The sequence below is a fragment of the Coenobita brevimanus genome, chromosome 49 (assembly GCF_032717465.1).
Source record: "Coenobita brevimanus isolate Jiangsu-jjx chromosome 49, ASM3271746v2, whole genome shotgun sequence".
Classification (NCBI taxonomy): domain Eukaryota; kingdom Metazoa; phylum Arthropoda; class Malacostraca; order Decapoda; family Coenobitidae; genus Coenobita; species Coenobita brevimanus.
In genome coordinates, this window is record NC_137002.1 from 5,555,456 (window position 1) to 5,627,544 (window position 72,089).

At 42.1% G+C, this 72,089-nt stretch overlaps 1 protein-coding gene and 1 non-coding gene across 2 annotated transcripts; one reads left to right on the plus strand and one right to left on the minus strand.

Moving 5' to 3' along the window:
- Positions 1 to 8,623: 8,623 nt before the first annotated feature.
- On the minus strand, positions 8,624 to 48,032 carry LOC145399470 (putative inorganic phosphate cotransporter). Its single transcript, XM_080272078.1, has 11 exons — positions 47,945 to 48,032; positions 19,929 to 20,155; positions 19,342 to 19,575; positions 19,019 to 19,106; positions 17,761 to 17,865; positions 17,289 to 17,410; positions 15,750 to 15,899; positions 15,258 to 15,390; positions 14,405 to 14,646; positions 9,900 to 10,040; positions 8,624 to 8,629 (listed from the first exon to the last, which is right to left on the minus strand). Exons 1-11 carry the CDS (start codon positions 48,030 to 48,032, stop codon positions 8,624 to 8,626), a joined length of 1,536 nt encoding a protein of 511 aa, XP_080128204.1.
- Positions 12,950 to 13,068, plus strand: LOC145399564 (5S ribosomal RNA). Its single transcript, XR_013897316.1, has one exon. It is a non-coding gene; the product is annotated as a 5S ribosomal RNA (ribosomal RNA).
- Positions 48,033 to 72,089: the final 24,057 nt, after the last annotated feature.

Consider the following 72,089-nt stretch of genomic DNA (forward strand, 5'->3'; position numbering starts at 1 on the left):
AGTAGCAGTATCAATCAAAGGCCAAGGGCCAGACACTGGATCTGCTGGCTCCAAACCTTCCCTGTCCCAGTCAAACTCCTCATTCAACAACCGGTTATAATGCTCTCTCCATGCATCTTTAATATCCTCACTGTTCACCACTACCCTTCCTTCATCATTCTTCACACACTGCTCACCTATGATATCCCGATTATTCCTCTTCACCTGACCTGCCACCCTAAATATATTTTTCCTTTCCCCATGATTTAGGTTATCAAGTAATTGTCTCTGTGACTCAGACTTTGCCCTGTATACCTCTCTCCTAGCCCTACGCTTGGCAACCAAATATTCCTCTTTGCTACCACCCTTCTTCCATTCCTGGAAAAGCCTTCTGTTCTCCTTAATTGCAGCTTCTACACCCTCATCCCACCACCAAGTTACTTTATGTCTTGGTGGTCCTCTTGTCCAGCCGCATGTTACATCAGGAACTCTCAAGAAATTGTTCTTGAGGGCTCTGTACTGTTCATTAACGCCTCTGTCTAAAGCTCCCTGTTCAGCCACCACTCCCCTCAACTCGCTATAGAAGGCATCCCTTACTACTTTGTTTTTCAGCTTCCATATTTTCCTCCTAGGTACATAAGTCCTCTTTTTCATCACTTCTTCTTTAAGCACCATATCACAAATCAATAGTTTGTGCTGCTGCACACACTCCTCACTTCCTATAACTTTAACATCCCTCACTAACCTCCTATCGGCCCTCCTAACCAGAAAATAATCTGTCTGACTGCTATTATCCCCCAGACTCATACGTAATTAACCTACTGTCTCTTTTCCTAAAATATGTGTTGCACACAATCATGTCCGTTGCCTCCCCAAACTCGAGTATCCTTTCCCCTTCTGCATTCCTTAGACCATATGCACATCCCCCATGAACTCCTTCATAACCTTGTGCTGCTTCACCTACATGGCCATTTAAGTCTCCTCCCAAAATCACTATCTCATCATCCCACATACCACCCACTACACGTATTAAATCATCCCAAAATCTATCTTTCTCTGATTCATCCAAACCTGCCTGTGGAGCATATGCCGATATAATCACAGCTATCTTTCTTCCCAACAGAATTTTCACAACCAATATCCTATCGCTTACTCTCAAAACATTCATAATATATTCCACCCATTTCTCCGCAACCATCACACCAACACCTCCATATCCGTCTGTCCCCCCCTGCCAAAACAACTTAGCAACAGTCCTTCCCAACAATCTTTCTGGCTGATCCACCCCTGTACCGGACTTCCTGGAAACACGCCACATCCACCCCCCTCCTACTGAATGCCTCAACGACTTCCCCTGCTCTTCCTCTCAAACTTCCCACATTCCATGAACCCACCCTCATCCCCATTAAAAACCCTTCTGGTGTCACGTGATGCTTTGTTTACATTTCTCCCGCCACAGAGCCACTCAGTCGCATAATTGCATTGGAAGGTGCTTTTTTCTTGCTGCATTTTCTGCCCTTGTTACTGCATTTTACCCTGCTCACGATGCCTAGGAAACCTTCTGAGAACCCCAAGAAGTGTCGGCACCTCCCTCAGGCCACCAAGCTAGAAAGCATCGAGAGGAAGAAGAAAGGGGAGAGGAAAGTTGACATTGCCAAGGCCTACAACATGAATGAAGCCAACGTGATCATAATAAAAAACTAAGACAAGATCCTGGCAGCCGAAGGCTATCACACGGCACTTCATACCAGGTTTGCCGAGGATACGATGGTAAATTGGAATGGTAACGTGGTAAAATTGCCGATGATACCACGGGCATTTGGAATTCATCTGGATGGATTCCTGCCGAGATACGACGGGTAAAACAGTGTGACCAAAACCCAGGCGACTCGACAGAGAATGTATCGTACTACAGCATTGAACATTTAGCCTGACACTGAATACATATTAATATTTTAGAATAAATATCAATCGTTTTGAAACCCTTCTCATCGGCGTGCGTACCAGTTTATAAACAAAGTTGCTTCTCCTTATTCTCTACCGAGTCAGCGACAGCGATCACTTTCCAGTCACGAGATGGGGCTCTGGCAAGTTGCCAGAGCCCCGTCTCGTGACAGTTGCCAGTGGCAACAGTGAGAAGCATGCACTTTCCCGAGGATTACAGTGCTAGGACAGGCAGAAGCAGGACCTTCCATGGCTGTAAACGAAGATAGTGATTCTGAGTGTGATTTCGAAGGATTTATGAGGGAGGTTGAGGAGGAGCAACAGCCATTACCCGCTAGTGACGCCAGTAGCCATCCTCCGGGGACCCAGTAGGACTAACTACAGCCTTGGATAAAACCTTCCATTCCCAGCAAGCCCACCAACACTATCCTAAAAGGTTAGTTATCATTCATAGCACAGTACCATTTATTATAATTACAATAGTACCAATATATGTATAGGTATATGGTAGGCATTTAGGGTGACTTTTCCAAGGGTAGCTGACATAATTCATTTTTCCCCATAAGCTGTATTGTTAGTCCAACACGTTTTTGGTCCAACACGTGACCCATGCATGACAATATTACCGTGCTGGACGCGAGGGTACTGTATATACATACAGTATATATATATATATATATATATATATATATATTTATATACAGTAAAACCTTTACAACTCGGCATAATACATGTGCAAGCCTTGCCGAGTTAGCCTATTTGCCGAGTTGCAGGGATGAACTTTAAGTTCCCCCCCCCCCCAGCACACACACACACACACACAAAAAAAAAAGGAAAAATGGAAAAATATGGACAAAAATTAAAAGTTTTTACAATAAACAGTAAAAGCTGCCTTACCATGATTCCATGCAGTTGTAGGGTGTATTCCAGGCATGGAGGAGGACTTTTGGTAATTTTTGGAGGTGTTAGGGGGGCTCAAGATCAGTTTTGGGCACACCTTTACTGTGCTGTACTAGTCACTGAACACTGTAAAGCACAATTAACATTATAAAAGCCATTACTGTAATGTATTTATCACTTGTACTATACTGGAGAACTAAACACTAAACACTTAAACATTACTGTTCAACTCGGCGTCTTACCGAGCTGGGGGGATTTTTGCCGACTCTCTTCCTCTCACGTGTGCATTTTGGGGAAATTTTGATTTTTTAAATGAATATTTTGGAGCCCTCCCGAGTTGTAGAGGTTTCTGAGTTGAAGGATGCCGAATTGTAGAGGTTTTACTGTATATATATATATATATATATATATATATTCGTTTTTCGTTTCATTTTTAAAGGCTCCAACATGCACGTGTCGGCCTTGGTCACCTAATGGCGGCTTTCCATGCTGCACGATCCATTGCAGCCTCCCTGTTCAGTCCATTAACCCTGAGGTCACACCTAATGACCTCGTCCCATGTCTTTCTCGGTCTACCTCTCGTAACCCCACCCCCAATATTAACACTTCTCACCTTCCTCACCCAACTATCATCCCCCATCCTCTCCACATGTCCAAACCACCTCAATCTACCTCTCTTCATCACAACACCAATACACTCCAGTCCCATCCTACCTCTCAACTCTTCCATCGTGAACCCAGCCCCCCCAGACCTTGGATGCAGGGACGCACTACACATCCACCTAATCATTATCATTTCTGTACAACTGAGCTGGCGAATATCCTCCTCCTTCACTGCCCAGGTCTCACTACCGTACAGCATTACACTCCTAACACATGCTGCATACAAGGACCCCTTAGCATGTAGGGAGAGTCCTCTCAATGTCAGGAGAGGCAAGAGCTCCCTGAACTTCTTCCAACCACTTCTCACCCTAGCCACAGAGCCCCACCTCCAGCACACAACATGTCTCCCAAATAACAAAACTCTTCCACACACTCAAGAGATTCACCAGCAGGTTCAATTCTTTCACGTCTGACAATCTCCACCTGCTCTCCCCGACACGCTGTACACATAAAATCAGCATTATCTCACAGTCTCCCTCAGATACCACTGCATATCTCATGCACCCATTTATCACAAACACTGCACAAGATGGAATTACTTCCCACACCCTTGTGGCAAACTGCACATGGCCACTCTCCCTGGTCTTTGACAGTACCGCCACCAACCCTATAAATATATACAGTAATCCCGCATATTTCGCGGTAGTTACGTTCTTGTAACCCCCGCGAAAAGTCAATTCCGCGAATACTCTATTAACAATTGAAAACTTGCACTTGTGTCCACCATGCTGCCCATCACACAGTCCATGTCCATACTGATTGCGAGACAATTCGCCGTCAGACAATTCCCCGTCAAAACATGGACAATTCCCCTTCAGAACAATTCGCACCCTGGACGATTCCCCGCCATTCTATAAATATACTAATCAATACTTTCATCAATATACTTATTATTAATTAATCAATACTTTGATAACTATATTTCAGGGGGATCCAGCAGTCTATGTTCAGTAGCGTAGGTTCTGGATATTATTTATTAGTTGCACCTTTAGTCAATAATTAACTTGTTTCTTCCTCGCTGTAGTCGCCTTTGAATTATATTCTAGCGTCACCCATAGCTATCTTCATTAATGAAGGCGAATTGTTTTGTGTTTGTTGTGACTGCGAATTATCCCGAAACCTCCATACTCATCCCGAAATACCTTCTTACAAGATTGAAAGCACATACTCCATTATGAAGGAAAAACGTAACACCGTACTGTAATACACAATTATCTACACATTTATTAACAAAACAGTACAAAATAAAAAGATGCATTAACTGGTGATAGCAAACACTCGCACGGTCGTTTCTTAGCTTGTCCAGTAACACAATTTTCTCTGCTAAGGTCATAACTTGATCGTTTTGTCACTTTGGAGTTCTTACTAATTGTATTATTAGCCCTTGGTGAGGCTGGCTTACGTCCTGGGGCCATGTGGAAAGCAAGTGGGAGGTAAGAGGCTCATATCATAGTGTGGTTACAACCACAACAACCACCTAAGGCAGTCAGGCGTGGACTGAAGAATGCGGGACAGAGAGCAGTGTTGCCATATCCAAACAACGAAATTATGCTAGGGCAATGAAAAAATTATGCTAGATTGAGCATATTTGTTCCAAGTAAAAAATGAATTATGCTAACTTGAAGCTAAATGATAAAATTCTATACATATTCGTGCAACATATTAATTATGTATTGTTTACTATGAAAATATTAAAATGAACCTACATACAGTAAGAGGATAAATATCGGTATCTACCCATACTGCTTTTTCCCACGAAACTTACGTTCTTCTGATGGATTTTGATGTGATTCGTTCGATTTTGAGCATCGTTTCCGTCGGAAATAACGAGATTTTGAGTTATGACCCCCCCCATCCCCCTGAAATAATGAAGGATCTTTGGGGAATCGGGGGTTATAGGGAGGGGGGAAAACACAGAAAATGGTCATTTCCGACTGAAATGAAGCTGAAAATCGAATGAATCATACCAAAATCCATCGGAAAAACCTAGGTTTCATGGGTAAAGTACAAAGCTCAAACTTATCCTAACCTAACCTAACCGAACCAAACTGAACCTAACCTAAAACCTAACCTAACCTAATCCAACCTAACCTAACCTAACCTAACCTAATCCAACCCAACCAAGCCCAAACTGAAAGTAACCAATTATTCAAACATCTTCTTACCTTAGTCCTCTCTCTCTCTCTCTCTCTCTCTCTCTCTGATTTGTAGCTTTTATAAAATTATTCTAAAAATATTCCATTCCATTCAAAATTATGCTAGAATGATTCTAAAACTTCTAATATGTTAAAAAATATTCCAGACTCGAAAATTTGATCAAAATTATGCTAAAAGAATAAAATTATGCCAGATATGGTAACACTGGCAGAGGGGCCACGGGAAAGGGACAGAGGGTGGCGTGAGTTTACCGCGCTACAATTGGAAGCTGCAGGAATTTCATTTTTTTTTTTTTCTGTATATTCAAGGATATTTTTGTTGAACTTATTAATGCTAAGAAAATCCGCGAGAGGGCAAAACCGTAGACAAAAAATCCGCAAAAAATGCGGGATTACTGTATAAGTAATCCCTCCACTATCCGACGTAATAGAGCCAAAGGCATGTCCGGAAGGTGGTCCTGTCCGGATAGTGGGCTCTAGCCTCCTGGACTGGTACTTATGGACCCTAATCAGCCTAACTTTGAAAGCCTCCTAAATAACTCCCTACCGGACATGCATAGCACCTATTTAAACCTATTTAAGACCCTATTCACACCAATAATGGACATAAAGCATGAAATAAATGAAAAGGAACCAAAGAATGAGGAATTAGAAGTGACTGTACCTCAGCCAGGGTACTTACATGACGTTTGTGGCTGCCTTTCTAAGGTTTTGGCAGTGGTGAAAACGCTCTTGAAGCACGTACAGTAATCCAGTGTTGTGCTGCACTTAATTCTTTGCACTGTGAGTTATAATTGTGTAAGTCTGCACATTGTTCTTAACTGCACCACTGCAGTTCTAACCGCCAGTTTAAACTGCCAATTTGCACTCCACAGTTGATCCTTTGCACTCTTAAGGTCAAATTTCTTAACACTGCACAACACTGTAAATTCCCATGTGGTCTAGAGGCGAGGTATTGCAGTATATTCACTGTTTATTCACAAAAAATGAGCACGTGTCGCTTCCAGTGCGATAAGCATCTATTTACAATCAAAATTAGGGAGTAACTGTTGATGTCGGAGAAACAGTGTTGCCAGATCGCAACGGCCACATTACCAACCTCCTCAACTTTCATTACCAAATTCGTAGAGCTAGCATTTATTCTTCACTAATTATATATACAAGTGGAAATACATGTAATCACTCTCCTTATAATTAAAAGCATGTTGATTATTTTCACGCTATGTAGGGTAGCTGATTAATCAGAGAAAGCAAACAATCCACCATCTCCATCCTGTGTATCCTCATACATGTGAAAAATCCGTTTGGTAATGCATTATTCTGATTCATTACCAAACGAATTTTTCATTACCAAATTGGCCCACATTTGGTAATGAAAAATAACAAACGGCAACCCTGACAGGGAGGGGGGAGGATGGAAGGGGTGAAGGGGCCATGGTGTAAGCAGCTGTTTGGAGCCGCGTGGCAATTTCAAATTACGGGTGGGAAAAACTTCGGATTTTGGGGGGATTTTTGTCTTTTTTTGGCCATTTTTCAGTTCCGATGGTCCAGGCCCACAATGTCCGGTAAGTGGGGATGTCCGGAAAGTAGAGAGATTACTGTATATATATATATATATATATATATACACACACACACAGTACATCCCCACAGTATGTGAGTTCCGAGTATGCGATCCCCATTGTGCACGAGGACCCTTTTTTTTTTTTTTTTTTTTTTTTTTTTTTTTAAATAAATGTGAATCGAACTCCTTGTAAGCAAGACAGGCAGCGAAGAGTGGCCCAAATCCGGCTGATTCGATGTCTGAGGTGTCAGAAATAGACTTTGAAGGTTTATGAATGAAGTGAGTGCATTAGGTAGTGAAAGTGTTTGAAAGTGCTGGTGACGAAAGTTGTGAGGAAGGTGGTGTGGTGGGTGATGCAGGAGATGCACGCTAGGTGCCTTATCCTGCCTTGGATCCTCTTCTTACCTCCATCACGCCTGTTGTCCTCTTGGGTAAAGGTGAGCGGCCATATTCATGTTGGTTTAGTTAAGCCATATCCTTGTTGATTTACCTAGTAAAGCCATAATCTTGTTGGTGTACTTTATCTTAGGTAATATGTCGTAGATAGTTTTCCTGTATAGTACAATACTTAGATCTGAAAGGCATCTCAAAGGTTGCCCATGAAGGGGGGGTGCCACCCATTTGTAATTTTTCCCATAAGTTTATGTATTCACAGTCCATGAATTCCTAGTATGCGACGTCCTCTGCCGTCCATATAGGCGCGTACTAGGGGGATGTACTGTATATATATATATATATATATATACATTTGCGTGTGTGTGTGTGTGTATATATATATATATGGTTAGAATGCCTCAGTTGGGGGGATGGCCTCACTTAGTTTTTATCCCAGAGATGACTGGTTGTTTTTTTTTTTATCATGTTATGGCATCTTGATGGGAGGTAATAGGCAGCGTGCATTCTATTTGCTTTTGTGTTGGAAGGAACGGGTGTGACAAAATACTGAATCTGCGGTCATATACCGAATTGGCAGTTGTAATTGGAAAATATATTTCTTTATCGTCATATAGGTTCATACACACCAAATTAGCTGAAATCCAGTCAAAGTTTTGTTTAAGAAAAAATCAGGAGTCAGCAAAATCTTGCTGAGGTTAGTGGAAGTGTTTTATCTTTAGCTTGACGAACTCACCTTGACAGTCGTCTGCTTTGTGCAAATAGTTTTAATATGCAGATACATTTATTTACACTGTAAATCAATATTTATGCAAAAGAGAAGCCTGGCAAAGCGTGTTGGCAATCTAAAGGGGACTTGCCCGCTAACTTTAGCACATTTTCGCTCCAGTTTTATTAAGCAATTTTTTTACCAGATTTCAGATAATTAGGTGTGTATGAACCTATATAGTGAAAAAGATTAATATTTTCCCATTAAAAGTGCCGATTCAGTATTTCATCGCACTAGAAGGATTCTTGAGCCTGCTTAACCCTAGAACACAAACGTCCTGTGTTACTCCACTTAACACAAACGTCGAGTGTGACAGACCCATTTTTGGAAAAATCAACAACCACACTTGTAATCAAAATTTAATAAATCCAAAAATACACATGGAGAACATACCCTTTCTACTTTATTTTCATCACCCAAATACCATAATCAAAAGAAAACTTGAACACTTCTGGGGTGACTTAAACAACACTGAATGGCAAAAATTATTACATGTTAAAAAATTACTAAACAATAAACTTTTTAAATGAAAGCTAAGGACTTGTCCTTATGCTCACACTCTCCCAGGTCCCTGGACCATCATTTGGGACAGGCACAACCCTCTGGCACAACAGCTTATTGTATTGGAGATTGACAAAAAAGGGTTATTTTTTTTAGTCAAAAAGTAATGTACATGCAATAGTAATTTATTTTATAGTTATGTTCCCCTGTAAATGCACACTACAGGATTTTTATTCCTCCCTATGGCTATACCCCTTGATTTCCAACCCGATAAAAAAAAAAAAAGTACTGACTACTTTCCAAAGCATTATTAGTTAGTTTTTTCAGAGTCATAAATGGACATCTATGGAATGAATAATATTTTTTAATGATTATTTACACCTGTAAATGCACAATAAATGATGTTTATTCCTCCCTAAGGCTATACCCCTTGATTTCATCCTGATTAAAAAAAAAAAAAAAAAAATGACTACTTTCCAAAGCATCATTACTTTGTTTTTTCAGAGTCGTAAATGGACATCCATGGAATGAATAATATGTTTTTTTTATTTTTATTATTTACACCTGTAAATGCAAATAAATGATGTCTATTCTTTCATAAGGCTATACCTCTGGAAAAGAGTATTCAATACCTGCAAAGAAAATCACATTAGTTCATCACCCTACCCACTCACAAAAGTCATCAGTAACACTTATCATCTCTAGATTTCATAATTTCACTATAACAGTCACGCTGGAAAGCAGCAATCATTAAAATCACATACACACATAAAAATATACTCAAATACAAACATCAGGTCTGTGACACCAAAAAAAAAGGCCTATCGAAAAAACGTGGAGAGAGCAGACTGACATGACCTTCCCCTACAAGAGCAACACAAGGGAGGAAGGTACTGGAGCGGGCAGCCGGCCTGCACCCATACCCACGGAGTGATCACGTGATCAACATGGGGTTGGTGTCTCAGACTCAACGTTTGCGTTCTAGGGTTAAGCCATGACAGAAGAGTATTTATTTTGTTATTGTCTTTACACATATGGGCTTGTGTTTGTCAGCATGAGGTGAGTTCCATGGTTGTTTAGAGATTGGGGTGAATACGATGAAAAGGCTGCAGGTGACAATGTAGCCCACTGCTGAAGTGATGAACACCAGCCTCCATGCGCTTAGGGTTTGCTGCAATAACAAAATACAATAAAGTAAATGTTTTTGATGTAGTGACAATAACGGTGTAGTACAGTAAATGTATTTTCTGCAACACCAACAGTACATTAAGGTGGTGTCTTTGCTATAAAGGCTGTAAACAGGATTGATGTTTATTAGGTAGAATGGGGGAATATGCCAGTGATGAAAGTGTTTGTTTTTTCATAAGTTCATTATATATCTTATTTTTGTGACTATTTAACCCATCGTGTCCGGGGGTTGTCTTCACCACCCAAACCACCAGCAGGTGTTTTTCTAAAAAGCACTTATTTAAACCATAATTTCTCAGCTAAACCTATAATATAAAATTATAGTATAATATGCTCTTATAATATGATGCAATAATCATAATAATAATACAGTAACAATAATACTACAAAACACTAGATCGTGTATACATGGCACCCAGATGTCCCCAGGTCATCATGTATACATGCCACCCGGACAGGAGGGGTTAAGGTTAGGAATTTCATCGTATAGAACATGTGGAGGAGGCTTAATTCCTAATGTAATGGTCATATGAAACTTAAAGAAATTACAGTAGACACTCGCCATAATGAAGTACAGTACTGTAATTGGGAGAAAACGATCCAATAAAGCTAATAGTCTGTTATATTTGAGGGTCCTCACCTGAGGTGAGATTACTGTACAAGCATATGTTTGAAAATAAACGAGCACAGTAGCATATTCTAATATTAAAAATGTTATCTATACCCATTTTATGCTAACTTGGCCCATAAGTTTGTCCCTTTGCAGCTTATTTCACATCTATGTCATATCACTTCTTCATGACTAGTTTTACTGTAGTCTGTTCTTACAACCCAGCAATCACAGTGGGGAGAGGGCAGTGTCAGGCCAACATGGAGTGAAAAAAGTGGGTGGGAAACATATGTATTGCACCCCATTTATGTTTGTTATAGCCCACGAAAGTTCAGTGGCCTTTGTGGTGTCTGTTAAACCTGATATCCGGTCTGTTGAGGTCCGTCAGAGTGAGGGTCTACTGTAATCACTGCATTAAGTGGAATGCTAACTCAGGCCTTGACATACACCAGGTGCACATATTACACAAGCCAATGAGATGATCCCCAAATTGCCTCTGGCAACATGGGCATGTGTAGATCCCATTATGCCACACTGATCCCACTCCCCCCTTTTTTTTTTTTTTTTTTTTTTTTTTTTTTTTTTTTTTTTTTTTTTGATTGGTTAATTTTGAGATGAAAACAAACACACACACACACACACACACAGTTTTGTTTGGCCTTTACATTGTAACTTCCATCCCTTAACCCATCATACACCAGATGGCAAAACGTAACCTGGAATGCCATGTGGGGTCATGAAAGACCCAAACTAAATTGGTGGATTTCTGCCATATGGACAAAGTTACAAATGGTAAATTTTGTACACATGTTGCCCAGGATATGGCATGTGGAGCCAATCCACCATGTTTCATTTTTGTGTTTTATTTTGAATGAAAGTAAAATTCTTATGAATTTCTTCAAAATTTTTTGAAAGTTTGCACATGTAATGAATAATGTGGCATATATTTTCAGGCTACATCATTCTTATTCATTAAGCATGCTCTTTACATATTAAAATAATTGTACTGTATTATCAGTTATAATACCATTGAAAAAAATTCGAGTATGTATATATATATATATATATATATATATATATATATATATATACACATATATATACATACTCTCTTTCTGTGTATATATACAGTAAATCCTCGTATTTGGACGCATTTTAGTGTGGTCTCATTTGGCAAGAAGAAAGTTTTCTGAGTTGTCTCACAATTCGCAATTTTCCTCACAATTCAATGCTCCCAGCCAGCAGCTGACGCTCAGCAGATGATGCGTATCGATGCTCAGTCTAGGCACTGTCCATTTTTCTATGCAACAGTTTTCCATGATCTTTATACAGCAGGTCCAGCGGGGCAGTAGACATACGTGAGTTTGTGATTGTTTATGATCGTAACGTACGATCTTCAGCCATGTCGTGAATACACAGCAGGTCCAGCTGGGCAGTAGACACATATGAGTTCGTTATTGTTTGTGATCGTAACATACGATCTTCAGCCATGTTGTGCTACTATTTGTCAACAAAAAATTGTTACATGTTTCTCGTAACACTATTTATTTTTGTTTTGATGGACAAATACCTGAAATGGATGTAAAATAAAGCTTATTGATATTTAAGGAAGGAAAGAATAATAACCGGCCCAGTACAGAGATGGTAGACTCAGCCCACCAATTTTTGATTCTGTTTGACTATATTACAGCCTTTCTTCCTTGTAGCAGTGAGTAAAATAATGTTGTTATAATTTCTCCCTTCCTTTTAGTCACAGAGAGGGCACATAAAATGACCGGGCTTTAGTTGGCCTACTTTGATGTCGAAAGTTAAATAATTTGGTGAAAAGTGGCAGCTTTTCCTTGGTTAGTGACATCGTGAACTAGCCCATCCACCCAACACACCTTCACTTGCCACTCAAGCCAGTCTTCACTTTATTTCTGGTAAGGATTTTTGGTGTTGCAGCTCTTTATAAAAGTTTTAATGTCTTTTCAGGCATGTTATGCTGTTTTAGCAGTAGCAAACACTCTTCATTTAATTTTGGGTAGGGCCTGTTTGGTGTTATAGTACTTTCTGATAGGGTAGGTACGTGTCCTACCGGAATGCGCCTCTATTTTTCTCACTGTTTCTTAACTTCACAATTCGATGTTTCACGGTTCGCGAGGTTTTGGCGGAACATCCAAGCAGCGAAAAACGAGGATTTACTGTATATATATGTATACCAGTATATATATATACAGTATACTGTATATATATATATATATATATATATATATATATATATATATATGTATTTATATATATTCAACGGCCATGCCACGTTGAGTACACCGCTTCCCGTCCGATCAGCGAAGTTAAGCAACGTTGGGTCTGGTTAGTACTTGGATGGGTGACCACCTGGGAACACCAGATGCTGTTGGCATCCCTACGTGTCAAGTGGGGTTGGTGGAGGATTAGTGCCCCTCCCTGTAAAACAATTAACTCTAAGCCCTTGGCCACCCCGTTTGGGATACATGGCGTCTGGCAATGGATGGATGGATATATATTGCCAGACGCCATAATCCCGTAAGGGGTGGCCATTTGACTTTCAGTTATTTGTTTTATGGGGAGGGGCACTATCCCTCCGCCAACCCACTTGTTGACATGTAGGGAGCATGTATGGTTTGGGTATGTGGTTACCACCCAGCGTTGTAAATGGTTTCTTGCCTTACAGTAAACCATTTGGCTTGTCACTTAATGTAAAGCCACCTGTAAAGGAAAGAAAAGCAATAAGAAGTGAGAGGAAAGATGGGAGAAATAGGAAGAGAGGAGCTCTCACTTCTTATTGCTTTTCTTTCCTTTACAGGTGGCTTTACATTGAGTGACAAGCCAAATGGTTTCCTGTAAGCCAAGAAACCATTTACAACGCTGGGTGATAACCATATAACCAAACCATACGTGCTCTGTGTGTGTCAACAAGTGGGTTGGTGGAGGGTTAGTGACCCTTCCCGTAAAACAAATAACTGAAAGTCAAATGGCAACTCCTTATGGGATTACGGCATCTGGCAATATATATATAGACAGACAGATATAGATAGATAGATATAGATATAATATATATATAGATAGATATATATATATAAAATGACACAAAAAATTAGGTTGAATCTATGTTCAGAACATAAACAAGATTGACATGTAGTCAGTATTCAGAAAACCCGAGAAGCATGCTGTTAATGTAATAAAATACTTGTATTATAAGTTATACCATAGAAAAAAAAAAATCATGAAAATAAAATGACACGGAAAATTAGGTTGAATCTATGTTCAGAACATAACGAGATTGACATTTATATTCAGAAAACCCCTGAATGATTCACAAATCTGGTAAACATTCAATACAAACTAAATATCAGCATCAGAAATGGGAGGATCTGTGATTCTCCTCTGCTGACTGTAGAACATCTCAATATTTAGTGTGGGTCATTGATATCAAGAATGTGAAAAAATATATATACTGGTATATATGTTACATGAAGTGCTAAGTGGGGTACTGGATGACCCAACTGAAGTTTGCACCCTCCTAACTCCTGAACTTTCAAATGTTGTGTGCTTATACACTGGCCAAATATAAAGTCATAGTATGCCAGATCCCTAAACAAATTAATGGCTAAAAGGCATCATTTTAAAAATGTGTTTTGGTCAAACCAACCCCACATGGCATACGAAGGGTTAAATATGGCTCTGTTTGGTATAAAAGTCCACAGACATGCACCAACATTGCCATTGAGGATGAGTCCAGCAATCATTGGGGCCATGAAGCCCATGAAGTTGCCAAAGGTGTTGGTGAAGCCCATCAAAGTTCCTGCAAAGTTGGGTGACAGGTCCTGTTGAGAGCATCCATAGCCAGAAAAGCTGAGAGAGCTTACGCCCACGGCAGTGCCCAAGACAGCAACAGCAAGGGTGGAGTTGCAGTCAATGAAGCACATCCAGATCAGGCAAAGTGCAGGAGTGTAGAAGGCTATGGGCAGGAAGAAGGATAAGATGTCTGTCAGCTACAATGGGATCAGTACGGAGTGGATAGAGAAGCTGAAAACTGGGAAGTTAACACAGATGCCCATCGTAGCCATAGTAATGGTGGAGTTGCAATCAGTGAAGAGCTGGAAAGTAGTAAGCTGTGGCAAGAGGTAATGACCAGATATTAGGGATGTGCAGCTGAATGGATGACTTGTACAGAAATGTCATGCCACAGTCTAAGCGGGGGAAGACAAAGGTCTGCGAATTTTCCATAAAATGAGGAAATAAGTGATATGGTGGTAAACCAGGGTTTGAATAATCTAGTTACTGGCACATTGCTTAATGGTTAGGGTAGATCTGTTAGGGTACATAGGGTAGATCTGTTAGGGTACATCATGTGTCAGTGGCTTCGTTTTTGCTTTGGAGATTCATGTTCACAACACTACATTGGTAGATTTCCCAAACATAAAGTGGTAAGCCCCTTAAACGTAATGAATCTAGTCTAATCAAGAAGCAGTGTAACTGTGACAAGTTTTGAGGGTTGTATTTACTACCGTCTCTATTTCTTCACATTATGAGAGGTCTGCAGAGGAAAAGGAATGATTATTAACATACCAATAGCCGTGGAGAGTTGTCTGATGTTCTTGATAGATATTATTTTCTTAACAGTCATATATCCGACCAGGAACCCCCAGACCGTGCCAACTGCCCAGCTTAGGAGGTAGGGCAGGGCAGATAAAACTCCAGTCTGTAAATTGAGGTATGGTTTGTAGAGGTATCAGGTTGGAGTTGTCTTGTGTTGATGAGCCATGATTTGAGTCCAAGAATTATCCTTAGGTTTTTCTGATCTGTTAATGCTGCCAGGTAAACAGGATGGGAGGAACTGGTGGAATGTTCTGAAGGATGATAATGGTAACAAAGTGGCTGAATTTGCAATGTTAATGTTGAAGTTTAAAGCAGTGTGGTACAGCAGCATATTTTGATTGATAATGCAGTAACAAAATGGATGATCATGACTGCTGTATATGTCAAAGCTGGGCAGGTATGAGAACAATGTGGGATGTTTTGAGTGTTAATGTGGTAACAAAGTGTCTGAGCACAACTCACACTGTTAATGTCAAAGTGCTGTATGTTGGCAAGGTAGGTGGGCAGCATAGTGAGGAGTGTGTAGAAGCCATAGCTGTCACCCAGGCTGGCAATGACCACTATCCACACCCAAGGTGACATTAGCACGGTGAGCCAGGGTATGCGTACTGCCTGAAAAGTGAACGGCTTAATGACAGTACCTGGAGTCAGTCTGCTGCTACTGTCTTGATATATAGTGAAATATGAATTGTTTTTGTGGAGGAATTATAGTTGCATACTGGGATTGTGTTTTATCATACAGATATTATAGTTTTGACCTAAAGTGGAACATCTTTAGGTATCTAGAGTGGTAGAATATATTTGTATGAAGTCATGGAAGAGTGGGAGGGACGGAAGCAGTGAGGTTAAGGTGTAGGAATAGAGGTGGGGAGAGATACTAGGAAAAAGAGAGGTTAGGAAAGGGAGAAAAAACTCCATGAATGGCCCATTACCATGTACCCCTCAGAAGCCATGCAACTATAGCCAGTTTGTTTTTACTTGGTGGAATTTGGTCATTCCCACATCATTCATTCATTCATTCATTGCCAGACGCCATGTATCCCAAACGGGGTGGCCAACGGCTTAGAGTTAATTGTTTTACAGGGAGGGGCACTAATCCTCCACCAACCCCACTTGACACGTAGGGATGCCAACAGCATCTGGTGTTCCCAGGCAGTCACCCATCCAAGTACTAACCAGACCCAACATCTTGCATATGAAAATTCAGTCAGCCTTTGTTAGCTGTGAGGTAGGGATTAGTCTTCTTGCACTTGGCCCTGTTCGTGATTCGCTTCTTAGGTTTAATATAAGTACAGTACATCCCCACAGTACACGAGTTCCGAGTACGCGATTCCCCTTGTACACGAGGACCCTTTTTTTTTTTTTTTTTTTTTTTTTTTTTTTTTTTAAATGTGAATTGAACTCCTTGTAAGCCAGACAGGCAGCAAAGAGTGGCCCAAATCCGGGGTTACCTCGAGTACGCGACATTCCCCCTCCCAAGAAGCGATAACAGTAGCCTACGCTCCACCCACCTTCAGCTATATTCTTGTTGGTTTAGTTAAGCCATATCCTTGTTGATTTACCTAGTAAAGCCATAATCTTGTTGGTTTACTTCATCTTAGGTAATATGTCTTAGATAGTTTCCCTGTACAGTACAATACTTATGTCTGAAAAGCATCTCAAGGGTTGCCCATATGTAATTTTTCCCATAAGTTTATGTATTCACAGTACGCAAATAGTACACGACATCCTCTGCCGCCCATATAGGCGCATACTAGGGTGATGTACTATAATTTGAACTCAGGATGCAAAACACATACAGTATTTAAGAAACAAATTCTACAAAGTTTTCTCTGACACCAAGAATACAGCTTACTGATGCCACTGTAATCTTGACTGTTTCATGCTTGACCAGTATGCATAAACCTCAGCTCTGAGGTTTATTCAAGATATGCAAAATAAATCTTTCAGGGAGAGGTGTTATGAAGCCTGCTGTGCACATGAACTATGTCACTACTGTACCCTTTCTTGCTTCATATTCTCCTGGTCACTCAGTATAAACATCAGCTCATCTTGGGTGATGCCTGGGTGTGCCTCAGGACGATCATGTGCCACTATGAACCACACCACACTCCAGGCCAGTCCTAAAGGCAATATTTTTTCATCATTAGGAAGCTTGCTAACACATCTTTCTTCCCAGTTTATTACTGTATCTGGTACATTAATATATTCCTGTCTCTTATGTATGCACTCAGTACCAATATGAAAACAATGTTCATTCATTCATTGCCAGACGCCATGTATCCCAAACGGGGTGGTCAAGGGCTTAGAGTTAATTGTTTTACAGGGAGGGGCACTAATCCTCCACCAACCCCACTTGACACGTAGGGAGAACGTACTGTACAGTAAATAGCGTACAACAGAATGATGAGTTGCACCATTCAAAATTAAGGAGAGGTGCTAGAAGGGCTCCATAATCAACAATTATACGCACCCAAGACCCCTGTCACATAGAAGGGCAGTGGCCATCCGCCCCACCACCCTGTCCCACACAGCCATCCCGTCAGTGGCATGGCAATTACTATTCCGAGGCTCATGCCTGTGGGCACACAAAAACAAAAGAATAAAGAAAATATAAAGCTAGGTATCCCAAGGAGAGATAAGAGGAGCTGTAATGAGTAAGCTGAGAAGAGTGGAAATTATAATCATAAAAGCAGAATTTAACCCGTCACGTCCCGACCACTTTTGCACCACCGACACCCCCCAGTCCCAACCATTTTTGGATTTTTTTTTTTTTTTTTTTTTTTTTTTTTTTTTTTTGGTGCTAAAACCTCCGCTTTTGGTGAGAAACATCGAAAATTCATAGAGAAATCGTTCACCTGAGGTTTAAAATACTCGATACAGGTAGGAGTACCTCCTTACCTTACAGGGTTTTCTATGAGGCTGGCTGCAAAGAAAACGAGTTCTGTGGGAGGATAACTATTCCACACCACTCCTAAACGGTATTTATTTATTTGTTTGGTACAAATTTACATGTAGTATGACGGTATATTGGTTTTCAAACAGTAATATAGGCATTATAAGCATTGTTTCACTCACTAACTCATCACCATTCCTGACCTTCTTTTGCCACATTACCTGATCATCATTTCTGACTGTTTCTTCCTCTAATGCTATGTAAAGTTTGTCCTCCACATTGTCAACGATTGGGGAATCACTCTGGCCCGGAATGTCTTTATTGGCCAGGTCACTGGTAACAGGTGAATTGCCAAGACAATGGCATGCCGGGGGGGGGGGAGGTTATGCGGTGTAAGGCATTGTCCCTGCATGGCATCTTGTAGAGGAATAGAGGAAGGTGTCCCGTGTATACGTACGAAACATCACTCACGAGAATTGAAAATTGTGCAAATTAGGGACCTTGCAATTGCAAAACATACCAGTACGTCGACGGGACTGGCAAATGCAAAATGTTGCAACGTACCCATACGTCGACGGGACGTCTCGGGTTAATATGAGTCACTTTTTTTTTTTTTTTTTTTTTTTTTTTTTTTTTAACAGATGATTAACCAGGGTAACATTATTAACCCTTAATTGGAGTGAGGTGAATAATTCCACATACAGTAGGTCTGGCAGCAATAGAAAAAGCTAACAGTGAATACAAAAGTGGAAGAGGCTTGTATACTACAGTGTACAGTACCGACATGAGCTGGTAATGACGACAATGATGATAAGAAAACTAATGCACAGCTCACCTGTCATAATGAATGTATTGAACTTTGACCTCTCTACTGGTGGGTACCAAGTTGCGATTATGGTGTTGACGGCAGGGATAGTTCCACCCTGGTGAAGGATAAATTGTTTTGACAGAAAATCATACATGCCATTAAGAAAGTACCAACCTTGAGATCTGAATTCAGCATACTTTAAGAGATTTTATTGTTTGTTTAAGATAATGAAGGGCAAACAGTGCTGAAGTGATTGTATGATTAGAGAAAAGTGGCTTTCAAGTGTTCCAAAAATACAAATGACAATTCTAGCAAGGTCAGTGATTGGTAGTCCCCCAAGAATGACTCACCAGTGCTAGTCCCTGTATCACTCTGAGAGCCACCAGCAGCCCTGTGGAATTAGCTGCACAGACTGGGGTGAGCATTGAAAGCACTGAACATGTCGCTATGCCTACACCCAAACACAGTCGTCCACCATACACCTCTGCGACTCTACCAAAAGGAATTTGGGTGATGGCATACCCATAGTAGAAGCTGCCAAGGATTATGCCTTGTGTCTTTTCATCCCAGTTAAACTCACCAGGCTGTTGAAGGGAGAAAGAGGTATTAGCCACATACTCCCAGCCACGATATCAAGCCATCCCCATGTCTCATATGGTGGCTGAGAGGGTTTACCTTTACTGCCAAGTTGGTTAGCACAGATAAGAGCATGGCATGATGACAATGATTCTAGTGATCCTTCATCACAGGGACTTAAAGATGGAAATAGGCAAGTGAATAGAGGGGGTGTGAAAGCAACCCACTTGTGATTTAAGATGGAAAAAGACAAGAGAGGGAGAGAGAAAACACCTCACTTTATGAATTAAGGTGGACCAAGATAAGTGAATATGGGGAGAGAGGAAGACAGGCAAATAGAAGGATAGAGAAAACACCCTACCTTATACTCCAGCCTTGGATCATAATCATCAGGGAGGGGACAAACATCGGAGTCATTGCTGTACGTAGTGGAGTTGTCTGTCCCCACCATAGACACGATAGCCACAGACATACTCGTTCTCAGCATGAATGAGATGGCTGTACCTGAACTGGTAAGCAGGCCAATGGTGTGACGTGATCCCCAGCATTTCTCAGGCACTGAAATGAGAATGTTGAATTTCCCAGGCACTGAAAGGAAAATAGTGAATATCCTAGTAATGAATTTCCTAGGCTCGCAGAGGACAGCGTTGAGTGATTTAACCTCTTCCATGAGATATTCTCTTGTTTTGAACCACGAGAGACAGAACTGAATGATCACCAGACATCCCATTGCCATTCGTAGGTTGCCATCATGAGGGCAAACTAATTCGTGTTACCCTTCTCCCTCTGAAGTGAGTCCAGACCTACAGTGATCCTGTTATATCATGTTACAGTTACCATTACTATGAACACCTAGCCATACCCGCCTCAGCTTCTTAATTTAAATATATAATTATACTGTATGTTGCAGTTGCTTTCTCACAAGGTGCTGTAGAGTGATGTCTTCAGTTAGTGGCACCAATCAGTTGGTTGGCTCCACTGCCCAGGTATACAAATCTCCCTCTCTGTCTGCCAAAAGGAGAATGGTGGACTGCCGGGGAAAGGCAACTTTAGCCTACAAATCAATGGATTCACATTTAGAAGAGCTTAGAGTTGCTACTAATACTAATGCTATCACCATTCTTACCTGGAACATGTGAAGGCTTGGTTTCAGGGATGGATTGATGTGAAAATGGTACGTGATGCAGTGTTTGCTGGATTGATGGGTTGGTGTCAGAAGCATCTATGCAAAAGCCCAGATTTGTAAGAGTGGGATATTTCACTTCATCTTTGCTGGGATAAACCATTGTTAGGCACTCACCCTTTCACTGGCTTTGTTACTTTTTGATGCCTTATTTTGGACACTGCCAGATGATGATGTTTAGTAGTGGGTGAGGAAACTATAACATTGCAGGTATATTCGTACAAGAGATGGAATGCTTACTTTGTATGGCAAAGTTGTTTGTAATTATTTCTGTGTCAGCGGTGTCTTGATTGTCATTCTGTGTTATAATTTTTATGCTTTTCCAAAGTCACATAATTTGGGTGCTTTCATTCTTGCTGATATAGCCTACGGGATTAATACTTTACTGAAGAACAGTAGCATATGAGTTCAACAAATAGAATGAAAATCTGAATTCTGATCTTATAGTTACATTCACAGAAACATGTTTTAATGGGCTGATTGTGAGTTGTAATGAGAGGTAGTTATCTGGTACAGAACTGCACCTTCACTCACTCTTCAATATAATCAGACTAAGTGCATAATCTTATCATTTATATTTCGGGTGTTACCAAGGTAATTTTTAGGGGGAACTTGGGTGAGTGTTGAGAGAGATATACTGCAGTCGTAGTTATATCAGTGGCCTTGGCTCCTTTTATGAGAGGACTGTACATCTTTACATGTTCATATCAGATAAATTACTGTTGTTTTTATGCCTGCAGCCAGAGGAGGTTATTGTATCATATTTTTACTGACATGACAGTTTTGCTCAACTTAGGAAAGGCTTCTTGTAGTAGTATTAGTATCAGTTGCAGCAGCAGCAGTAGTAGTAATAGTAGCAGTAGCAGTAGCAGCAGCAGCAGTGGTGGTGGTGGTGGTGGTGGTGTAGTACAATAGTAGTAGCAGTAGCAGCCCCAGGTAATGTGAGTGTGAACCCACTGGATTGCTGTTTGGTATATTGGTGCCATCGCTTGTAAGCAAACCCCTTCAGCCAGATTATGTCATTAGTATTTTATCGTTACCTCTGCCCAACACTTCTTATTCTACAGTACTTAAAGACATTCCTGTCTTACTGAAGGGGTTCATTAAGGTTATACTAACCCCTCCAGTTTGAAAAGTATTTCTTTAGCTGAATCAAGAGATGGCAAGAATAAAGTAAAACAAACATGCCAGGGTTCAGTGAGTTAGTAGTGTTCTTCACCCCTTTAACCAGATGTTATATTGTGCAAGGGTATTTTATTCCTACTGCTACAAAAGGATTGTGCATTAAAAACATGGGAAAGCAGGATAACTGCTTTAGAGTGGAGGCCTCGTTAAGCAGCTTCTTGAAGAGTATGGCTAGACTACTAGAATAAGAAAAGACTAGCAGAGAAGAAGGCTTTGGAATAATCCCCCAGTAGAAGAGATGTTGAGGATTTTATGTAAGATAATAAGAATAGATAATAACTGCAGTAAGCTGTGTGACATGCTAGGCAGTTCCTGCAAGTGTGAGACTGAAGTAACCAAATAAGACAAGGATAGCAAAAAGAAGGTTCTCCTGATGAAACTGGCAGGAAAGTGTGAGAAGGAACACTATGCAATATAGAAAAAATTAAAAAAAAAAAAAAAAAAAGTGTCATCAAATTGAAGGGGTCTCCATAATATTTTTGTTTTTTACAGGTACTATATTCTGTGAGCTAAGTTTCATTAGATGGGACTTTATTAAAACAATTGGCTGCATCAGTGTTACAGTGTTGGGTCAGATGCCTTGGCAAACCTGACTCTGGTTACATTAGGGTTGATTATGTGAAGGTAGGGAAGATAAAACAGCATTGCTGAGGAAAGGTCACTGTCTTATACATAGTATGCAAGAGAGAGAGAGAATTACATACAGGTATAGCAGAAGTAACTGATAGACAAGCTGAATTACTGTAACTACTGAGAGGGAGGGGGGGGGTTAGAAGATTCTTAAATTCTTTCATTACAGTGTTGTCTTTTATCACTTTCATGTTACTTTATGTTGACAATATGGTTCCGTTCAGGAGAGACTTAACAAACTGGAGGGTTTAGATAAAGCCACCAGTGCCTCTTTCACTCAAATGACTCTACCAGTTTTAAGGTACTAAAGTGCAGCATAGGATGGCAGGGAATAATTGTCTATAATGATATTGTTTTGCTCCTTAAATGTATGCTCAGTTGTGAAGAAGATATTTAAAATAGAGGTACCATAACTTAATGTTACGGATCCATAAACAAGAATGTGAATGATTTTAACCACTCACTCTCCCATTCCCTGCCTAAGCATTAATATTGTTATTACAGTATTATTATTTTTACCATTAATTGTTTACATTACCAATTACAGTACCTAACACTGTCCTTGGTACAGATCACCAGAATGTATATTTTTTAAATTATGTAGGTAAGCAGTACTCTGTTGTTAAAAATGCAGAGCAGTTCATATTTGGTCTGAAAAAAATAATACTGTACTATATTAGGAACTTTATAGTAGACCACAGGTAACAGGTAGTTTTGTCAATTATCTGGCGCAATTCAGCCAAGCTGTATGGGATTACACCGAATAACATGAAAGACTGGGAATAGCATAGTACCCCCCATCGGCTCAATATTCAGCACTGAGCCTGATATTGCATTACTATCCTTCTTGGCTCTCTATCCTAAAAAGTTTCCCATAAGTAAGAGACGAAAATTAAGCATAAAATACAATAAAGCAATGATACAGTACAGTAATGCAGTACTGGTTGGCTATTATTTAAGAGCTGATTGAGACACCTCAACGTTGGATATTGCATAGAACCGCCGGTTGCGTCCCATTTCGGTCCCGGATATTGCATAATTTTGCCAGATATTGCTTTAATAGAACCAAGCCAGCGGTGCTGGGTATTGTGTTGGGTCAGATATTGTGGTGATGTATAATTGAGAGTTTGTGTGTGTGTGTGTGTGTGCATATATATCTATCTATCTATCTGTCTATCTATCTATTGCCAGACGCCTCAATCCTGTTTGGGGTGGCCACAAACAAATCGCCTCCAAGTCACCCTGTCCCCCGCCATTTCACTGCCCTGCTCCCAGCTCACACCCCCCTCTCTCATATACCTCTCCACCCCATCCCTCCATCTCATCCTCAGCCTCCCCCTCCCTCTTCCCCCTCCACCTCACTCACATAGACTCTCTTCGTCAGTCTTTCACCCTCCATCCTCTCCACATGGCCAAACCACCTCAGTGTGTTCCTCATAATGCTTCCTATCACATCCACATCAACACCACAACGCTTCTTTATATCCTCATTCGTCAGCCTGTCTCTCCATGTGACTCCACAGGCTCCTCTTAAATAACTCATTTCCACTGCTCTCACTCTTGACTTGTGTCCTTCCAACAACGTCCAAGCTTCACTTCCTTATGTTAGAGTTGGTATTACAATACTGTCATGTAGTAACTTTTTCACTTCCATGCTCACTTCCCTGTTTCTTATCACTGCTTTCAAAGAACCAGCAACCTTTCTTCCCTGCTGTACTCTTTCAAGCACTTCACCCTCCAAACCTCCATCCTTACTCATCACATTACCCAAGTACTTAAATGTACTCACATTTTTCAATTCCTCACCATCCAACCTTGCTGTACAATCACTGACTTCACCTCTCTCAAAGACCATCACTTTACTCTTCCCTACATTCGCCTTTAGATTCCGTTTCTTACACACTCTCCCAAACTCATCCACCAAGCCTTGCAGCTCCCCTTCGTCTTCACTCAACAACACAGTATCATTTGCAAACAACAGCACAGGGAGCTTCCAAACACCACCCCCTCCCACCAGGGCCACTCCAACATCCACCATCCTACCCTGTACCTCTTTTATTACCCCATCCATGTACAGATTGAACAACCATGGAGACATGCCACATCCCTGTTTCAACCCAACAGTAACCTCTCAAATAGCGCGAGGGTTAGTTCCTGGAGAGGTCGCGATAGTTAAAAACGCATTATTTAAACATAATTTTCCCAGAGGAAACAGTGGTAATATTGGGGGTTAGGTTCCTGGACTCTGGGAAAGTCTACCCATTTGGGGAGTTATGCTACTCTAAACTTAAAAGCAACAATATTAATATGAAAGAAAATCCACTTAAAACACAAAAACAGTATATCTGGGGAGAAATAAACGACATTTGAGCCCTAGTTGGGCCGAAGCGGTTTACTTCTCAAATACATACTGTTTTCGTTTTTTACGTGGATTTTCTTTCAATTCTGCTTCATTCATGGCATTGTGAAAATTCCTCAACATTATTAATGCATTAATAGGTCATAAAAACACTACAGTAAAAACAACATTTTCATTATAGTAAGTAGGTCACAAACAATAACAACACACAGCCTCACTTCATCTATGCATCACTCGTCGTCCGCTGCTGTCCCTCCTCACCCTGCTCCCCCACCTCCCGCCGTTCCCCACCCTAAAATTGTTGTCCCTCCTCGCTCTGCTGTCCTTCCTCTTCCTCTGACTCCCATGCTACTGGTGATGAAGATAAATCCCTTAAGTTTTCTGTCTTCTTCATAAAGAACTGCTCTATCTTGGTCAAAGTGGTTTTCCTTTCTGTTCTGCAGCATCAAGTTGTAACAATTTAGATATGCCATCACTTTCCTGGCCAAATTTTGTCCGAAAATGAGCCAAATTGCTCAGAATGGGACCAAACTTCATTTTCAAATATTATAGTTCGAATAAAACCAGTTTAAGCAACAGGCAGATAAAAAATTGTATTTATGCATAAACTGCCACACAAGGTCTATCAGCTCGTGACTGTCCATGGCGCGTGCGGCTAATTTAAAACCATCACGTATGTACGTGTAAAGTTGCGTTAAATCAAGAAACCCTTGTTAGTTAAACATATCTCCTTAAATATTTGCTCGTGTTAAAACGAAAACGCGTTTTTTAAACACAGTAGTTGAGAGGTTACTGTATATATATATATGAACGGAACCATATTTGGGAGAAGGAGGGAGGTGAGAAGACAGGAAGAAATCAGTAGGATGGAAGTTGTGGAAGCAATGAAGAAAGTCAAAATGGGGAAAGCCCCAGGAATTGATGGAGTGTGGTGAAATGCTGAAACTTTGGAGAGAGAGAGAGAGAGTAGTAGAATGGATGTGGAAGATGTGCAGATTGGCCTGGGAGGAAGGTAAAGTCCCGGAGGATTGAAAGTCAGGTATGATTATTCCCCTGTACAAAGGAAAAGGGGAAAAAGAAGTATATGGTAATCATACGGGCATTGGTCTTCTTAGTGTAACAGGAAAAGTAATGGTAGGATACTTATTGACAGAGTTAGGGAAATAACAGAGGAATTAGTTGGTGAAGAACAGGGAGGATTTAGGAAGGGAAAGGGTTGTGTAGGTCAGATATTCATTCTTAGATCTTAGTGGAAAAGTTCCTAGAGAAGGGAAAGAAGTTGTATGTGGCCTTCCTGGATTTGGAGAAAGCATATGACAGGTGGATAGACAAGGATTGTGGAAAGTATTAAGAATATATGGAGTAGATGGAAAGTTGTTGAATGCTGTGAAGAGTATGTATGAGGGTGCCAAGGCTGCAGTGCATGTGGAGAGTGAACTGAGTGAATTTTTGTATGTGAAGGTTGGGTTGAAACAGGGATGTGTCATGTATCCATGGTTGTTCAATCTGTACATGGATGGAGTTAAAAAAGAGGTACAAGGTAGGGCAGTGGATGTTGGAGTGGTCCTAATGAGAGAGGGCAGTGTTTAGAAACTCCCTGTACTGTCGTTTGCAGATGATACTGTGTTGTTAAGTGAAGGCAAGGTGGATGAGTTTGGAAGAGTGTGCAAGAAACGGAATCTAAAGGCGAATGTAGGGAAGAGTAAAGTTAAAGGTGAAGCCAGTGAATGTACAGTGAGACTGGATGATGAGGAAATGGAAAATGTGAGTGTGTTTAAGTACTTGGGTAGTGTGATGAGTAAGGATGGAAGTTTGGAGGGTGAAGTGCTTGAAAGGATACAACAAGGAAGAAGGGTTGCTGGTTCCTTGAAAGCAGTGATAAGAAACAGGGAAGTGAGCATGGAAATGAAAAAGTTACTACATGACAGTATTGTGATACCAACTCTAACGTATGGAAGTGAAGCTTGGACGTTGTTGGAGGGACAGAAGTCAAGAGTGAGAGCAGTGGAAATGAGTTATTTGAGAGGAGCCTATGGAGTCACATGGAGAGACAGGCAGACAAATGAGGATATAAAAGAGTGTTGTGGTGTGGATGTGGATGTGATAGAAGCGTTAGGAGAAACACACTGAGGTGGTTTGGCCATGTGGAGAGGATGGAGAGTGTGAGACTGATGAGGAGAGTGTATGTGAGTGAGGTGGAGGGGGAGTTAGGGAGGGGGAGGCCAAGGATGAGATGGAGGGATGGAGTGGAGAGGTATTTGAGAGAGGGGTGTGTGAATTGGGAGCATGGCAGTGAAATGGTGGGGGACAGGGCGACGTGGAGGCAATTTGTTTGTGTCCACCCTGTATGGGATTAAGGCGTCTGGCAATAGATAGATAGATAGATGGATGGATCGGTTGGCTCAAGGATTGTGTGCGTAAGATTGAAAGTTGGACTACAAATGTGGGCGATTTTGTGTGTGTGTATGCGCCAACGCAAGATCGTGCAAGCAGAGTGAAAGAAGAGTTCTGGACAAGTGTGGAGGCGTGCATGGAAGAGTTTGAAAGGAATGGGAGAGTGTTTTTGATTCGAGATATGAGTGGAAAAGTAGAGAATGTGAAGGTGGATGGAGTAGTTGGTAAGTGGGGATGTGCCTATAGAGATGGATGAGAATGGCAGAGCTTTAGTGGACATTTGTGCCAGTAGGGTGCTGGTGATAACCAATACCCTCTTCAGGCACAAAATGATCCACAGGTATATGCGGCAAGTGATGAAAAGGGTGGATGGTGAACTGAATGAATGGAAGGCAATGATTGATAATGTGTGTGTGGATAACAGGATGAGAAGGTGTGTAACGGATGCAAGAGTATACTGTGTAGAGGTTGAGGGAGTGGACTTTCTGACCACCACTTGGTGGTGATCAGAATCGAAGGCCAAAGGAAATGGAGAAACAGAAGAAGGGAAGGACAGGAGGAAGTAGTTTATACAAGGAGAGTGGAAAGGTTACAAGAGGATGGAAAAAAGGTAGAATATAAGAGGGAAGTGGAGGAGCAATTGGGGAAATATGGATTGGAGCAGATGGAGGACGTGGAAAGTGTGTGCAAGATATTCACAGATGAAATCTGTGCAGCATGCGAGGTGGTGTATGGGATGAAGAGAAGACGAAAGGAGGTGCAGGGAACAGCGTGGTGGAATGAAGAGGTGAGAGAGGCTGTGACACAAAAGAAGAAAGCATATAGTGAGTGGATGAGAAATAGGGGCGTGGAAGAAGTTGAGAGACGGAAGAAAGAGTTATATGTAGAGAGGACGAGAGAGGTGAAAAGATTAATGAGAGTAAGAAGAGAGTGGATGAGGAATTTCGAAGGAATCTGAGTGTAAAGTGGAGGGAATGTAAGAAAATGTTCCGGAAAGAGGTAAAGAGAGTTAGACAGAGTGCCAAAGAAATTAGTTGAAGAGTGAAAGATAAAAATGGTAGATTACTAGTATAGAAGGGAGAAAAGTAAGCATATGGAGAGAACTGTTGAACATAGAGAATGAAAGTAATGCGAGTGTAAGTGGCTGGGGAATGGCTTGGAGACGGAGGGATATGAGAAGAGAGGAAGAAATCAGCAGGATGGAAGTTGTGGAAGCAATAAGGAAAGTTAGAATGGGGAAAGCCCCAGGAATTGATGGAGTGTGTGGTGAAATGCTGAAGCACTGGGGAGAGATGGTAGTAGAATGGATGTGGAAGATGTGCAGATTGGCCTGGGGGGAAGGTAGAGTCCTGGTGGATTGAAAGTCAGGTATAATTATTCCCTTGTAAAAAGAAAAAGGGGAAAAAGAAGTATATGGTAATCATAGGAGCATTGGTCTTCTTAGTGTAACAGGAAAAGTATATGGTAGGATACTTATTGACAGAATTAGGGAAATAACAGAGGAATTAGTTGGTGAAGAACAGGGAGGTTTTAGGAAGGGAAAGGGTTGTGTAGGTCAGATATTCATTCTTAGGTCTTTAATGGAAAAGTTTCTTGAGAAGGGGGGAAAGAAGTTTTATGCGGCCTTCATGGATTTGGAGAAAGCATATGACAGGGTGGATAGACAAGGATTGTGGAAAGTATTAAAAATATATGGAGTACATGGGAAGTTGTTGAATGCTGTGAAGAGCATGTACGATGGTGCTAAAGCTGCAGTGCGTGTGGATAGTGAACTCAGTGAGTTTTTCTGCTTGAAGGTAAGATTCAAACAGGGATGTGTCATGTCTCCATGGCTGTTCAGTCTGTATATGGATGGGATTATAAAAAAGATACATGGTAGGGCAGTGGATGTTGGAGTGGCCCTAGTGAGAGAGGGCAGTGTATGGAAACTCCCTGTACTGTTTTTTGCAGATGAAACTGTGTTGTTAAATGAAGACAACGGGGAGCTTCATGGCTTGGTGGATGAGTTTGGAAGTGTGTGTAAGAAACGGAATCTAAAGGTGAATGTAGGTAAGAGTAAAGTTATGGTCTTTGAGAGAGGTGAAGTCAGTGAATGTACAGTGAGATTGGATGAGGAGGAAATGGAAAATGTGAGTGCGTTTAAGTACCTGGGTAGTGTGATTGAGTAAGGATGGAAGTTTAGAGGAAGAAGTGCTTGAAAGGATACAACAAGGAAGAAAGGTTGCTGGTTCCTTGAAAGCAGTGATAAGAAACAGGGAAGTGAGCATGGAAGTAAAAATGTTATTACATGACAGTATTGTGATACCAACTCGAATGTGTTGAAGTGAAGTTTGGACCTTGTAGGAGGGACAGAAGTCAAGTGTGAGAGCAGTGGAAATGAGGTATTTGAGAGGAGCATGTGGTCACATGAGGAGACAGACTGACAAATGAGGAAGTGAAGGAGCATTGTGGTGTGGATGTGGATGTGATAGGATGCTTTAGGAGAAACACATTGAGGTGGTTTGGCTATGTGGAGAGGATGGAGAATGAGAGACTGATGAGGAGAGTGTATGTGTGTGAGGTGGAGGGGGAGAGAGGGAAGGGGAGGCCAAGGATGAGATGGAGGGATGGAGTGGAGAGGTATTTGAGAGAGGGGGATGTGAGCTGGAAGCAAGATAGATAGATAGTTTTTAATGCATCAAAGAGTTCTTACACATATCAACCCAACAATATCTTCCACAGGAGTATCCACTAATGTTTAATAATATCCAGCTCAATCCTGCATCATCCTTGAACATGCTTGGGGTTTCATTCATTCGGGACTTATCTTGGAAAGATCACAGTACATCTCTTGTAAAATCTGCTTCCAAGAGATTGGGTATGCTAAGCCGACTCCGTACCTTCTTTACCCCTGGACAATTGTTAACTTTATACGTGGGTTTTATTCGCCCCTGTGTAAAGTACAACTCTTGTGTCGGGAGGCTCCCCACATACAGATCTTCTCAACAGGGTGGAGTCAAAGGCTTTTTGTCTCACTAACTGTCCTACCAGGGCTCTTGCTAACTGCCGATGATTGCGAGCCATTTGGCTCCTAAGGTTTCAGATTTACGAGCCAAAATAATTTTTAGTAGCCAAACTGACTACGAGCCGAAATATTTTACGAGCAATAAATATATTTATTTATTTACACATTGTGATGGTTAGAATTTTATAATGGGGTTTGTTGCTTACGTATTGTTGATTATTAATGGTGGCCACAAGGTATATAACATGTAACAAGAACTTGAAGAAATAATTAAATAACAAAACTCCTTTTTATTGCACAATGACAATAAAAACATCTCCGTTTTATCTAAAATAAAATAATGAACTATTGGCTAATACTATGCTCGGCAACGTTTGTCGGTCTATTTTTAAACATTCACAGTGGCAACAAGGAAAGACTTAATAATCGATCGCAATGTGCGTTTTTGTTCATTTAAGTGAGATTTACTTATTTTGTAGTTTACTGAGTTTTGATGTGGATGTATTTTGTCCTCGCCAAAAAGCAACTTGCGTGTAAAATTTGTTCACCGAAGGGAAAAAATACTCGCATTTGCGAGCTGTAGCTCGCCAAACAAGAGCCCTGCCTCCTCTTACTGGCTCCCTTCAACCTTTGTCTCTTCACTGCACTGTTGCCTCTTTATCTCTTTTCTGTCGCTTCTTCAATGGTCACTGCTCCACTGAAGTGTCTGCTTGCATCCCTCCACCTCTACGACGGGCACGTAGCACCTGTCTAGCAACAAACTCTCTTCCCTTTTCTGTTCAGCTCTCTAATGCAAGAGTTAACCGTTACTCCCAGTCCTTCATTTATGCAACAGGTCATCTCTGGAACTGTCTCCATCTGTCTGTATTTCCCACCTCCCATGATCTCCAGTCTTTCAAACACAGTGTGTCCAGGCATCTCAAAATGAACAGATCTTGAATTTGGCTCTCTTTTGTATTGTTTTTGTTTTTGCTTGGAAGGAACAGTTTGCAGGCTTCTGGCCTTCGGTTCCTTCTTCCTTGCATTAAAAAAAAAAAAAAAAAAAAAAAATGGATTCACACTGCTATTCTGTCATCAGGACCTATTAAAGATGCCTTGTCCTGGCAAACTTAATCCTTGTAGCAACAATTTTTCATTACTGGTCACTACTTGCATGCCATGTAAATAAGTTATCTGGCTTTGACAACTTTGCCACAATTCTTTTCAGTAAAAGTTAAAATTTCTGTACGACTGAATTATGTATATGCTGTTTACGTGTAAAGTACACATTCATCTCTTAATATTTGACCTTTGAAGATTAACTCTCTATCTATTGCCAGATGCCATAATCCCGTATGGGGTGGCCATTTGACTTTGAGTTATTTGTTTTACAGGGAGGGGCACTAAATCTCCACCAATCCACTTGACACGTAGGGAGCACGTATTGTTTGGTTATACGGTTACCACCCAGCGTTGTAAATGGTTTCTTGACTTACAGGAAACCATTTGGCTTGTCACTCAATGTAAAGCCATCTGTAACGGAAAGAAAAGCAATAAGTAGTGACAGGAAATATGGGAGTAATAGGAAGAGAGGAGGGCAGGCACAGAAAAAGAATGATAAAGGGTAAGGAAGAAGTAGGCAGCACTACATCAAGTGAGTGGATGGTAAATCCGTATAAAATCTGTATTTCTTGCACAATTTTTCTTTTTTATTATTATTATTTTTTTTAAGGATTTACTCAATGCTTTTTATATCTCCACTTCTAAATGTCTAGAGTAAGGTGAATAGTCAGATTCATGGCATTCCCCCAAATTGGTTTTATTGCCTTTATGAAAGTACCCAACCATGCCCCATGACACTCCTAACTGGATTCATTGATACAAAGGTTGTATTACAAGGGTGACTGCAAAGGTGTCATGTTCCCAGTTGTAAATATTCTGAAAGATACTACGAAATGTTACCTATTCATAAAATTTGACAAAGATGTTGAATGAAAGCTTCAAATCCATCAGTAAGAGGACTCCCATATAGTACCACCTTTGCTCACTGAATGTATAATACTACCTGTATGCATTACCAAACAGCTGTGATGTACCATACATTACCTTGAAGACTAAATTCTGATTAAAATCTGAAATTTTCCCTTCTTACAAAATTTATACTGATGACCATGATTTAGTTGATTATTATAAACAGCCTCAGTTTATCAATTAGCATTCAGACTTTCACGAACCACTTTCTTTTTCCACTGTTCCTGTGCCATGAGATACAGTGTGTAAAAAGAAGCCTTAATTAAAATATTTGATGGAAAAGTGCCAAAAGTCCATTACACCTATAAATTGTATTATATAGTGTATTTATATTTTTAATCAACTTTACGTTAACATTGTGCTTATATTTGTTTCCTTAGGAAGCAAAATCCACAGATGTCATGGTTATAATGTACCAAAAAACATTTACACATTGTTCACATATGTTTAATAGTAAATGCAGTTCATTGGTGCAGGACAGACTGCAGGCCACACACGAGTCAGTCTAATCAAGGGAAACTCACTAGAAAAATTGATGCAGAGCAGTGTATATTCTATATTAATCATCTTTTAGAAATAAGTGTTCAGAGGTTTCCCTTTAAAATTTAATCTTTTATACATTAATCTTTATACAGAGGGTTCACTATTTTCCTCCATACTGATATGATCAAGTCTTCTGCACTCACCATCCACTCACTTGATGTAGTACTGCTCTCGGGTGTCTGCCTTTTCCTCTCCTCCATCATTCTTTCCATCCATCCTCTTCTGTGTTTTTCCTTCATTTTTTCTTCTTTCTTCTGCCCGTGGGTGACTCTGCACTGAGTGACAAGCCAAATGGTTTCCTGTACACCAGGAAACCATATACAGGTACAGTACTACGTTGGGTGGTAACCATAAAACCAAATTTTGGCGCCTGGTGGTTTAGTGGGTAATTACGGAGCTCTATTCAGATTAAGCCGGTGAAGGTTTATATCCATGGAGTGGTTGGGGTTTATTGCTTATGTAATGCCGCTCAGGGATGAGTGAGGCTGCTCACTCTCATCTTAAATGTCAGGACCAACTTGCCTAGCCTGGGGCTCCTACGCATCTCACGGAGCAACGTAGGATTGGATGATGAATGAAATATTGTACTTTTAAAATTACCCATTTCACTAAAAGTTAAATATACAATTCACTAATCAAATGTAAAAACATCCAGTCTAATCTTAAGGCAAAAAATGGTACATCACTTTATAACAAGTAATTCAAACAATGTTTAACCAATCGATTTATGAAAATTATCTTAAGCATAGCATTTAATCTGTGCTTGTAAGGGGTTGGCAATAGCCAACACCTACTTTCGGCATAAGATGATCCACCGGTACACATGGAGAGTAATGAGGAGGATGGATGGTGAACTTGTTGAACGAAAGGCAATGATAGACTAGGTGTGTGTGGATGAGCGAATGAGAAGACAAGTGTTGGATGCAAGAGTGTGGAGAGGGTGGGGGAATGGAGTCTCGGACCATCACTTAGTGATGGCCAAGGTAGAGCTGCAAAGAAAGTGGTTGAGGAGACGAAGGGGAAGACAGGAGGAAGCAACTCCTGTGAGAAGAGTGAAGAAATTGCAAGATAGTGAGAAAATGACAGAGTATAAGAGCATGGTGGAAGAAAGACTAGGAAGGTATGAGCTAGAGCAGATGGAAGGGGTGGAAGACGTATGTAAGATATTCACGGAAGAGATAGGCGCAGCGTGTGAGGCGGTTTGTGGAGTGAGGAGGAGATGCAAGGGTGTGCAAGGGACAGCATGGTGGAATGATGAGGTGAAACAAGTGTGGAACAAAAGAAGAAGGCATATAGTGAATGGTTAGCGAGTAGAGGTAGGGGAGAAGATGAGAGAGAGAAGAGAGAGGTATATGTGAGCAGGAGAAGGGAGGTTAAGAGACTGGTGAAGGAGAGTAAAAAGAAAGTGGATGAAGAGTTTGGGAGGAATCTGAGTGTGAAATGGAGGGAGAGTAAGAAATTGTTTTGGAAGGAGGTAAAGAAAGTAAGGCAGTGTGAAAGGGGAAATAGTAGGGGAGTGAAAGATAGGAATAATAGATTGTTGGTGGAGAAGAGAGAGAAACTGAGGAGATGGAAGGAGCACTTTGAGGATTTGTTGAATGTGGAGAGTGAGAGCAGTGCGAGTATAAGTGGTTGGGGAATGGCTGGGAGAAGAAGAGATGAGAGGAGGGAGGAAGAGATCAGTAGGGCGGAAGTAGTGGAAGCGATGAAGAATATTAAGTTGGGAAAGGCCCCAGGAATTGATGGAGTGTGTGGTGAAATGCTTAGGTATGGGGGTGAGATTGTTGTGGAGTGGATATGGAAGTTGTGTAGATTGGCTTGGGAAGAGGGAAGGGTTCCAGAGGACTGGAAATCAGGTATAATTGTTCCTTTATACAAAGGAAAAGGAGAGAGAGAAGTATGTGGTAACCATAGGGGTATTTGCCTACTTAGTGTGACTGGTAAAATATATGGTAGAATACTCATTGATGGGGTTAGGCATATGACAGAGGAGCTAGTTGGAGAAGAACAAGGGGGATTTAGGAAGGGAAAAGGGTGTGTAGATCAGATATTTGTTCTAAGATGTTTAGTGGAGAAGTATCTAGAGAAGGGAAGGAAAGTGTATGCTGCCTTCATGGACTTGGAGAAAGCTTATGACAGAACAGATAGGCAAGGTATGTGGATGGTATTAAGAATATATGGAGTGGAGGGGAAATTGTTGAGTGCTGTGAAGAGTATGTACGAGGGAGCTAGGGCTACGGTGCGAGTGGATGGTGAGCTGAGTGAGTTCATTGATCTCAATGTGGGACTGAAACAGGGTTGTGTGATGTCTCCATGGCTGTTTAATATATACATGGATGGGGTTGTAAAGGAGGTGCAGGGTAGGGCAGTGGATGTGGGGGTGGCTCTAATGAATGAGGGTGAGATTTGGAAGCTTCCGGTGTTGCTGTTTGCTGATGATACAGTACTGTTGAGTGAAGATGAATGGGAGTTGCAAGGTTTGGTGTATGAATTTGGGACAGTGTGTAGGAGGAGGAATCGGAAAGTTAATGTAAACAAAAGTAAAGTTATGGTGTTTGAGAGGAATGAAGTCACAGAGTGTGCAGTGAGGTTGGATGGTGAGGATATGGAGAATGTGAGTGCATTCAAGTACTTGGGTAGTGTGATGAGTAAGGATGGAACTTTGGGGGATGAAGTGCATGAAAGGGTACAGCAGGGAAGGAAGGTCGTTGGTACACTGAAAGCAGTGACGAGAAATAGGGAGGTGAGTATGGAAGTTAAGAAGTCACTGCATGATAGTATTGTGATCCCTACCCTGACGTATGGAAGCGAGGCATGGACCTTGCAAGAGGGGAACAAGTCAGGAGTGAGAGCAGTGGAAATGAGTTACTTGAGAGGAGCATGTGGAGTGACGTGGAGGGACAGGTTGACGAATGAAGAAGTGAAGGAACGCTGTGGGGTGGATGTGGATGTGGTTGAGAAGATTAGGAGAAATACACTGAGGTGGTTTGGACATGTGAAGAGAATGGAGAATGAAAGACTGACTAAAAGGGTGTATGTAAGTGAGGTGGAGGGAGGGAGAGGGAGAGGTGGACCGAGGATGAGGTGGAGGGATGGAGTTGAGAGGTATATGAGGGAGGGGGGGGGGTGAGTTGGGGGGAGGGTAGTCAAATGGTGGGTGACAGAGCGACTTGGAGGCGTTTTGTCTGCGGCCACCCTTTGCGGGATTAGGGCGTCGGGCTATAGATAGATAGAATAGATAGCATTTAATTCTGCACTCCACACACAAGCGGTCCTCATTTCAAGTCACGAGTTCTAAAATTATACTTTCTCCATATTTACACTAATATCATAGTCTGGCAAATCTCAAGTTAAGACTGAGTGCCATTCTTTCACCTAACTCCTGGACTAGTCTGTTTTCATCCGAAGGAACTTTGTCACTCGGACAACTTGAATACGGTAAAACCTCACTAGAATGGACTAACTGGAGCCCAAGCCATTCCAAAAAACTCCGATAAAAGCAACACATGGACTTCCCCCTGCTAGGATATTTGTATACATGAAAAGCATTATGGCCACAGTCCCACTTCACCCCATCAGTTCCTTCAAACTCGTGGCAGTATCCCATTTGCCTCTTAACTTTTCTCAAATGCCACTATAAACAATTTACTGCATAACACAGTAAAATTTAAGCAAGGCTTGGACACAATAAAACTCATAAGTAATAAAAAAATATATATATATTCTTACATAACCATTCTGACTCACTTGGCTAACCGTACTCTACCCCCGCACCTTGCCAAGCTTTTATCATCATTCAACACATGGTGAAGGATCTTTCAAAGCAAATCCTTAAAAATCATTACCCATTATCTTCAGGGTCATCATCAAGTAACGGTGAATCATCCTCCTGATTGTCTTTGCTGGCAGGAGCTAAATCATGGATGGGAACTTGAGGTGTAGCTTGTACCTTGAGTGTTGTGTGGTGTACTTAATTTGAAGTACTTTTCAAATACTGTACTGTGCACTTTATACACCTTATTTTTTATGATCTTACAGACTAAAGATGTTCACTTTGTACATTTCACTTATCACTCATCACCCTCAAGCAGTGTACCAGGGACTTCCAGGAAAATGAGTGGGTTGACTGAGGCAGAGCATGAGGGGATAATAGTGACGCAGCCAGCCTGCCACTAACTGACGCATGAACACACAAACCTCTCGCCGGGTGATTAGTACTTGGTGTCTTGAATATATATTAATATTAATGCAGACCTCTTTTCTAATTTTTTAGCATTTAGAAGGTACCGTAAAACGCCATAACTTCGGACGGCGTCCAAACTTCGGACATTTCGCAAAAAAATGTAATAATTCAAGTTTATTGGAAGAGAGTGCGATATTTGCAAAAAATAATGATGTGGGTAGGTAGGGTAATCCTCTAAGACTATTATGTATTAATCCTATTAAACTAGCTTGAATATGTGTGGGTGAAAAAAAATCGTGAATCCATTGGAAAAAATAACTGAATTTTCTTACCCTGCAAAACTTTGTTCACACAGAACAAACAGTTTCAATTGTAAAAAAGTGAACAGTACGATTATATGTAGAAAAGTGCTGTAAGTACTGGGAAGTAAACTGTTTCCAAATATATGCATGGATAATCTTGCTATGCCTGCTTTAATGAATACTTCTTTATTTTGCAGAAAAAATTCCTAACTTCGGACAGACAAATTATTTGAGCCAAATAAAGTCCAAACTTCGGACAGACAATAATATTAATGGTAAAGTGATGCTAATTATATAAACAGTAAAACATGGCTAAAACAGCGAAATCTCCTATAAAGAGGAAAAGAGCCTGCACAAGTAAAGTGTCCAAAAGTGCCCTGGAAAAGGCTAAAGATGACATAAATAACAAGAACATGAGTGTGCGCAAAGCAGCTGAAAAATATAAATTAAAAAAGAGCACATTACATGATTACCTGATACAAAAACATTGCAAACAAGTGGGACGTAATACTGTACTTCATTGAGCCATGATGAAGAGTTACTGGTGTGTCAGAGAATCCTCACATTGGCAGAATGGGGATTCCCACTCGACAATTTGGACTTGAGGATGTTAGCGAAAGCATATTTAGACAAACGAGGGGTTGTTGTGTCACGATTCAGTAACAATGTACCTGGTGTTAAATGGGCCCATTCCTTCTTCAAGCGCCACAAACAAACCCTTAGTAGACGATTGTCCCAGAATATAAAGACTGACAGAGCCAGAGTGACAAGAGCCATGCTAGCCGAGTTCTACAGTAACCTGAAAAAATCACTAGAAGGTGTGCCTCCAGAGAACATAATAAATTTTGATGAGACCAATCTTACTGATGATCCAGGTAAAAAGAAAGTCATAGTGAGGCGGGGCACTAAATATCCAGAGAGAATCATGAACTCAACAAAATCCTCAATATCTATTATGTTCTCTGGAACTGCATCTGGTGTGTTACTCCCTCAATATGTGGTGTATAAAGCTATCCATCTTTACGATACCTGGACTGAAAGGGGCCCTCCTGGAACACTATACAATAGGTCCCCCAGTGGATGGTTTGACTCGTGTTCATTCGATGACTGGTTCCACAAAATTATCCTCCCCTATGCTAAACGCAAGACAGGTAGAGTTGTCATTATAGGAGACAACTTGGCAAGCCATGTATCACCCAGTGTTATTGTCATGTGAGAAACATAATATCTCCTTTCTTCTCTTACCACCTAACTCCACACACTTGACACAACCTCTCGATGTTGCTGTGTTCCGGCCTCTAAAAGTGCACTGGCGTAAGATCCTCGAGAACTTCAAGAAAACTACTGTTGGTAGGCTGAGTGCTTCATTACCTAAAGACTGCTTCCCAGCACTACTGACCGAACTGGTGGATAAAGTTAAAGGGACCATTGCTGACAACCTACGTAGTGGGTTTAGGAAGTGCGGCATTTATCCTCTTGATCCACAGAAATCCATCTCAAGACTTCCAGAAGATTCAATCCAAGATACAGCTGATACTGGTACACCAGGACCATCTACCAGTACTGCCTTAGACAGCTCAGTGTTGGAATTGTTGAAGGACATGAGGCATGGAACCAGTCAGTCAAGCTCAAGTCCAGCTATAGCGAAACCAAGGTGAAAGAAAAGGTTGAATGTGTCACCGGGCATGAGTATTACTACAAGGGCACTACAAAATGAAACAGAGAGCCAGCATGAAGAGTGTGAAGTTGATGATCCACAACCCCAGCCACTGCAGCCACAAGAGGATACAGAAGAGATAGCAGCACAGCCTTCCACTTCCACATCTGCACCCAACCATGAAGCACAAGCATCTCCCCTGACAGTCACCTCTACCCAGATTATTGGGGATAAAGTTGTTCCCTCAGATTGGGTAGTTGTGAGGGTTCCCTTTGATACCAAAGACGGATATAGGCATTATATTGCTATCATTGTTAAGGTAAAACCAGAAATACATGTCAGGTTTCTCAAACACGTTCAGGGTACACCTCACACATTTGTATACCCAGTGGTTGATGACAGCAGTGACATAGACAAAGAGGATATACTGAAGGTGTTACCAGAACCAACACTTGACCGAAAGCAAAGGATGATTTTTGATGTAGATGTGAACTTTTGGCCTAAGTAATGATAATAATTTTGATATAGATCTGTAAGATACCATAGTCAGTACTACCAGTACCAAAGTTATTGCCAATAAGGTGCCTTAACCAGTAATGAGGTTTATTTTAAAGAAAAAAGTGATACTATATATTTAGTTACAGTATTTTATACTGGTAGTTAAGGAATAGTTTTTTGTACTGATGTACTACAGTTAATATGTTCCATGGTGCCTTCATAACATGTGCCAGTGTGTGCGTGTGTCTGTTGATTTGTGTGTGTGTGTGTGTGTGTGTGTGTGTGTGTGTGTGTGTGTGTGTGTGTGTGTGTGTGTGTGTGTGTGTGTGTGTGTGTGTGTGTGTGTGTGTGTCTTTAAAACCTGTAAGAAATGTTCAACATCATATTATGTTATTTCGGTATGCATTTGTTGAGTCAATGAGGTAGATACTTGATAATTAAGTGAAGTTTTGTTTAGGAAAATGAGGCCAGTTCCTCTTACAGTTTTGGGTATATGCAGTGCATTTTTATTTTATTTTTTCATCTCAAAAAGTTCGTGAATAGTTCTTAGTTCTATTTACGGCCAGAATACCTCACTACAATGTGATATGATGCAATTTAATGTGATATGAAATTACGAGCTCCAAAAAGAAGATATTTTGGGATACTTCTCTATATATATGTATAACTCTGGTCACGAGTGCCCAATATTTTTTTTTACATTTTTTAAAAACTTCTCAAGTGTCCGAAGTTTGGCCAGTGTGTCCAGAGATAGATCCCATTAACCATTCTCATGTTTAAAGGGAAAATACATGGATGTCCGAAGTTTGGAAGAGCTGTCCGAAGTTAGAAAATTTGTTCATAACTTCGGACACTTGAAAATGAAAAAAAAAAAGGACAAGTTTAGCTTGGCTAATTTTTTTAAATATATGGATTTAGTAGGTACTCTCCCTGGCTACCACATGACACCAACAGGAATAAAATTGCACCATTCTACAAGGAGTTATTCATTAAAACACACAAAAAATGTCCGAAGTTATGGCGTTTTACGGTACTTTAATGGTACAACTTAATTTTAAACATGTTTCAAATACTGCACTGTACACTTTATGCACCTTATTATTTACACTCTAACAAACTAAAGATGTTCACTTTGTATACTTCCAGGGAAATGATGTGGGTCAGACTGAGGCCAGAGCTTGGGGGCACAATAGTGACGCTGCCAGCCCACCACCTACCGACACACGAACACACAAGCCGTGTGGACAATATGGCTGCCCTGGCCTGGGGTTCGGCAGTCCGGACCGTTTCTAGCTTTTTTGGAGTTTTCCCAATATATAAGAAATAATTCCAGTTGGCTCCTCGACTCCAAAAAAGGCGAATTCCAGTCTAGTGTAGTCCGTTGTAGTGAGGTCATACTTTAGTAGGTTGTGGCTGCATGGAATTCAGTTAGCCTTGCTTATGAGGTAGGAATGAGTTCAGTTACTGGACAATCCTTCAGTCTGACTACACTTTGCCATTAACGTAGCAATTAGGAGTTAGGGGTACAGTATTCCCCAGATCAGATTAAAAGCACTATAGTATGCACAAGTCAAGCAACAAGAACGAGGACTTTTTGTATATACAGTTGCTGTGCAGTATCAAAACAGACATCCCTTACCTGCCTCCTTACCCTCCAAAATAAGTACGTTGGACTGTAGGTGAAAGGGATCTTCAACCTGCTGTCCATCAGGCAAATGCTCAGATGAGCTGGGTCACAACTAACAATAACACAATACCATTATCTTGAAACGAAAGTGTCACCTATGCAGAAGAGAAACTGATCTCTTGTTGGATCAGCCAGATGATAAAAGCCACTCACCTCCTGCAAGAATAGTAAAATACATAACTTTCAGTAGCAGCTACATTTGGACTGAAATTAAAACTACATACACCGAGCAGTTACTCTGAAACTCAGATGCAATTTTTATTATGGGCAAAGTACAGTACTAGTTCATGAGAAAACAAGACCGGTGATTCTGCTTTTAACTACCTGCAGAGTTAATACCACCTGACTATTTACAAGCCAGGCTCCAATAACACTGAGGGAACAAGGTGGCTTAGTGGTAAAGCACTTGACCCAAGACTGTGAGGTCGAGAGTTCACGCCCCGTCCGGGTAGCTGCCTTGCTGGGAGAGGTAGCATTCTCCCGTCACTCTAGCAGGGCTTTATTATCTATCCAGGTCTAGCTCGGGGGAATAATCCTTTTTACTAATAATATTCCAATAACACTGGCTGTTTTGCCAAAGTTACTGTACACCAACTAACCTTTAACTACACATACTAAGCATATTCACTGGATTCTGTGTAGATATTAAATTAAATGTCAGTATCTGGCTGCAGCAGTAAAAACCCACATGAACTCTAGGGAGTTAAGGGGCCTGCAGGTAATCTACCAGGCCCAAATATTAAGGATAATATGTTCAGTCCACCAATAGCCTAGTAGACAAGTGTATTAGTGCTCAACTGGAAAACCCATTGCCAATTTTCACTCGAAATAACTGTCACCTCCTTTCAGGACAACTTGTCTGGGTGGCCTCTTCCAGTAATACTTTCAGATTTCTGGTTTGGAATATGTGACTTACAATTTGACTCCCATGGGAGATGTATGCTTATGACTTTATTGCAGGGAATGAAAGTGAGGCAGAGGAAAGATTTAGGATGTGTAGAGATTGCATAGGACAGGGGGTTTGAGAGTGGATAAAAACAAATGATATCTAGGGCTGGTGGCAGTACTGTCAAAGCAAAGGAAGAGTAGCCGTGTGCAGTTTGCCACAAGGGTATGCGCAGTTACTCCTTGTGCAGTATTTGGGATAAGTGGGTGCACAAGAGATGCAGTGGTATTAAAGGTCTATCTGTTGCCAGACGCATTAATCCCGAAAGGGGTGGCCACAAACAAAGCGCCTCCATGTCGCCCCGTCCCCCGGCATTTCATTGCCATGCTCCCAGCTCACACCTCTCTCTCTCATAAACCTCTCCACTCCATCCCATCCTTGGCCTTCACCTCACTCACATACACTCTTCTCATCAGTCTCTCACTCTGCATCCTCCCCACATGGCCAAACCACCTCAATGTGTTTCTCCTAATGCTTATCCACACCACAATGCTCCATCATTTCCTCATTTGTCAGTCTGTTCCTCCATGTGACTCCACATGCTCCTCTCAAATAACTCATTTCCACTGCTTTCACTCTTGACTTGTGTCCCTCCAACAAAGTCCAAGCTTCACTTCCATACATTAAGAGTTGGTATCACAATACAGTCATGTAGTAACTTTGTCACTTCCATGCTAACTTCCCTGTTTCTTATCACTGCTTTCAAGGAACCAGCAACCTTTCTTCCTTGTACCCTTTCAAGCACTTCACCCTCTAAACTTCCATCCTTACTCATCACACTACCCAAGTACTTAAACATACTCACATTTTCCATTTCCTCATCATCCAACCTCACTGTACATTCACTGGCTTCACTTCTCTCGAAGACCATAGCTTTACTCTTCCCTACATTCACCTTTAGATTCCGTTTCTTACACACACTCCGAAACTCATCCACCAAGCCTTGCAGCTCCCCTTCGTCTTCACTTAACAACACAGTATCATCTGCAGCCAACTACAGGGAATTTCCAAACACTGCCCTCTCTCACTAGGGCTGCTCCAACATCCACTGCCCTACTTGTATCTCTTTTATAAACCCATCCATATACAGATTGAACAATTACGGAGACATGACACATCCTTGCTTCAACCCAACCTTCAAGTAGAAAAATTCACTGGATTCACTATCCACACGCACTGCAGCCTTAGCACCCTCATACATACTCTTCACAGCCTTCAACAACTTCCCATCTACTCCATATATTCTTAATACTTTCCACTTTAAAGTATTAAAGGTAGACTTGAGATAATGCTGATTGTGTGTGTGGGGGGATGGGGTTGCGTGGAAGAGCACAGAGATTATCAGGCATGCAAGGACGGACCTTGCTGGTGAGTGTGGGGAAGAGTGTTATTTTGGGGACATGTAATGTGTTGGAGGTGGGGCTAGAGCTACCTCTGTGGGTATGGTGAGGAGTGATTTAAGTTCAGGGTCCAGGAAGCTGCTACCTCTCCTGACGAGAGGGCTCTCCCTCGAAGCTCAGAGGTCTTTATATAAGGCATGTGTTATTGTAATGCCGTCTGGTAGCGAGACCTGGACAGTAAAGGAATGGGATATTCGTATGCTCAAATACATGGAAATGAAAGATTAGATGAATGTGTAGTACGTCCTTGATTGAGAGGCCTGGGATAGCGTTTAGGACTGGGAGTTGAGAGGAATAGATGGGACTGGAGTGTATTGCTGTAGTGAGGAAGGGCAGACATGGTTTGAGCATGCAGAGAGGGTGGAGAGTAATGTGGTGTGGAAAGTGAGTGTGAATGTCGGGGATAGGGTTGCAAGAGTCAAACCAAAAGAGACATTTCATTTTCGTTTTTGAAGGCTCCAACATGCATGCACCAGCCTTGGTAACCTAATGACGGCTTTCCATGCAGCCTCCCTGTTCATTCCCTTAACTGTTGAAGTCACAATGACCTCGTCCCAGGTTTTTTTGGTGTACCCCTCGCAACCCCACCTCTAATATCGACGCTTTTCATTCTCTGCACCCAATTATCATCCCCCACCCTCTCCACATGCCCAAACCTTCTCAATCTACCTCTCCTCCTCATAACACATTCCAGTCCCATCCTCTCTCTCAACTCTTCCATCGTATACCTAGCCCCCCCCAGGCCTTGCACTAAGGGACGCACTGCACATCCACCTAATCCCTGTCATTTCTGTGCGTTTGAGCCTCCTTATTGCCCAGGTCTCACTACCATGCAGCATTACACTTCTAACACATGCTGCATATAAAGATCCTTAGCACGTACGGAGAACCCCCTCAGTGTCAGGAGAGGCAACAGGTCCCTGAACTTCCAACCACTCCTCCCTAGCCACAGAGCTACCTCCAACACATAACATCTCCCAAATAAAAAAAAACTCTTCCACACACTCAAGAGACTCACCAGCAAGATCAGTCCTTTCACACCTGACAATCTCCATCTGCTCTCCCTGACACACCGCACATAGAAAATCAGCATTATCGCGCAGTCAGCATCTTATACCACTACATCTCGTATGCACCCACTTATCACAAACACTGCACAAGACGGAATTACTTACCACACCCTTGTGGCAAATTGCGCTATGGCCACTCTCCCTCTTCTTTGATAGTACCGCCACCAACCCTAGATATTACTTTTGTTGTATCCGCATTTACCCTTAAGCCCTTGTGCTCCATATCATCTCTCCACTTTCTAATTCTTTCCTCCGCCTCTTCACTCTCTGCAATCAGCACCAAATAATCAGCATAAAACATCTCCCACGGGAGTCTATTTCTGAAATTACGTGAGAGGGCTTCAAGTACCATGATAAACAACAAGGGACTCACTGACCCCTGATGCACACCAGCATTCACGGAACTCTCATTGCTCAAATCTCCATTGACTCTTACCTGGGTGCGGGCACCCATATAGATGGCCATAACCACCCTAACCAGATACTCTTCGACCCCAAGCTTTCTCATTGCCCACTTCACCACCTTTCTAGGGAATCTGTCAAAGGCCTTCTCCAAATCAACAAAAACAAAGTATATACCGTTCCCTTTTCTTACTCATATTTTTCCTGAGGCTGTCAATGTATATGGCAGCAGTGGTCCCCCTGCCTGGCATAAACCCAAACTGCATCTTATCAGTAGTAACTTTCTCTAATCATACCTTCTAGAACTCTCTCCATTACCTCCATAATCTAATCTAAAAGCTTTATACCTCTATAATTTCCTCTTTTCCTGGGCATCATCCTTTCCCTTGTACACGTTAACAGTTACACACTTCAGCCAGTCATCTGCGACAACACATTCATATATAATCATAAGCATATCAGGTCAGTGAGTAACCTCACTCCTATATCTCCTGAGGCCTTTAGCATTTCAGCAGTCAACCTAGACACTTCTGCCTTCCCCACCTGCATCTTCCTATTGCCTCACAGTAGCAGCGTCAAAAGCCAAGGGTCAAATACTGGATCTGCTGGCTCCAAATCTCCCTGTCCCAGTCAAACACATTAAACAACCGGGTATAATGCTCTCTCCATGCGTCAATAATATCCCCACTGTTCACCACTACCCTTCCTTCATTACTTTTCACACACTGCCCACCTTTAATATCCCGATTCTCCCTCATCACCTCTTTTGTCACCCTAAATATCATATTCTTCCTTTTCCCATGATTTAGGCTATCAAGTAAGTCTGTGACTCAGACTTCGCCCTGTATACTTCTTTTCTTGCCCTACGCTTGCAACAAAATATTCCTCTTTTTGTTGCCACCCTTCTTCCATTCCTGGAAAAGCCTTCTTTTGTCTTTAACTGCAGCTTCTACACCCTCATCCCACCACCAAGTTACTTTATGTCTTGATGGGCCTCTTGTCCAACTGCATATTGCATCAGTAACTCTTAGAGGTTGTTCATGAGGGCTCCGAACTGTTCATTAATGCCTCTGTCAACGGCTCCCTGTTCAGCCATCGCTCTCATTTCGCTATAGAAAGCATCCCTTACTACTTGGGTTTCCAGCTTCCATATTGTCCTTCCTGGTGCATAAGTCCTGAATATCATCACTCTCTCTTTAAGTACCATGTCATGTCAATAATTTGTGCTGCTGCACGCAATCCTCGCTTCCTGTAACTAACCTCCTATCAGCTCTTGTGACCAGGAAATACTCTGTCTGACTGCTCTTTCCCCCCAGACTCGTCTGTAATCAACCTACTCTCCCTCTTCCTAAAATGTGTGTTGCACGCAATCATGTTCGTTCCCTTCCCAAACTCGAGTATCCTTTCCCCTTCCTGATTTCTTGTACCATATGCACATCCCCCGTGTACTCCATATCCTTGAGCTGCGCACCTACATAACCATATAATTCCCCTCAAATTTATCTCATCCCCCATACCACCTACTACACGTATTAAGTCATCCCAAATTCTATCATCCTCTATCTCATCCAATCCTGCCTGTGAAGCATATGCCGATATAATTGCAAACATCATTCCACCGAACAAAATTGTCACTACTAATATCCTATCACTTTCATAACATATTCCACCCATTCTCCTCAACTAACACACCCACACCCCTATATCCGCCTGTCCTCGCCTGCCAAAACAACTTATAATAGCAATCCTTCCCAGCAATCTTTCTGACTGATCCACCCATGTACCGAACTTCCTGCTAACATCTTACATCCACCCACTTCCTACTGGATGCCTCAATCACTTCCCCCACTCTACCCCTTAAACTTCCAACATTCCAAGAATCCACTCTCATCCCCCTGGGTGATTTAATGTCATCAGGCTTGCTTTGAAATTAATTCCTGTACTTGGGACCTGGGACAAAATCAGTGTGACCTAAGGAATACAGAACTGAACAGAGGCTGCCCGAGATTGAATAGTGTGGAGAGCTGCCATTAGGTTACCGAGGTCGACTCGTGCACGTTATAGCCTTTATAAGCTATCCGACAATCTGAAAACATTTTACATTCTCCTGGGTAAGTGACTCCCCTTCTCTTCCAAATTTCTACAAAGATGTCTGGAGAAAACAATCTGCTACAGGAATGAAGGGATTACCAACTTAGACACGGGCATGCCTGTTTGCAGTGTTCAAACACTGCACAAAATCACTAATATTAAAGGTAAAAGGAAACCAGACCTGCATCAACATCTCAGGTTTCAAACTTGCCCAGCTCAGCAATCTCAGACTACCCTTGAAACAGCTTTAAATTCAGCTACACTGCCTGTGTTTCAACTCTCATCAAATTATTCATGCATAGAACTGAACTAAATGCTGCACCAGTAAAGTCAGTACAAACTTGTATTTCAAACATTCCCAGACACTGCTTGGGTCATTCATTGGATGCTATAACAATCTTAATCCACGTCACTTTAGTAGTTAACGGACACTTGCAAAACAAACCTGCAAAATTAGTTTCAGTAATCCATTTAGAATTGCATTAACACAAACCACAGGGAGCAAAACCAGAATAAACTTACCCCAAATAACTACAAAACCTAAACCAAAATATCCTATATAATAACAAACACCCTACACCACACAGTTACGAGAAAACTAACTCATTCCTATATTACCCCCTCGTAGGTGCAGGGGCTTTAGACTAGGTAACCTCGGTCCAACATATTAGGGTAAACTACAAGCTTTCTGTCTTTCAAGCCAATTACAACAAACACTAACCAGTAACTATACATACCCAAGGCCTTTGCTGGCAGTGCCCCCTTAAAAAAAAAAAAAAAAAAAAAAAAAAAAAAAAAAAAAAAAGAGGGTTGAAATACGCAAATAAAAAGACCTGGTGCGAGGTCGAGTGTGCCCATGGATATGAGCTGCACCAGATAATAGGGTGGAGTGCTGCCATTAGATGACCAAGGCAGACGCATGCTAGCGTGTTTGCACCTTTATAAATAGTACAACTATGCAAACAATACATCTCCGTAATTTTGCAGTTTATTTAACTTTGTCCAACGACAACTCAATTCCTACAGTACTGTTTTACATAGTTCACACGTACCCCATATAATTTGTTGAACTAGGGGAAAAAAAAAAAAGAATACGAGTGCGGGTATTTCAATATTGCGCCGCGGAGATGGCCACTGCATATTATAGAGCTCGGTGGATGTCACATATTCAGCAGAAAACAACTGTGTTATCCCTAAATTGGCTAAATTTGTAGGGGAGAGAATGGAATGCGTCAACTAACGAAAAACAATCTGAATAATGTATTATATCTTAATAAATCTTTCACCAGTAAATGATTGATTTAATTTCTATTCGTTTACACCTATAAGTTCTTTGCAAAACCCTATGTACTCCAAAACCCAACCTGGGGTTGCTCGAGTCAAATAACCTTTCAAATCTCCCGAGTTACCCCGTACTCACCCCCCCTCTCTTGAGCTACCCCCGCACTCACCCTCCCTCTCCTGAGCTACCCCCGCATTCACCCCCCCCTCTCCTGAGCTACCCCCGCACTCACCCTCCCTCTCCGCCTCTACCCCTGCACTCACCCCCCTTCTCTTGAGCTACCCCCGCACTCACCCTCCCTCTCCGCCGCTACCCCCGCACTGACCCACCCTCTCTTGAGCTACCCCCGCACTCACCCTCCCTCTCCCAAGCTACCCCCGCATTCACCCCCCCTCTGCCGAGCAACCCCCGCACTCACCCCCCTTCTCCCGAGCAACCCCCGCACTCACCCCCCCATTTTTCGAGCTACCACTGAACTTACTTGTCCACGCCGCCGCTACCCTCTCACTAACCCCACCCCACCCCCGCACTCACCCCCCCTCTCCTGAGCTACCCCCGCATTTACCCTCCCTCTCCTGAGGTACCCCCGCACTCACCCCCCCTCTCCGCCGCTACCCCCGCACTCACCCCCCCTCTTCCGACCAACCCCCGCACTCACCCCCCCTCTTCCGACCAACCCCCGCACTCACCCCCCCATTTCTCGAGGTACCATTGAACTCACTTGTCCACGCCGCCTCTACCCCCTCGCTAACCCCCCCTACCCCCGCACTCACCCCCCCCTCTCGAGCTACCCCCTCACTCACCCCCCTCTCCTGAGCTACCCCCGCAGTCACCCCCCCCCCTCTCTCGAGCTACTCCCGCACTCACCCCCCCGTCTCCGCCGCTACCCCCGCACTCACCCTCCCTCTCTCGAGCTACTCCCGCACTCACCCACCCACTCCTGAGCCACCCCCACTGTTACCCTCCTCTCCGCCTAGTTTTTTTTTTTTTTTTTTTTTTACCATCTACAGGAAAAAGAAAGTAACATCAAGACAGCAAAATATTTATTAATGCTGTTCTGCGCTTGTAACTTCAAGCCTCTGAAAAAGAAAGTATACACCAGTATGATCCTGAGGAAGGAGGAGGAAGTGCAGGAGGGGGAAGAGGAGGAGAAAAGGAGAGGAGAAGGAGGGAGTGCAGGAAGGGGAAGAGGAGGAGGAAGTGCAGGACGGGTAAGAAGATAAGCATCAAGGAGAGGAGGAGGGGAAGATGGGGAAGGAAAGAAGGATGAGGTGCAGTAGAAGGAGGAGATGGGGATGAGGGGACGAGAAGGTGCAGGCGGGGAGGAGGAGAAGGTGCAGGCGGGAAGGAGGAGGAGGTGCAGGAGGAAAAGGATGAGGATAAAACGGAGGAGGAGCAGGATGAAGAGCAAGAACAGAAGTGACCTGGGGAGGAGGAACAGATGCAGGAAGGAGGGAAGAGGAGAAGGTTGTGCAGGAAATGGGAAAAGAAGGAAGAGGAGGAGGAAATGCAGGGGGGGAAGAGGAAGAGGAGGGGGATTGCGAGGAGAAAAAGAAGGGGAGGAGGGGAAGGGAGAGGAGGAGAAGGAGGTATGAGGAACAAGAGAAGGTGCTGGAGGGGGAGGAGGTGCGGGAAGAGGAGAAGGGGAAGAAGGAAGAGATGCAGGAAGAGGACGAAGGGAAGGAAGAAGAGATGCAAGAGGAGGGGAAGGAGGAGGAGGTGCAGGAGGCTCATCTGGAAAGTGAAGAAGGAACAGTAGGCCAAAGTACCCTTCTGTTGTCCACCATCCTCCGTTTGAGCGACAGGGAGGGAACGGAGTACAAAGAAGCACTAAGGAAAGCAAACAGCAACAGACCTAATGCACCTTTTCAGGCTATTGTGGAGACGGCTATGACAATGATGCTGGTACGTAATTTATAAGCTGAAGGATAACAAAGCAGGAAGACAGAATAAGTGAAAATGGAAGGATGTTTGTGCATCCAGGCAGCTTCACTATCAAGACATATCGGTGCCATCACGTGAAGGCATCTTCAGCATTTTTTTGAATTCGAAAAATCTCATGAAGTCTATTCAAAGCTAAATAAAATCGTACGTGTTACTCCATTCACTCTAACTTAGCGCAAAATTTCCATCTCTCCATCTTAAATGTTGAGCTGTGACCACAGATTAATACGAAAGTATGTTGCTATTATCACAGACGACACACCTGTAGCGGCAGTAATTCACTGGTAGACAAAATTTAAAAAGTGTTATGGTTCTAGTATATTTTTAGGTGATTCTGTGCAACACGAACCTGTTAATTTCGAATATGATATCCAATTTTCGCCAGCACGTCCACAGGAAAATCCGATTCGACTCCAATCAGAGATAGATATACCTTGTAAAATTGCATTCAGCTAGTATATGTGGCGGTTATATCAGATTCAGTTAAGTACCTGAATCACATGATATTTAGCAACTCCGAATCAGCCACAGGCGAAAGTCGGGTAAAATTTTCCTTTTTTTCTTTTTAAACACCATTGTATGCTATGGTAATCTTAAATTAGTACTTACGTACCTTCTCTAAGGCATGCACCCCATGGCCCTGAACTTCCAGCTCCAGATCCTCCATTTTAAGTACAAGTGTTTCAGAATCTAGTGAAGAGGTGCGTTGCATGGATGCTGACTTTCGAGAAGATTTAGAGAGCATGGAGCCACACCTCATCAGCCAGGTAAAGCTGCATGACCTTATACGAGATCTTAACTCCCCCAAGGAGAAAAATAATTTCCTTTGATCTCGACTCAAGCAATGGAACATGCTACAAGGTGGAATTTGTACCACCACCTTCCATCATAGCCATGAAAAGCTCTCGTACTTCAAGATGGACGACTTGTTACTGTAATGATGTATCGTTAATGCAACACCTTTGTAAGTCTCGTCCTTATCAAAAAGGAAAATGACGTTTATTCATAGATTCTGTGAATAATGCACTGAAGGCAGTACTCCATAATGGAAATGAGCTTCCTTCTGTTCCAATTGTGCATACCCATGGAATGAATGGAAGTTATGAAACTATGAGTGCTGCGTTGACCGCTACTGGCTACAAAACACATCAATGGAGCATCTATGGGGACCTGGAAGTGATCTGCTTGCTTCTAGGACTTGAGCAAGGTTACACAAAGCACATGTGCTTTCTCCGTTCATGAGACAGCAGAGCAGACGCTATGCATTACACACAAAAGGAATGTCCAATGTGACCGAAAGACATGATTGAAAGGTTCAACTGTCTTAACCTCTTGTTGACCGTGAGAAGGTATTCTTGCCTCCATTTCATTTGAATCTCTGATGAAGAACTTTGTGAAGGCCATGGATCAAGATGGTGCTGGCTTCCACTGCTTGCTAACGAAGTTCCAAGGCACTGTATCTGAGGCCAAAGTAAATGCAGTTTTTTTTTCAATAGTCCCTCATATTCATCTTATACACAATGATCAGGATTTTGTAAAGAGCTTATCTGAGCTGGAAAGGGCTGCTTGGGACAGCTCCATGGTTCTTAACAAGAATTACCTAAGAAACTTTCAAGCATCGAATTATGAGGAGCTTGTGGACAATGTTGAAGAGTTGCTACTGTACGCACGCGGTGCTAGAATGTCGCTCGATAAATTTCTTCCATTCTCATTTAGACTTCTTTCTATTTATTCTTGGCAATGTCAGTTATGAACTTGGGGAAAGGTTTCACCACGAAATTGTCATAATGGAGAGCCGATATCAAGGCCGATTCAGTCCAAACATGATAAGCAACTATTATTGGACTTCACAGTGAGAGAAATTGCTCCTACAAACGCAAAATGCACAAGTACTTATAATGTTAGTGGTAGGTGGTGGCGACCATCATCCACTCACTTGACGTAGTGCTGCCTACTTCTTCCTTAGCCATTATCATTCTTTTTCTGTGCCTGCCCTCCTCTCTTCCTATTTCTCCCATCTTTCCTGTCACTTCTTACTGCTTTTCTTTCCTTTACAGGTGGCTTTACATTGAGTGACAAGCCAAATAGTTGCCTGCAAGCCAAGAAACCATTTACAACGCTGGGTGGTAATCATACAGCCAAACCATACGTGCTCCCTACGTGCCCCTCCCCGTAAAACAACTAACTCAAAGTCAAATAGCCACCCCTTACGGGATTATGGCGTCTGGCAATGGATAGATAGACTTCTGTGGAAAGGTCATGTAATAATGTTTTGTATATATATCGGTATGTGCTTAGTATATAAATTAAAGACTAGTATATTATTATTGTAATATATAAACTACTGACACTTATTTGACGAATTTGCATGTTTCATGGAATTTTCAAGGTTACGTGATAGCCAAATTTTCCGGTGTTTAGAAAATTGGGGATAACAAATCAGAAACAGGCAAGAATAAGTCAGAAATATTTTGGCTGTTGACCAGCTATACTCTCTCTCTCACACACACACACACCACTATCAAATTACAACAATAATTGCTCCCCTCTCTCAAACAAACGACCCCCCAAAACCTCTCCAAATTCTCCCTCTCCAAAAATCTCTCCATTACTTAATAAAATCGTCTGGAAGGCGTATGGGAAAAAAATCAGACTGAAGGGGTTAATGAAGGCCATATCTAACCCCCCCCCCCCAGTCCGGTCTCCCCTAAACTGAGAAGTGGGAGAAAAATGGAGAGAGAATGTAGAATGTGGAAAATTACGCGCTAAGAAGGACAAGTTAGGAAGAATACACAAAGTCTCACGCCCTCATTAGGTTGCTTAGAAGCACCTCTTCCTTTGCCATTTATTTTGCATTTCACACTGACATATTTGGTATTAGTAACAGACATACGGGCAGGGGCGTACCTAGAGATTTTGGGGCCCGGGGGGCTAGGTTCCTCTGGAGGGGGGCCCCGCAAAGATCCTAGCCCCCCTAATTCTCAAAACTTATCTAATATCTTAGCCGGGATTGTCGGGATGATAAATATTTATATTTTTAAATAATAAAAAAGCTTATAAATTTTTTAGGCTTTTTTGGGCCCCCCTCAATTGGGGGTGGGGGGGGGCCAGTTTCAAACAGCCCTCCCCCCTCAGGTACGCCACTGCATACGGGTACTGGGGAGCAATGCATAATTCGCAAAGGAAGAGGTGTTGAAAACGAAGCCTCCCCTCTCAATGTAACGCCTGGTTTTATTCTTGTTACCTACATGTCGATACTAAGGTGCAATATATGGGATAATTCGCATAGAAAGAGGTGTTAGGAACGAGGTCTCCCTTCCCAATGTAAAGCCTGGTTTTGTTCTTGCTACCTACATGCGGATGCTAAGGCGCAATATATGGAATAATTCTCGAAGGAAGAGGTGCTACGTACGAAGCCCTTTCTCGTAAAAACTGTACGTCTCTACACTACATTCTTTCCACCGCACCTCTTCGTGACTAGGACTATATATTCTAGTGTCAGTGTCTTAGTTAAGTATGCACAACAGATGGCAATTTTAGGACGTTAGAATAGTATGGCAGTGAAAGGGTTAATGAAAACTATGGTTCGTATTCTAACATCTCTTCCTTAACGATTTATTTTCCAAGCTACTCATTAACATCCCTTAGTTTGTTTATGTCTACAATATCGACGCAGATGGCATGAATAATACACAAGAATGCAGTAACCGACTGAAGCAGAATAAGACGTAAATCGGTATGGAAGAGGTCTTAATGGGTAAGGAGACTCCCCAACCTCTCTCTCTTAACGACTTATTTTCCAAACTATTCACTGATACCCCCTGGTTTCCTTCTATCTTTTCGATACCAACATTGCTGGCATGACACACAAGAATATAGTAACGGAGCAGAATCAGAAATAAACCTGTTCATTAGCGATTTATTTCCCAACCTACTCCTTAATATCCCCTGACATCCAAGAATATAGTAAGAGGGCAGAATCAGAAGTAAATCTGCTGGGAAGAGGCGTCAGTAAGCTTTCTGGAAAACACACAAGAATCATAGTAACGGAGCAGAATCAGAAATAAATCGGTAAGGAAGAGGTGTTAGTAAGCTTCCTGAATAACACACAAGAATATAGTAACGGAGCAGAATCGGAAATAAATCTGTAATGACGAAGTCTTAGGATGCTTCCTGCATTACACACAAGAATATAGTTACGGTGAAGAATCAGAAATCGGTAAGGAAGTGTTAGTAAGCTTCCTTAATAACAATGAGAGCAATCCAGGACCCACCAACAAATACGTACGTCCAACATGCTCAAAACTTATCACTTCGAGCCGACAGACAAAGGTTCAGTTCAGTGGAATTCCTGCAAGATCTGGACCCATTACACCTGCACAACACTTGCATCCAGAAAACATTACACAAACACCTGCTTCTTATGCTCCTTCCCCCCACCCACTAACCCCCCACCAACCCCACTCCTACTTCCTCAGCCTAACTCATCGATCCTTCCCACACCACCCAATCCCCCAACCCCTCCCATTCCACCCCAGTCTAATTCACCCCAACCCCTACCTCCATCACAACCTTCTACCTGGACCTGCTTCTTATGCGTCTTCCCCCAACCCGCTAACCCCCCCCCCATCAACCCCATCCCTACTTCCTCCACACATCCTCAGCCTAACCCACCGATCCTTCCCACACCATCCAATCCCCCAACCCCTCCCATTCCACCCCAGCCTAATTCACCCCAACCCTTACCTCCATCACAACCTCCTCCTACCCCTTCCCCTCCACCCACACCCCCACCTCTCCCGCGTGCTGCAGCAGCCTACACACACAGAACACACAATATAAACATCCTTCAAATAAACATAGATGGCATATAACACCAAAAAACAGGAACTCACACAGTTCATCAAACAAGAAAACATACACACTGCCATCGTACAAGAAACAAAACTACACAGAACACAAAAATCACAAGCATTTCATAATTTCACCACCATTAGACAAGACCGGGCCGACAGCGGTGGCGGTGGACTCATCACCCTGGTACACAAATCCATCAATTTTTCATATACTCGTGCACACACAAAGTCACTTTCTCCCTCCACATGACACCACAACCGAAATACAATCAATTAAAATACGCACTGGTAATAAATCACACAACAATCGCCAAACATACATTCCCCCCCTCAATCGTCCCCCACAATACCACAAAAAATACTCTCCACAAACACACATCACTAACATACCCATCATCATCCTGGGTGGTGATTTCAACGCCAAGGCGTCGGCCTGGCAAGTCAACAACCCTGACAGAGACAGACGGCTAGTACTACAATCCCAAACAGATAATCTTTTCATACTCAGTAATCTCCATCAACATAACATATTCCACACCAAGCCCTCTTCCTCCCTTCATCCCCAGACATAACCTTTTGCTCCCCAAACGTCGCTTGCACAACATCGTGGAGAGTGGTCAAAACCCTTGGCTCTGACCACCTCCCAATCATCATTACCAAAACCAGAATCACCCCGGCTGACCACAGACACACATGCATTAATTATAAGACAGCCACCTGGGAGGCCTTCATAGCTGAAAGAGAACAACACTCTGAAACTTTAAACAGTACATCCATCACAGACATTAACACCGCTGTGCACACTTTCAATACAATTATTCAAAACGCAGACAAAAGACACATCCCTAGAGGCAAGAGAAAGAGACACAACCCCAACTTCACATCAGAAATTCAAGGCATCAGTCAACGGGACATAATACGACATTCCCCAAAACACCCCATCCACAAGACACCGTACAACAAATACAAGAACTCAACACTCAAATAAACAATAAACCATCAGAACCACCACCACTGAGCTGGAATAATCATCTCCAAACACTTATCACAAAACAAACATCAACAAACTCTACAAAACACTAAACAGCATCACACTCTCCAACAACAATACTACACAATCACACGCTGCCATCACAACAAGACACCATACCTTCAAACAAACAACAAGCAAACACTCTCATCAATCACTTTTCACATGTCAGCCATCTAAACCCCTATCGCGACGACCAATGTGTCATTCGACATAATAGATAGTTCCCCACAGACCCAGACTTCGCACCTTTCACTTACAACCAGACGAAGCACATCATTAGCAACCTTAAGCACTCACCTGCCTGTGGACCATACAGGCATAAGCAATATACACCTTAAACACCTTGGACCACGAGGCATACAAGCACTCACCAACACATCAAACTACAGCTACTCACACAACATAATACCCAACATCTGGAAGCATGGCACTATCATCAATATCCCCAAACCCAACAAAGACCCCACATTATCTTCCTCACACCGCCCCATCACACTCCTCTGCACCCCCTCCAAAGTCACTGAATGGCTGGTACTAAAACTAGTTACACCTCACACCCTCCTATCCCCATCACAACATGGTTTTACTCCACTACACTCCACAGAACACCCATCTTACAGACCTTACACAGAGAGTTTTTCATGGCATGAATTCAGCTAGGCCACCACACAGAACACTCCTACTGTAGTCACACTAGACATTAGCATTGCTTTTGATGCCTTCCCCCGCCACAACCTCACAAACAAAATATTCAACACAAACATGCACAATAACACAAAAAGATGGCTGGCAAACTACTTCGCTGGCAGATGTGCACAAGTAGCATTTGCCGGTCAGTCTTCCAACATCAGAAACTTCACAAATGGCGTCCCCCAAAGGATCTGTTTTGTCCCCTATACTCTGTAACCTATACATATACGACATACCCACACCCCACAGATACACATAGCGTCCTATGCAGACATAACACTTACATGTACACTAGGGTGTTTCACTCCCGGGGGCAAAAAAATTAAATGTGTTGAAAGTTGTCTGCACGGGTGTCCCCTTGTTTCTTATGACCCATAAATAAAATATGCAAATATTTGGTTTGATTCGTCAATATTTACTGGTCGCACAGTTTGACAAGGTACCACATTTCAAGTGAAACTTCGAAAAAATCAAATGGAGAAGAAGACAAAAAATTTGCAACGAACGTTTATTGAACTGAAAATTATCAAACAAAATTATGAAAAAAATGCAAAACAAAGAAATGGAGAACAATTCTGCAAGTAGAGAAGGGCAATCAAATCGTTGGTGGATGGGGCTCAAGGAGCAGGAGGGAACTTAGCGGTCACTCCAGCCTTTGTTCTCTTGACGGTCTTGCGGTCATAATGAACAACTTTGAGGAGGAACTGCTTCTGTTGCTCGTCTTTGGTTCGGGCTTGGAGTCTTTGTATCAATGCCACTCCTCTCTCTGCTGCATCATTGGCGACCTGCAGGCTTCGGACGGTGGCTCGAGTTTGTGGATCTTGCAAAACATGTTCCACGTTCTTGGTAGCGACCATCCTCCCAGCAAAGACGCCAATGGTCTCCAGTGTTCGCTTTGTCACCAATTCAGAAAGACAGTCAGGGAGAGTGAAGTTCTTCTTTTGAAGTCTCTTGAGTGCTTTCGAGGTTGCTGGACGGCTTAGGTTCTTGACCATGGCCGCCTGGTCATCGCGAGACACTAGTTCGTCAAAGAATGCTAGGGCCACTCCTTGCTCTGAGAGGTACCAGAGGTGCCTTCGGAGGGCCTTCTCTGCCATTGACCCAAGTTCTCTATCCACAAACACCTGGAGAATCGCCAAGAACTCCAGGTCATTCTTTGGTGCAAAGTTTGGGACAGCTGCCTCATGCCAGAATCTGACATAAATGAGACTGATGAAACAGGCCAGTCGTCGTACTCCGCATTTTTCCGACCTTGTCAGCTTCAGTTGTTGCGAAAACAGGGCAATCTTGAGGATGTAAATAGCCTTTGCCATCCATCTTGCCTGATGGTAGGCTCCAGGGGCCCTAAATCGAGGCAGATCCCCGCTCCATCCTCCCAGGTAGACAAGAGAGAGTTGAAGGAGTTCAAGATAGTCCTCCCTTGGGTGGGCTCCGTCATGGATGACTCTCCTGAGGAAATTTATCATCTTCAGCCTCTGTGATTCGCTCGACTCATCCAGGGGTTGTTCTTCGCTGAGGGTATCGACGGATGTCTTGTCCAAGAAGTCCCATTTTTCTCGGAATCGCTTGAAGAGGGGAATCTCGGGACCTGGAGGAGGGCCGAAGAGGAGTTCATAGGTGTTCTTCAGTACCACCTCGTGAATGTGATGTCGGCATGCCAGCCAAAGAAGAGGTCTTCCAAGGGACTGTTCAATTATGGTGCAGGCTCCGCTAATCATGCCACTGTTGGACGCAGTCGTATCAAATGAGAGACCGATGATCTTGTCAGCAATATGATACGTTTCCAGCAGCGAAAGGACAGTAGCTGCTATTTCTCTCCCGCTACCATCAATGGCGATAGGTACTCCAAGAAGCTCCTCGAAGTTGGTCCCAGTAAGCACAACAGCAATCCTCTCTTCTGAGATCCGAGATGTGGCAGCACTTTGAATCAGTTTGCCATCCCAGTGGAGAACAAGGGGAGGCGGATCACAGAAGGCTTCTTCTTCAATGCGCTTTGCTTCAGTTTCTCGGTTCTTTCTCCTCATGCGATGCACCGTGGAGGCAGAGCAGGAGATCTCCGAGACATCATGCCCCAGGCTTGAGGCTGCAGCAATGAAGGACACAGCAGCTTGACGACATGAGAGGTTTTCCCGGTCCCAAGTCGTGGTCAGGCCTGGGGTCATTGGGTTCTTCGACGGCCTTCTCCATGGGATTTTTGCGGGAGAAGGGCAGCCTTGGAAGTCCTCATCCGACACAGATGATCCAGAAAAAACAGAGGATGAATCGGAAGTTTCTTCCAGGGCAACCTTCTTGAACAACTTCTCCACTTCCGCCTCTTGCTTCCTCTTCCTCATCTGCCCCTTCTTCATTACGTCAGCCTTCTTGGCAACAGCGGACGCATGGAGTTTATCGACACTACCCATTGAACAGGACTGTCTGTCCTCCCTCTGCAGTTCCAGAAAGGCCAAATCTTCTTCTGGGACATTGGTCTCCGTGATCTTACCACTTGCGATATCGAAGACATCTTGTAGGTCGCCCTTCCAAATCTCCCTCTTTGTCACGGCGGCAGGTGTCTCCCGCTTGGCTTCCTTCTTGAGGCTCACGTACTCATTGTGAAGGTGCCTGATGTTACGACGGATCACGTGCTGCGCCTTGACAGGGAGATTTGCTTTCTCCCACACTTCCTGCAGCTTGAGAGAGGTGCTCTTGGCCGCCTCTGGGAGGGTCTCCCTCTGCACCTGATGGTAGTGGAGGAAGACCAGGAGGACATCTTCCTGCGAGGGCAGGCGAGTTCCCAAGAAACCTGGATTTGATGACTTCTCCAGGAGCCAGAGAAGGTTCTTGCTTCGTGTGGAAGACATCATCTAAAAAAAACAAAAAAAACATCAACACTCAACATGTTATTCAGAAGGGAAAGTTACTACCCTCACCATGAAACTCCTTTCACTATCAAAAGTGTGCGACCTGTTAACATGGTCCGATTTCGCTAAGATTTTGCATGAAGCACTTTTTATAGGAAAGGTTCAAAGGCAAACCCGTGCTGATAAAATTATTGCACTTCACAAAATATGAAACACCCTAATGTACACACCAAAACGCAAACAGCCGCACACATCCTCCAACCTTAACTCACCACACTACACGAATGGTTCACCACAAACAGGCTCATAATAGCCCTAGCCAAATCTACAGTGACCCTTCTCACAAACTGGACAGCAGAACACAGATACATTCCACACACACACACACCAAGTCCTTGGTGTTATAAACAATACATCAGTCATTTAACCCCTAAAAAGCGGGGAGTCGCGTTTGCGACGCTCGCCGAAAAGGACATAACGGCGGAGCGTCGCGTTTGCGATTCGAGTTAATTCTGAATAAACGCTGGCAAGGATGTTCCAGCTGTTATTGTCTATCAGTACCACCACCAATTAGCTACAATTAGCGTACTTTACCTTGGTACTACTGACCTCCGTTGTTGCCAAGTATCGCGTTTTCCCCCCCTCCCCCCCCACCACGGCCCGGCCAGCCTGGCTGTGATACATGGCAGCGCTCTGACTGCTCAGAACTGTAAATCTGCGCTCTCCTCTCACAAGCAGTTTATGCTAATAGGAAACGCTTGTTTCTCCAGTTGTAACACTAGCTTTTTTTTCGCACGGTTTGCCCCTGTTTAGCGTCAGTTTCCCGCAGGCTTTCAAAGTGACATTATGGTGAGTTCTAGCTCTTCCGAGTCAGAGCGAGCGGCCGACAGGAATGAGAATAAAGTGACGGACGTAAGGCAGAATAAAAAGCGCGCTGCGGTGATCTTTTGGGAAGTAATATGATTGAAAATAATGTAGTATACGTGTTTTTAGCTGTGAAAATGGAAATGTTTGTTGAGTGACGGGAAGACCGCCGCCGCGCTGCATGTCGGCCGTATGCTTCGTTGATTTTAGCCTTATTTTCAGTGCTTATTGTACAAATACGGATTCCAAACTACCTGTACGTTGTAGTATAAAGTTTACTGTGACAGAATAAGGCTGTGGTAGAGAGGAAACTAGGTTGCTGGAGGTGTGAAAGTGAAGATTTTGTTACCCAACTTTGCAAGTCTCCACAAGTCCTTGGGTAGTCCACGAAGGCTCAACACCTGTTTCTGGAGAAAGCTGAATGTAAGTACTATCTGCCATACCAAGTAAAATGTTCTAGGTTTAATCTCTGATTTTTGGCTAATATTTTCCTACAGGTACTCAGACCGCGATCGAACGCCGCCACCCGGGGGGGGGGGGTCGGCTGTCCATGGCCGCGCATTAGGGGTTAAACAACACATCACAAATATTAAATATAACACCAAGACTCAACGCCTTGAGGTCACTTGCCCATACAACATTTGGACACAAGAGAGAAACCACCACCATAGTATAAAAACAATACATTCTTTCAGTGATGAATTATGCAAGCCCTGCTTGGGCTTCTAACCTCACTAAAACACACAACACTCTACAGACCATACAGAACAAGGCCCAAAAAATAATAACAGACTGCACTGCTACTAAACCCATTGACCACCTACACCAAGAAACTAAAGTCCTCAAAGTCAAGGATCATCTGGACATGAGAGGCACCCACATTCTCGCCGCAGCCTCCACAAACCCACATCATTCACTAAACTACATGGGTGCACATCCACACACACCAAGGAACACCAAAATAACACCCAGAACACAATATCAAACACAAATACTGTCATCTCTCTGCCCTCGCTCACCTCAGACCAGCTTCCAGAAACATATCCATGCTCAAATCACTCGCTGCTCCAGTCATTCACTTAAAGACAACACACAGCTGAATGCACAGCCTCCTGATATCCACCCTTCCAAATCCTATTTCCCTCCTGAGGACAGGGTCCACCTGACCAGGCTGAGATGTGGGCATCATCCAGCCCTCTTATGTTATCAGAAGATGCTGGATGACTCTGTCGCTGATACCTGTCCAGGATGCAACACAGCACCCCATACTATTAAGCACATTATGGAAGACTGCACTGCACACAATCACCTACACCAACAACACAACATACACTCCTTACAAGTTCTGTCAGAAAGCCGTCTCGGTCATGGCCTTCCTTAGGGACTCGCGGCTGTCTGGCCAGACTGCCTAGGGAACAACTACTACTACACACAAGAATATAGTAACGGAACAGAATCAGAAATAAATTTGTAATGAAGAGGTGTTAGTTAGCTTCCTCAATAACACACAAAAATATAGTAAAGGTGCTGAATTAGAAATAAATCGGTAAAGAAGAGGTGCTAGTATGCTTCCTGAATAACACACAAGTATACAGAAATGGGGCAGGATCAGAAATAAATCAGTAATGAAGGTGTCAGTAGGCTTTCAGAATAACACACAAGAATACATTAACGAAACAGAATCAGGAATAAATCAGTAAGGAAGAGGTGTTAGTAAGCTTGCTGAATAATACAAAAGACTATACCAGTAGTAATGGAGTAGAACAGGAATAAATCAGGAAGGAAAACGTGTTGGAAAGCTTCCTAACCATTCTAGAATACCATCCCAAGTCAATCTTAAGCTGAATAAAATCGTCAGTACACCATACATGTCTATGTGTGTATGTGTATGTGTACAGACAGACAGCTAGAAAGACAGATAACTCAGGTAGAATTACAAGTCCCTAAAATTTATTACTAAATTCCTTTTTAGGGAAATTCTATGACAAAAATTTACGAAAGATTTTACTAAATATATCCTGGTAAATAACACTATTCTTATATTATACGTAATTAACAGTCTGATGAAAATATACGGGGCACACCACGACCCCACCAAAAAAAAAAAAAAAAAAAAAAAATCCATGACTATATCTCCTCAATCCCAAAATAAAATATAAATATAAAATAAATAAATAAACACACACATACACACAAAGCCGTCATCTAAGTATCTAGAATATAATGAAAATAAATAACTCACCGGACTGAAGGGGCCCCAAAATTCTATCCTAACAAAAAAATCATCTGAAGGTAAAAAAAAAAAAAAAAAAAAAAAAAAAAAAAATGATCCAGTTATCTTTTCACAAAATGCTCTTCAACCATTTTAAATCCCCAAACCATCGCAACACACTCTGTTCAACTCGTTCAGCCATCTCCCGCATAACTCCAGTTCTTCGAACTTCATCATTTCTCACTCGATCCATATGCGTCACTCCATACATACTCCTCAGACACCTCATTTCCATTAAATTCAAACTTTTCCTCTCTGCTACACCCATATTCCATGTTTCAGCCACTGAGCTTTATAGCACGGAGAGGCTTTCTAATGGGTAGCGCTGCATAAATTGTGAGTCCGCTGCCAGGATGCCGCTAGTGTAGCAGCAGCCATGTTACACCATGCCTGATGCCCAGATTTTCTGTGATAACCTGCTCAGTGGGTTTTTGAAAGCAGCCGATGATTTCCGAAAACACAGTGCCATGGTCCACTGTGCAGTTTACGGATGCAAAAATGGGCACAGGAATTCATCGAAGAGAGAGAGCATTACCATCTCACAAGAAAGAAATATGTCTTGTTGCTAATTCTATAAGATTACTGCCCCCTGGGGAGGGGCGGGAAGATTCTTCCCTACTATCCCTACATGTACAGTATGAGGTGATTAAAAGGGGCCCATTTATCTCCAGTCTTTCTCTCCATGTCCTCTTCTGTTCACACTCTTGCAGATACTTCCATGTTTCTTCCGGCATTTATCAATTTGGACATTCAGTTTCATGGCATGGATAGTCTAAGGACTTCCCACACCATTTCAACACCATTACTTCAACGTAAAACAGCTTCAACATCACTATCATTTCAAGGTTAATACCACACTATGTTTTCCCTTTCTGCCATTACCTCTCTCTGCCTTAGTGCTATAAAGGGTAGGTTCTGCACTACAGCAACCTATGGCATTGTTTCATACTCAATGACTAAATGTACCCCACATAATTTGTTGAACTAGTCAATAAATATATATATATATGTATATATATATATATGTTTTAGTATTACATGCTACGAGTGCAAGGGTTCCAATATGGCAGCCAAAGTCACATGCTCATGGTGGAGATAGCCTCTCCATACTATAGAGCTCAGTGGTTTATATCCACAGGATGGTTGGGGTTTACTGCTCAGGTAATGCCACTCAGAGATGAATGAAGCTGATAACTCATCCTCTTAAGTGTCAGGACAAACTTGCCTAACCCCGGACTTCTGTGCTCCTCATGGAGCAACATAGGACTGGGTGATGGATGGATGAAATGAATCACTTACACACATACATCATTCAATCCTGTGTTCCCCCATGGGAAGCATAGGAACCTGGGGCTAGGCAAGTTGGTACTGACATTTAAATGAAAGTGACAAGCCTCACTCTGAGTGGCATTATGTGTGCTATAAATCCCAACTACCCCTTGGATATAAACCTACACAGGCTCAATCCGATTGGAGCAACTTAATTACCCATTAAATCACCAGGCGACATAATTTGGTTATATGGTTACCACCCGGCATAGTAAATGGTTTCCTGGTGTACAGGAAACCATTTGGCTTGCCACTCAGTGTAATATTATTTTGGTAAATGTGGTTGAGTTCCACACCTGGGAGAGTTGTGCAAGGCCAGCTACATGGCCTTGGCCTCACATCACTCCCATGGTAGTACCTCCTGAGATAATGGTAACCATTCATCTACTACCATTTTGGTGCGGTAATGGGTGCAACATCTTGCACAAGGATGGCCCAGGACTATGCAGGGCAGAAGCATCCATCTTCCCTGAGCCAGGCACATGCTCCGGCCGCATACCCCAAAGGGACATTTGTATAACTAGACAGTGGTGACGCCAAGCTATATCAGTGCCACCACGTGAAGGTGTCCATCTCCAGCACCAACAGTAATATGAATATTTAAAATAAAAGTTGTCAGCACACTGGAGGAGTTAATTATGAGACATAATTCAGAAAATTCCTCTTAGCACTAAATAATTTTAGCACACACAACAAAAATAAAAAAATTTAACTATCACTAAATTTAGCATCTCATATCACAATGCAGAAACTAGGCTCAATGATCATGTGCTGTGGCAGTGCATTATCCAATTCTGTTTTGCCCCATCACAAGCATAGGGGACTGGGGCTAGGCTACTCAGTCCCAACATTTAAGACAATGGTAACCAGCCTCATTCACCCCAAAGTGCCATTATGTTTGCCAAACTCCCCAATCACCCCTCAACTGGTAACAATTACTGGCCTCATCCAGTTGAAGCACCTAACTCACTAGATTACCAGGCATTCATCTGGTTATATGGTTACAACCCAACATACCACAATAAATGGCTTCCCAGATTTAGTTTATCACTCAGTATGGAGTCACCTGAAGGCTGCACTGCACAGAGTAGGTGCAACTTTGACCTACCACACTGAAAGCTTTAACTTTACATACTGATCCCTTCAGTACAATGATATTTTACTTTTTTATTGCAGCTACCACCACATTACCTTAGTCAGCTAAAAGAGATTGCTTGTGGTGGAAGGGTTCCAGGACAATTACAAGTAGCATAGGAGACTGGATTATAAGTGACACAGGAGGCTTCACAGCACCTCTTCCTTGGCCATGTCCTCCATAGTGGTATTACAACTTATCTACTGATCATTTGCATTCAATTAATATACCAGTACTGTACTATACTTTTAACCACCATGGTTTGCATCAGTAAGAGTATACCGAGATGTAAATTACAATAAATCACTAAGGAAGAGCAGTTACAAAATCTCCAAAGCCATTTACAACACAACTTTCAGCCTTATTTCCACTCTTCTTTCAGTCTGAGGAATCATACAGTACTACTGCACACAGTCCTCACAGACGGAGCTAACCCTATATCAATTTGATAATCGTCACTACCAAACTTTGCTAAGTTGATCCTAAGGTAATTTTTCCAGTAGAATCCATTTCTGGTGGGAACATTTTTGTATCTTGTGTATTTAATGAGGTAATTTGCATATTTGAATAAATTAGCAGAAATGACGAATACAGATCGTCCAACTTGTTTCTGCGAATTTCTGCGGTATGTGAATTAATATTTGATCCGTATTAGGAGTAAAAATATTTGAAGCGTAACTTCTGTCATCTTAAATCACTCTCATCTGAATGTCAGGGCCAACTTGCCTAGCCCCAGGTTCCTACGTTTCCTATGGGACGACATAGGATTGCATGATGGATGGATGGATGGTAACTTTTGTACATGATTACTGTGATTAATTACCATAAATTATGCATATGTAACTCAAATGCCTATTCCGACTAAAAGCAAACACATCCATGGTAGTTTTGTGCTAAATGTGACTCAAAGTACATCTTTTTACAAAGACTGTATAATATTCCAGTACAACAAATTACTACAGAGGCAGTAAATACCACAAAAAACTATTCTTTGTTCATGTAATAAGCTAATATGGCCACAAGAATGATAAAATATAAACAAGATTAGCAAGGGAGAGGGATAGCACATAACGCTGTACTTTCCGAAAAACTAATAACATAAATACCCAAGAGTTTTGTGTGCTACTAATGGGTTAAATGGGTTTAGAAGTGCCTGTGTCTGCAATAAATTACCGGTACATAATGATACAGTCTGGCATAACATACGTATATACAATAAAATGAGGTACACTAACACATATTCTGAGTTTATAGATAGATCAACTGATAAGTCTTATTCCAAGTCATCTGAGTAATCGGTCTGTCTGTCTGACATCTCTGGATCACTGTTGAGTGATCTGTAGTAGATTCTAGATGATTTTTAGAAATGTAATCTTTGCTGATTATTACAAGAGTGACTCAGTTACATCAAGACTTGGCATCCCACTAGTATTTACAGAATCAAGCAACGTTTTGTTGAGCACATCTTGAGATGTACCATAATGCTCTTAGAGCAATCCAACCACCATGAAGCAGATACAAGAGTTGTTCGACATGCATCATTAACAGACAGACCTCTTGGGGTTGTTGCTACAGATACAGATAAATTTGTTTTACTTGTGTATGCCTTTGGCAAAGTTGATCCTGCTAAGAAATGGTACATGAAAATAGACAAAGAGAGGTACAATATGTGGACATAGGTGGTGTTTGTAAAACTTATGTGAAGGAAGTACAGTATGTGATATCTTGCCCACCTTCCATAGTATTACGGGATGTGACACTCCCTCATATCCCTACAAAGTTGGAAAAGTGAAGCCATTTAGGAAAATTATGACACAAAGCAAGCTTACTTTGTTGAATTTGGTGGGAATTCATCTGTCTCATTCACCACCTGGAGGATATGTCCATCTTCATGCAGACAGTCATGTACCCAGGAAAAGAGGGGGAAGACTATGTGGAAACAAGAATCACCCTCGGGCAGGGTGAGGGGTAGCAATGTCCAGACAGCCCAAATATGCCCAATCCAATAGGCCACACTTCCATTCACTCATCATTCAAGCCCCAGGAATCCTGGCTCTATCGGATACGCCAAAAACATTCACCATGTTCTGTAGCTTCACATAAACATATCCAACTGAGTAAATCCAGAGGCTGCCATGTTAAAAGGGGGTGCCAAATCCCTGATCATGCACTTCTCCTCACAACATTCATCCAGCCAGCTCAATCTCTTGTCAGCTCCCTAGCCTCACCAACTTCCAAATCTCTCTTCCTCTAACACTCATCCACCATATCTCTCCATCTTCTCCTCGGCCTACCTCGCCTCCTCCCTCCTTCAAATTCGCTCAGATGTACCTTTTTCACCGCTCTTTTGTTATCCATTCTCTCCACATTACCATATCACCTCAGTACACTCTTCAATTCTGGTGTCCACCGACTTCCCACTCCACATCTTTCACGAATCACATTAGTTCGTATCCTATCCGCCCTCTGTATTCCACATACATTCCTCAGCAGTCCCATCTCCACTGCTCTTGACTTTTCATTTTTGTGCCACACCATAGTCTCACATCCCTATGTTAAAGTTGGCATTAACACTCCTTCATGTAAGCCTCGTGCAACTGCAACACTCAAGCCTCTGTTTCTTATCAAGGCCTTCATTGCACCAGCTTTCTTTATTCCTTGTGTCACTCTACTTTCAACTTCTTTTGCACATTTTCCTCTTTTCTATCACTGTACCCAGGTATCTGAACTCTCTCTATTCACTGTAACATCGCACTGAGAGTCACCTTCTCTCTCAATAACCATTACTTTACTCTTTTCTACATTTACTCTCAAGGCACAATGCTCACAGACATCAGCAAAAACTCTGCATTAGCCTACCAAGTTCTTGTCCTGTACTTGCAAGCAGTACTGCATCATCAGCACACAACAAATTTGAGATAGTCCATCCATCACCTTTCATTACCAACGCCATCCCTCTCTCCATTACTCATGTTTTTACTTCTCTCAGCACCCCATCCATATATATATTGAACAACCATGGGGATATCACACAACCTTGTCGCACACCCACACCGATCGTGAACCATTCACTTAGATGCCCATTAACCCTTATGCATGCCTCACTCCCATCATAATAACTCTTGATGGCACCTAGCAGCTTACTATCTACACCATACATGTGCAAAACTTTCCACAATCCCTCTCTGTCCACTTTGTCGAATGCATTTTCCAGATCCATGCATGCCATAAACACCTTATGGTTCTTCTCACAACCTTCTCTGCTATCTGTCTCACTGCAAATATTTAATCCACACATCCTCTGCCACTCCTGAAGCCACCCTGTTCATCACTCGCTAGGACTTGAGATCTCTCTTACTTTCTCAATAATAATTCTTCCATATTCCTTCCCTACCACACTCAATAAACTTATGCCACGATAATTCTTGTACTTACTTTGCTCACCTTCATTTTTGTACAGGGGTACAACATGGCTTTTTTCCACTCTGCAGGCACAGTTTCACTCATCCATGCCTTACATATCTCCAGCAAGCACTTCATTCCATTCTCTCCACTACACTTATGCGTCTCTGCATACACCTCATCAACCCCAGCTGCTTTCCCATTTTTCAGCCGCTTCACAACACTCTTCACCTGTGCGAGTGTCACATCTCCAGGCACAGCATTCCTTCTCTGCACCCCCCCAAAACTAATCATGTTTACAGCCGCTCTGCTCTCTCTATCCCCATTCATCAGGCTTTCAAAATATTCTTTCCATCTGGTCCTTACTTCATCCCCACAGGTTAATAATTATCTACCACCTACATCCTTCACATCATCACATTTCTTTCCCCTTGCACTTCTACATTTCCACACCTCTTCCCAGAATAACTTCCTATTTTGAGTAGTTCGCATTCATTTTTCTTCCTAGATCATCATTTACCTCCTCCTTTTTCCTCTTCACTAGTCTCTTTACGTGCTTCTTGCTCTCAATATATTCAGTTCTTATTTCAACTGAACCCCTGTCCTGTAACCACTTTAACCACTTCTTCCTCTGTTCCTCCACCGCTCTCTTAACCTCTTCATCCCACCATGCCGTACCTTTCTTCTTTGTTGTTACTCATGCCACACTGCACACTGCTTTATCATTCCTAACTAAGCAATCCCTATATGCATTCCACAGGCTGTCCAGATCCATTTCATTCCAATTCACTGATTCTAACTCCTCCTCTACTTTGGTCCTGTAATCATCTGCCATTTCTTTCATCCTCAGCTTCTCAACTTTCAGTCTTTTTCCCTGCCTGCTCCTCTCTCTCCTGATCCACCTCTCTCCTCTCAGCTTGATCTTGCATACCACAATCATATGATCTGACAGACCTCCACATCATCCTCTCACAGCCCCCGTATCAGCAACCATTCCCATCATCGACCTCTCTATGAGCACGTAATCAATCAATCAAAAGTTACACTACAAATATTTTTACACCAGGCTAAAACGGATCAAATATTCATTCACATGCTGTGGAAATTTGCCAAAACAAGTTGGACGATTTGTATTTGTTATTTCCGCTAATTTATTCAAATGTACCATAAACTGGAGTGAATTCGGATATTATTGCAATAAAAAGTTACTTAATTAATAAATAATGAATAAACTCCTCCATCCTTCTTTCCTTCCATCCTCTTCTGTCTTTCTTTCCTGTAGTCTTTCCTTGTCCTTCTGCCTAAGGGTGACTTTACACTCCCTCTTCCATCTTTCTTTCCTTCATTCTTTCCTCTTCCTTTTGCCTGTGGGTGACTCTACACTGTGTGACAAACCAAATGGTTTCCTATACACCAGGAAATCATATAATCAAATTCTGGCGCCTGGTGGTTTAGTGGGTAATTACTGCGCTCCAGTCGGATTGAGCTGGTGCAGGTTTATATCCAAGGGATGGTTGGGGTTTACTGCTCATGTAATGCCACTCAGGGATGAGTGAGGCTAGTCACTCTCATCTTAAATGTCAGGACCAACTGCCTAGCCCCGGGCTCCTACACTCCTCACGGGGCAATGTAGGATTGGATGATGGATGGATGGATAGATGGAATAAACATATTAAAATCTGTTTGCGCTCAACTGTTCGTAATTCTTTACTGTACTTTTGTGTATAAAGATCTTACCAAATATATATTAAAAAGCAAATATATATAAAAAGAATAAAATTCATAACATTGGCAAAGTTTCTTTGGCAGAAATGTTGATGAATATAAGCGTGAAAGTCTTCGGTGCCCAGATGTACTTTCATGAGTAGTGCGAAAGTGCAATGTAAGTAATTGGAATTATCTTCTCAATTAATCTCTTAATTGGGCAATTAAAGAAATTTTTAAATTTTTAATGCAAATTGCAGTCAATTCAGACAGGAGGAGTACAAATGAAAAAATAACTTTTTTTTACAACACACTATTGCCTACAATTTGCCAGATGTGGATACTGTGTGTAATTGGGTTCATATGTGTCATTTACAGGTTTACTCTTGAGCTTTTATGGTATGGTACATGTTTAAGCAAGGACACCCAATGACTCGAACATATAAGAAAAGAACTGGTGGAGATCGAGGTACTTATCATAGTGAAAAAGCAAGCAAGAAAATGGTAAAGCCAAATAATCGTGATAAATATCACCTTGAACTAATTTCCCATTAGTCTTCCAAAAGCAGAAATTATTAGTCAGAAATGATTAAGTACTTGTATATACAGAACTAAGGTTTGTAGCTAGATTTATATTACAGTATCTACATGTGTTCTAATATGTTTTATTTAAACCAAACAAAAAATTAAATTGCTACTGTTTTCATATCTCATTACAGTCATTAGCTTATTTTGTCAGGGAGTTATATTATTTTTGTACTGGAAGAACTTTTTTTTAAAAGCCCCCAAACATCCGAAATGGCCCCACGTACAGCCAAGACTAAACTGGGAACCCAGGATAGTCATCTGCATTCATTTTTTATTTATGTACGAATTTATACGGTGTGTATGAATTCACCAAAGTTTGAGTACAAATTCGGACACTCATTGCTATATTTGCTATAATTACTGTATATATAAAACATTAAATTCTTTACTGCTAAGATTTGATACCCTAGTGGACCAGCCCCACATGCAATACTTAAGATCTTGGACTGAACTAAAAACTAGATTACACAGCACCAAAAAACAAAAAAAAATTGTCCAAATTCACCCCAGTTTACGGTAAATTACCTCATTAAATACAAAAGATAAAACAATGTCCCTGCCAGAAATGGATTCTACGGGAAAAACTACCTTAGGATCAACTGAGCAAAGTTTGGTAGTGACGATTATCAAATTGTTATTAGGGTTAGCTCTATCACTTAGGGCTACAATAGGTGGCATAGGAGGCTTTTTTGTACCTCTTCATTAGTGATGTTTAATTTTTAAGATCTTACAATTCTCTTATGTTATTTATATTGCCTTGAATATCAACAAATTTTGCCTCAGCAACATCCAAGATCATGACATACCATGTGCAGGATAAATCCTGAAGGAAGGATTGTTACAAAATCTCCAAACCCACTCAGAATAAACCCACATAGTTTATATGTGCAGGCAAAATGCTCGTTTAACCCCTAAAATGCAATGGAGGTTTTTCTATCACATATGCTACCAGGGGCACAGGTCAGCCTCCTACCCTTAAATGTTCGGGACTGTGGCAGTCTAGCCTCAGGCCCTGCGTTCTGAAGGAGGTAAAAGAACT

Bases quoted from the DNA above. Each gene is read 5' to 3' on its own strand.
- LOC145399470 (XM_080272078.1), bottom strand. From the start codon at position 48,032: ATGCGTCTGCCTTGGTCATCTAATGGCAGCACTCCACCCTATTATCTG. The intron at 19,107-19,341 runs GTGAGTCATTCT...ATCCTTCACCAG, and splicing joins TGATACAGGGACTAGCACTG to GGTGGAACTATCCCTGCCGT. The intron at 10,041-14,404 runs GTTGGTGCATGT...TTGTTATTGCAG, and splicing joins GACTCATCCTCAATGGCAAT to CAAACCCTAAGCGCATGGAG.